General features: G+C 39.0%; 6 protein-coding genes and 1 pseudogene across 10 annotated transcripts in view; 2 read left to right on the top strand and 5 right to left on the bottom strand.

Annotated features, from left to right (window-relative positions):
* Nucleotides 1-2,721, bottom strand: part of LOC111345951 (uncharacterized) — a 6,443-nt gene extending 3,722 nt beyond the window's left edge. The window contains exon 1 of one of the 2 annotated variants that reach the window (XM_088729718.1): nt 2,152-2,721. In XM_088729718.1, the coding sequence (XP_088585844.1) occupies nt 2,152-2,260 (109 nt within the window). In that variant the 5' untranslated portion in view covers nt 2,261-2,721. The remainder of the gene's footprint in view (nt 1-2,151) is intronic. The other variant, XM_022953245.2, reaches the window with a different exon arrangement.
* A 16,186-nt stretch (nt 2,722-18,907) lies between these two features.
* On the bottom strand, nt 18,908-23,578 carry LOC111345962 (uncharacterized). Its single transcript, XM_088729720.1, has 5 exons — nt 23,094-23,578; nt 22,242-22,498; nt 20,192-20,306; nt 19,764-20,086; nt 18,908-19,395 (listed from the first exon to the last, which is right to left on the bottom strand). Exons 1-5 carry the CDS (start codon nt 23,191-23,193, stop codon nt 19,207-19,209), a joined length of 984 nt encoding a protein of 327 aa, XP_088585846.1. The 5' UTR covers nt 23,194-23,578; the 3' UTR covers nt 18,908-19,206.
* Nucleotides 23,579-27,504: 3,926 nt separating this feature from the next.
* Nucleotides 27,505-37,486, bottom strand: LOC111346353 (COP9 signalosome complex subunit 7b). Its single transcript, XM_088730357.1, has 12 exons — nt 37,395-37,486; nt 37,206-37,301; nt 36,787-36,964; nt 35,424-35,620; nt 34,806-34,881; nt 34,022-34,110; nt 32,972-33,031; nt 32,475-32,540; nt 32,036-32,112; nt 31,176-31,281; nt 29,152-29,285; nt 27,505-28,191 (listed from the first exon to the last, which is right to left on the bottom strand). Exons 4-12 carry the CDS (start codon nt 35,592-35,594, stop codon nt 28,146-28,148), a joined length of 825 nt encoding a protein of 274 aa, XP_088586483.1. The 5' UTR covers nt 35,595-35,620; nt 36,787-36,964; nt 37,206-37,301; nt 37,395-37,486; the 3' UTR covers nt 27,505-28,145.
* Nucleotides 37,487-37,524: 38 nt separating this feature from the next.
* LOC111346363 (ubiquitin-conjugating enzyme E2 J2) lies at nt 37,525-47,012 on the top strand. Of its 2 annotated transcripts, XM_022953651.2 has the most exons (7): nt 37,532-37,742; nt 37,836-37,876; nt 38,870-38,972; nt 40,771-40,861; nt 43,932-43,979; nt 44,304-44,384; nt 45,118-47,012. In XM_022953651.2, the coding sequence occupies exons 1-7, from the start codon at nt 37,618-37,620 to the stop codon at nt 45,334-45,336; spliced, it is 708 nt and encodes a 235-aa protein (XP_022809386.1). In that variant the 5' UTR covers nt 37,532-37,617; the 3' UTR covers nt 45,337-47,012. The 2 variants fall into 2 exon arrangements, with proteins under 2 accessions (XP_088586484.1, XP_022809386.1); XM_088730358.1 differs by lacking the exons at nt 44,304-44,384; nt 45,118-47,012 and having other exon boundaries at nt 37,525-37,742; nt 41,462-43,979.
* A 2,296-nt stretch (nt 47,013-49,308) lies between these two features.
* On the top strand, nt 49,309-53,559 carry LOC111346679 (steroid 17-alpha-hydroxylase/17,20 lyase). Its single transcript, XM_022953955.2, has 3 exons — nt 49,309-49,570; nt 51,651-51,808; nt 52,128-53,559. Exons 1-3 carry the CDS (start codon nt 49,362-49,364, stop codon nt 53,297-53,299), a joined length of 1,539 nt encoding a protein of 512 aa, XP_022809690.2. The 5' UTR covers nt 49,309-49,361; the 3' UTR covers nt 53,300-53,559.
* Nucleotides 53,560-59,129: 5,570 nt separating this feature from the next.
* Nucleotides 59,130-63,016, bottom strand: LOC111345803 (steroid 17-alpha-hydroxylase/17,20 lyase). 3 transcript variants are annotated; one of them, XM_022953087.2, is made up of 3 exons: nt 62,578-63,016; nt 61,814-61,971; nt 59,130-60,928 (listed from the first exon to the last, which is right to left on the bottom strand). In XM_022953087.2, exons 1-3 carry the CDS (start codon nt 62,787-62,789, stop codon nt 59,760-59,762), a joined length of 1,539 nt encoding a protein of 512 aa, XP_022808822.1. In that variant the 5' UTR covers nt 62,790-63,016; the 3' UTR covers nt 59,130-59,759. The 3 variants fall into 3 exon arrangements, with proteins under 3 accessions (XP_022808822.1, XP_022808834.1, XP_022808842.1); XM_022953099.2 differs by having other exon boundaries at nt 61,814-61,852; nt 62,578-63,015; XM_022953107.2 differs by lacking the exon at nt 61,814-61,971 and having other exon boundaries at nt 62,578-63,015.
* Nucleotides 63,017-63,425: 409 nt separating this feature from the next.
* LOC111345845 (riboflavin-binding protein pseudogene) lies at nt 63,426-64,844 on the bottom strand (annotated as a pseudogene).
* Nucleotides 64,845-70,733: the final 5,889 nt, after the last annotated feature.

The raw sequence follows: 70,733 nt of genomic DNA, 5'->3' as shown, positions 1-70,733 counted from the left end.
GTCTGTGTATGATTTATGGAGGGCAAGGAAAACAACCATGGATTTCGGTAACACTACAGACAGTGCTTTCTCAGAAATGTTATTGCATTGAGTTCCTACGATAGAACTAGAGACTCCGGGAAGATTTTCTCGAGGTGAGAATAATTATTTGACTCATTTTTACTTGAGATCCTGAGATATGTATGTAAGCGATCTCATTTGTACAAGTCATTATTCTATAAATGAAATGCGTAAAGTAAATCCCTTTTGGCCAATATTGGTTATCTGTTTATATTTTATTTTGAGTTGAAGCCGAACAGTTTCCTTCAACATCAAGTAAGCTTTGTACAAGTTTTATACACTGACTCGATTTATGATTTTACAGTCTCAAATATTTAGCTGCAAATTTGTTTACTGTGTTCTTCACCAAATCTTTGTTTTCCTTTTTAATAGTGTTTGTGAATGACTATCAGAGTTCGCCATTTGACAATAGCGCGATTCCAAAGCAAAAAAAAACGAATGCAAAGGATCTTGGATGGAAATGGGCCTTTAAGGCTTGACACTAATAAAAATCATGGAGCATTTTAGTCTTTAGCGATCCACCTCCTAAACAAGATGAAAAGGACCTTTCAGCAGTCAGGAAGGCAACGCCAAAGAAGACGTCGATCAAAACAAAAGAATTTCTATTTTCAGTTTTGATTTCAAAAATGGCTGCATGTTTTACCATGTCTTACGGTGCCATAACTCAACTTCAGCATAACGTATATAAGCAGTGTTGAGTTCCAAATGGAAATTCAAAAAATTTGCTGTCGCGGTTTCCGTTCGCGGACGACTCAACTTTTGGTGATTTCACGTTTTGCAGAGGACGGCGAAGAAATGTAAAAAGTTTTAAACGCACGTGCTGACCATTGTTCTTTTACGTGAAGGTGTAGTCTTATCGTCCGGGTGAGTGTAGTCCTGAGGACTGTTGTCGGTGGTAGTGACTGACGTTTCGACAACCTGTGCGGAAGTCATCACCAGAGTCAAGTGAATGATTGTTGTCATTCTACTGACAACAATCATTCACTTCACTCTGATGATGACTTCCGCACAGGTTGTCGAAACGTCAGTCACTACCACCGACAACAGTCCTTCTCAGGACTACACTCACCCGGACGATCAGACTACACCTTCACATGTTACCCCCGGGTTCAAACCATTTACTGCATTGTTCTTTTATGTTGCTTCATCCTCGTTGCCGTTAGCGTCCTAAAAACGATCAAAAAGTTGTCATGAGCCATATAAAGGAGAAGGAGCCAATCAACCAAGAAAGTTTCAAAAACGAATCCTTTTACGAAAAGTCACCAATTTACGTAAGGAAAGGGTAATTTTACTGTTAAGATACTGATGGAAAAAGAATAGTTAAATATGTGACAAGTTTCCTTTGGAGCCCTGCAACACTTCCTTTATTTGAATGGCTATCGTGACGAGTTTCCATGACGTGTAAGATACAATAAACTTTCATTTCATCGTATTTCTCTTAAAAATTTACTCCGAAATCTGAATTTAAGAATCAAAGTGTGTTAATATCATTTATTTTGAATCAAAAATTGACCGAAAGAGTTGAGAAAAAGTTTGGATTGCGAGATGCAACGGTTAACCACAAGTGTAAACGGGACATTAACGTACTTTTTAAATTTACTGTCAAATATGATCAATAAATTCGTCAGGAGCAAGCCGCGAGGCAATGGCTGAAAAAAATCAGTTTGCCACGGTGCTTACTATTAAAATTCCTTGAATTTAGTTTTCGCAAGACAGCAGACGCTTCATTAGCCTTTCAGGGGTGCTTTTAGATCGGAATCAACTCTCTCAAATTTAATTTAGCTACTATGGAAGACGAAACACGAGTTGACGTCAGAGTGGTTTTAATTTCTTCCAGAGGAAAAGTACTGTTTGACTGAGAGGGATACGATACACGTTGGGCTTCGAACAAGAGGGAGCCGAGCCTTGCACAGTTTGTCACAAAGCCACAACTCGTCTAGTCACAAATTAAAGATCCTCTTCATAAAGAGGTTGCAGCAGAGTATTTGCACTTGAAACAATAAAAAGCTTGCCTATGACGAAGCTCTCAAACGTTAAGAATACGCGGAACGACATTTAGTATTGATAAAGTACAGAACATAGCCAGCTTACCAGAACATCCCCAGCAAATTGGAAAAATGACTGCAGAGAAGTAAAAACTACATAGCTGGATAAAGATGCCGATCTCAATATAAAGTTTTCGTTTCAACGTTGCCGCCATTTGATGATGAATGTATAATGTTTTGATATCACGGAGGGGCAAGCTATAGTGAAACCACGCTTCAAATCTTTCCAGTCTTAACACTTCCAAACAATGAGTCCAGCGTACACTCAAAGATGGAAACCTTGCAGTGGTATTTCAACACACTTTCCTCGCTGAAAATCTTCTTTCACCAGAATTTTCTCATATTGAGGCCAGTGCTGTTTTAAGTAGCTTATGACAGGTGCACAATCAGTGCGTGATCTGACAGGCAGAAAATATGCGTTCTACTGGTCTTTTTATTTGCATTTGTTTATTTAAAATTCTAGCGGCAATTATACACATCCTCCCTCATAGATAAATATACAAAATAAGCCACTTCTCAAACTTTGTTTTTAATTTAAGTTGGGAAGACCAGCATTCAAGACAACTCTCTGTTCATCTAGAAACAAGATATTTTAACCACAGCATTTTTCTACGTACATACAAATAGATGTAGATAATTATATTTTTTTTCTTTGAAATTGTATCGCTAAAGTGATGGTATTGCACTGAAAATATCAAGTACTTATGCTGCATGTTTAGATTTTAGACTGTACCAAGATTTCATGTTATTCTTGAACGATGTGTTCAGAGTATGAATTTTTACCAAAAAAAAGAAGGAAAAAGCTTAAAACAATTACCTAACAAGGCCAGTCACCATTATGATAAAATTTACGGGCTAATGAATAATGCTAATTTTCTTTCTTTTTTTTCATTTTTCTTTTTTAACACAAAAATGTCACTTGAATTTGATTAATCTGACAGGTGTTAATATCTTCTTCTGCAAACAGCTACAATATTGCTCTTAAGATTGCATACATGTTATTAGCTAACCTTTGTTGCGAAATCTAGCCAGCATATTGAAGAACTTTTTGTTCGACGCCTTTACGTTCATTGTTGCACTAAGAGGTCGTCAGTTTCAACGAATAAAGTCACAAGAACATGCAAAAGCAAAACAAATGCCGACGAATAAAATAGGATGGCACTATATAGCATAGGATTCAAAGAAAATTACTCTTTTATGCTCATCATTTGTTCCGAGAACATGCATGTGTTGCGAAGCGAATGGATTTCCCGGCGAGGACTGAGCTTAAAGAGTACTGTAAACATCGAGGGACATCTAATTTCCATAATAAAAACATGAGGTTATTTCAGTGAAGAGAGAAAAATGCTCTAGTACCGCGTGTTTCATAGCCTTCAAATATTTATGCTGCAAGTGGGAAAAACGCTCAGGCTCAGCGTGGAAAACTGTTAAGCCGCGAAGGAAATCGACTTTTTCCAATTTTTATCTTTCGCACACTAGGACAAACAATAACAGTATTTAAACAATCTACCACCTTGAAGCGACAGGTAAACAAAGAATTTAGTCATGTTGGACGTGTGGTTTCAAAATTGGGATCTATTGATTCCCCAATTTTAGCTTCAACTGGAAATACCGGGTCACATGACATCACGTGAAAATCAATAGCACGCCAAATGAAATATGTGTCACTACAATCCAACATGTATTTTTGCGCAAGTGCGATTGGTCAAATATCCCCAAACTAAAACTGGAGAATATCCGAGGATATACCTCAAGAGATATTTCCCAATTTTTCCAACCTTACTTCCATTATGGAAACTTCTGAGCTTAAAATTCTTTTCAGGATGAGAAAGCGTTGTGTAGTTGTTATGGATGTTTTTTGTTTTTTGTTCACAAAATCGTTTCAAAGAACAATAAAAGTGAACATCCCAGGCCGTAAATGGTAAGCTGTTCGTAAACATTTTTCCTAAGCGTTGAAAAAATTAGAAGGATAATCGACGTAATAGCCTCCATTTGGCGTATATATTTCCTTGGACATTACCTGTTCCGAGATGCAAGCAGTTTTTCGACAGCGAAGTTCGGGGAAAACTGTGAGCTTCGAGAATATCCGCGGATAAATATCCCTGCATATTTTCGCGCCAAATAGAGGCTACTGTTTAGATAGGCCACCACTCGTTTCAATTTACTAGCGTATCAAACCACGTGGGACGTTAGGAGAACAACAGAAAAGACGGGAAATTACGAGCCTATGGAGAGTGATTTACAAACTTCTTAATTGGGTCATCAGAGTAATACTGTTTAAGTTATTAAGCAACCAGAGCAGCGCGGCTGTGCATATCTAACCAGACAAAGTTCCGGTCACTTGAGGAAGTTAGCGAAGAATACTAATCTGCTCACCTGTGTCTTCTTCTCCTGGTATTTCTCTTCAAAAAAAAAGTGTGACGGTCGCCTAGGAGAAAACTGGAGTTTTGGGTTCGGCAACTGCATTGTACGATGCCATGTTATTATCACTTTGAATTATCAAAACCCTCCTTCCGGTTTTTTAACCTATATCAAAGTTTTATTCTTTAATTCAGTTTCCCTGATTACTACAAATGCCTAAATTATCCTCAAAAGTGTGTTCAAGAAAGGATGTCTCATCGACCGACAATAAGCCAGAAGAAGAATGCTTGCTCATACAAAACCACTGTGTCCACTATGCTATAAAAGAGCTCAGTTCATGCTCATATCGTGCGTATATCGAAGCATGAATGCCCTTGAAAAAATTCTTAAGTTACTATCGGTAACCTTGTGCAACGCCTGAGCATCTCTTGTGCTCTCCAAACTTCCCGCGCTTCCCGTAGGCACGCTAAGCATTGCATGACATCTCAAATAACGGCTGTGCAAAAGAGGATGAGAAATGGGCACACAAGGATGCTAAGATTAAGCCCTCTTGCGCTCCAAAGCCAAAACCTACACTAGGTAGATGTCTCAATTCAAGATTGAAAATATACACGTTTAAAATCCTATTCAGTTGGCTTTTTTATTCGTTACCTTACTTAGAGCCCGGCCATGCAGTTCATCACCAAGGGGAAGGGGTCGGAGTATTTTCGGAGTATTTTGGTTGTGTCACGATCCACCACCTGCTCCCCACCCACCCCCCCCTCCCCCTCCCCCGTCAATAAATGATGGCTGGTCCCTCAACAGAACTGGATGTGTCGTTCGGTTACACTTAACCACAAATTAAACGTCAATAGGCGAAACATACCCTTTTTGTCGCCATAAATAAATGCAATCAAGCTTCCAACCATCCGCCATGAAAAAAATGATTATCAACAATTAGAGTTGACCACTAAATTTTCTCCGGTTCTTATTGGTTTAAATCGATCACGTGACGCGATAGTGTTCATCAGTGGAGAGAAACTATCAGCCCATAGTGCCCGCCCGTGGAAAATACCCGGATGGATAGTGCCCGTCCGCGGAAAATACCTGGATTGATAGTACTTATCCGTGAAAAGTTTTGAATAGTTTGACGGCCGCGAAGTTAGGCAGATAGGAAAAACAGTGACTTTTCAATTCTGACAGGTATAACGTATTATTTAGCCAATCAGATACAATGAAATATATGAAGTTCATATATTTTGAACTGCGGTATTAGATACGTATGATGCACGATCCTCGCAGTAGATAGCGCTATTTAAGCAATAGCGAAAATCAGACCTGTAAAAAATCAGGCCTGTACGGGACTCGAACCACTGACCTCTGCGATACTAGTGCAGTGCTCTACCAATTGAGCTAACGGCCTGCTCCCAGTTGCCTTGTTGAGCAATGATTGAATTATTTGTCCATCGCTTACTTACCGCATATTGACAACAACCAAGGAAGAAAGTTGGCATATACAGTATGATGAAAATGGGACAACTAAAATGTTCGAAATCTCATAAGCGACTGATTATTCACCCGACTTTAATCGGCCAACGTTCGATATGAAAATTTTTTTTTCAAAGTTCTGGTGGACCATAGTAACAACCTAGCCTTCCCAGTCCTGTCTCATATAGTTGCATTACATGTAGGTAATATCTCTTTGAATTCTGTGCAATTTGCGTTGTTTTGGTACCTACCTATAAAGGCAGTGACAATTTCTACGCATCAGCGTCTTACATGTACATGTAATATCAATTAATATAGAATTTTTTGTACTTGTCTGCGATTGAATGTTTTTCTGGAAATTTCTAACAGAAGTAAAGTCTACCAGACGTAGTAAACTATTGTATTAGCGCAGGCAATTTAGTTTGGCTGATAAGGTCCCTTACCTCAATTTCATGCTCAGTGCGGTTACTCAGATATCACCCACTTTTAAGTTTCCGAGACCCCAACTCGGGGTCGACAAGACAATTTCCAGATTTCAATCTTTGGGAGGAAATTCAGTAATCGCTTGATATTACAAGGTGATGGGGTTTCATAATTTCTGAAACATTTCAACTTGCCGTTCACAACCATAATGTTGAAAGTCGAGGAGTGTGGCGCTGCAAATGGCTGCTGATAAAACAAGATCTTGAGACAATAGACATTTTCTTTTTGAAGTAGGTGTACAGAACTCACTCAGGCACTAGATTCTTCTCTACTGCGGCAAAATGAACTAAAGATCTACTTTTTATTTAAAATACCTTGCAAGGCATTTGAAAACCAGCTTTACACTGTCTTCGAGAAACTCAGTTGTCACCATCTGTTCAGTACCCTAGCAACAATTACGTAAGCAGCTTCAAGTATTTATTCATGCTTTGAAAAGAACAAAATATTCTCAAGAGGAAGTAACTGGAGTGGATCAGACGGCAAAAATAACTCAACACCTGTCGAAGAATTGGAATTCTTATCCAGAAAGTCTCCTTGAGCACTGATATTACAGTGATTTTTGGCAAGAGGAACTACTTTATCCCTGACAGGTTAGCTTCTAGCAAAAAGTGCCTGCGTATGTCAGCACTTTCTTAGCCAGTGGAAAAATCGAGAAAATGCCAAACTTTTGTCATAAACTAAGCCCAGACTCAACGGACTCAGTATTTGGAAGAATCATAAAAGTAGATTTCGGAAACCTCCGCCATGCTTCGAAAGTTCTTGGTAACGATCGTTGTCCTTATTTTTTTACGAGCGAGGTATAACCACCAGTAATCTCCACAAAGACCAATGGAGGAATGTTAAAAGTAACCACGCTGATACTGACTAGGAGATAATACAAAAATATGAACAAGCTAGGTCCATTCATAACGGCAGTATTGTCCAATTTTCAGTCATCTGCGAACCTGAGTGCCAAACACCTTTCCGCTTCCTCGTAAACTGTAACAGAAAAAAAAAGATTGATGTAGAAAAACCTTACATCACATGACGTTAAAGTTAAAACAATGATCCTCGCATGTGAGCCGCAATTTAAACAATTCAAGAAAAGAAGCCTGAAAAGAAGTCCTTTTTACAGTTGTGCGCTTGGTGGCCAAGCCTTTGAACAGGAGTGAGGCTAAGGGTGACCCTGTTGTGATAGAGACCTGTATCTAGTCAGCATGATAACAAAGAAATTTGCATTTGAAAAGCAGCAACAGCTCTATCATAACATGGCCTTAACCTCACTCCTGTTCAAAGGCTTGGCCACCAAGCCCACAACTGTAAAAAAGGACTATTCAGATTTTGATGGAATTTCAAACCCGTGCTTCTCAGATACTTGGACAGTAAGACTATGATATTAACGACTGAGCTACTAAGCTGACACGTTGGGAGCTGGGCGTCCTTTAGAGGGTTCTTCTTTCCCCTGGAGGAATCTGATCATAATTTTTACTGACATAAAATTCATTTCACCAGCGGATGAAAACCAAGTAAAGCAATAATCTAGTGGACTAAGTACGAAGTTGAAATGTCGAGCGAACCTTCCATAGACCAAACATGCAAGAGTTGTAGTAGTGTACTTATCTTTGAGTCCCCAAATTACCCACTTTCCGATGTAGAAAAAGTTTAACGCTTGAATATCAAGGAGAGGTAAAATAAGATAAAGCAACCCTTTAGTTTTGGATGTGGTGGGAGCCTTCTGTTGATATTGTTGACTGTGGTAACTTGCTGGCATTCCTGACACGCCGCCATTATCCATGTCTGACTGCGAAGACGCCTTTATTGCCTTTCTCAGATTTTCAACCTGGAGACAAAACAAAACCGTCGTGAAAATTGCTGTTACCGATTTACAGATGGATAAATAGATGGAAAAACGAATGTTGAAGAATAAAGAAACGAAAGAATTTATCATTGAAAAAAAAAGGACATGTATGAATGGACGAAAAAATGAACAAAAGAATGACCGACGAACTGACTGACTAATTAAACTGCCTGACTGACTGACTGACTGACTGACTAAACTGACTGACTGACTAAACTGACTGACTGACTAAACTGACTGACTGACTAAACTGACTGACTGACTAAACTGACTGACTGACTAAACTGACTAACTGACAGACTAAACTCACTGACTAAACTGACTGACTGACTGACTGACAGACTAAACTGACTGACTGACTGATAAACTGACTGACTCAAGTGACTTACTGAACTGACTGACAAACTAAACTGACTGACTGACTAAACTGACTGACTAAACTGACTTACTGAACTGACTGACTGACTAAACTGACTGACTGACTAAACTGACTGACAAACTAAACTGACTGACTGACTAAACTGACTTACTGAACTGACTGACTGACTAAACTGACTGACTGATTAAACTGACTGACTGACTGACTGATGAAGTATTAATATGTGCAGATGATAAGCAAAGAGCGCTTTAAAGTTATTTTGGAAAAGGATGGAGTTGATGGTTGACTATCCCGGATGCTTATGGCAGGTTAGTTTATTTCGTTTCTGCAAAGTATCCAAGTACTGTTAGTGGTTTGTATTCCTTTAATCTAGATCGATCTAGAAGGTGGACCAGTTGATATGTGTTAAAGAACGAGACCGATTCTTGCTCAGAGATCAAACGATTTACACCCTTTAAAAACTCTTTGGCCTTTACAGATTCTGAAGCTTAGCAAGTCAAAGTATTTAACTCAGTCGACAAGGTGAGTAATATTCAAGTGGGGAGTGGTCAAAGACGAAATGAATATTGGACTGCAAAAAGTTCCGCTTTTGTTCAACCACATGGAATTTGTATTGTTGGGGAAACGATATTCGTAAGAGATGCGGCAACAGGGAACGTGAAGCTCATCACTGAGCTGTTGGGTGCAACTGCAGTTACTGAAGCACCTAAGTCTGACAGCTTCGGAATAGCCTACAAGGGGTCTGTTGCCCAGGAAGTCACACCAAGGCAAAAGGGGAAAATGTAAGTAAAAAAAAGACTCATCTCAAATCAACAGTTTCCAACGAAGACTACAATCTGAAAAGAAACGGCAAACACAATTTTTTCCTCAGGGCATAGTGTCACAAAAGACGCAACAGTCTGTTCAGTTCTTCATAGAGGCATTAATCGTCTTATAGAAAACACCAACACCATAAATCCAGAATTTTTAAATATTAGCGGGGCTCCCACGCGCGCTTCGCGCGCATGGGGCAGAGCCCCATACCCATGGAATATGGTCAACCTCTTTTCGTTCGGTTGTCACATGACTGACCGAGCGTACGTACATACGTACGTACGTGCCCTCAGTCATGTATGCTATTACGAAAGTACTATATGATCAAATTTGAAAATATGCCGTCCGCGCGGCCGACCCTCAAAATTCTCAAGTCGGATTTTTCGTTCATTTGCGATCGAGTTAGACCTTGTGGAACTCAGAATGTAAAGTGACAATGCTATAGAATATTCTGCTTGGAAAAGAATGGATATTAAGGTCTTAAAGGTGATAGAATAAGCTCTCGAGTCAACGACACTACGATTCTCTAAGGCGATGCGAATTATATGGCCGTAAAGTGAAAACGAACTTTCGGACTTCAAGCAGGGCCTAGCGACAATTTGACGATTCGGTGACCCGGTAAATGTTATGTTCGAGTAACAATGTGTTCAAAAAGTATTGTTTAATAGAAGATTTTGCGTCACATTGAAGTTTTTTTCAGAATTTTCAACATAACGCTGCGCAATTTCTGGCCTTGAAGGAAAGTAAACAATTGAAGACAAGGAAACATGATGAATTTTACCCCGTGGGCTTTGTACTCGTAAGAAATTCGTACGTTTTTCGCTTATAAAAGCAAATCAAAAACTGTCTTGCTTCCATGGAACTTGAGATCTCTTCACTCACGGACAAATTCCTAAATATGATCCACATGCCTATTTGCACACATACGAAAATATTTAGCGATTTTTATCTTTTATCTTGATTTTTGAGTTACAACGTAATATGCACCTATCGCTTTTTTCGTCGGAAATAACTTCTTTAATTAGTCTTCTTTCGCTGGAGCTTGTTTTTTGGAAAGATGATTCTTAAAAATTTACTGTGCATTGTGTTTTCTTTCTTGGTTTCTCCAAAATTTTGACTTTTCACAGGCACGTGTTACACGTGTCAATGGGTTTAATCTATACTGAATGAATTTTTGGCTAAAAATTGTTAATATATGTCAAGAAATTTTATTGCAAGATTTTCACTTATTGGGAGCTCCGCTTTTAGGCTTGGCTAAATCTCTATATTAGACATTTAGTGTACTTCAGTACGCCATGGACTTTGGAACTCAAAGGAGTCCCCATCCTCGGAGACCCAGGGGCTGTGAGTCGATTCTGTTTCGTCATTGGTCATTGGTCGCTACGGAGTCACGTGAGAAGGCGCACGAGCCTGGGAAGATCAGTTGTGTACGATCCTTTTGGGAAGGTCGGACGGTGTTTGCACGACACTGAGAAAACCATATGACTGCCGAAAATATGAGTGGAAGGGACCCCCTTTCACCGGTAGAAGAAGAAAATTTACTTTCTGAAGAAAACGAGACAGCGAATTCTTCGCATCGGGGTACAGACAAAGTGCTTGCTGATGTATTGTCGGCCATGACCCAAATGAGTTCTACCATGTCGTCCATGGAAAACACAATGAAACGGTTAGCTGGCGCACCAGAAGACCATGCTACACCATCAAAAAAGAGGAGAACATCTCCTACAACTAATACCATGAGTGATAGTGGAGATTCAGACCCTGAGAAGTCAGATTCTGAGGAACTTAATTTCCCGCCCAATGGCGACCCGCCAAAACGGGGCAGCTCTGACGCATTGCTCAATGAAATTGCCCAAGACTTTGAGTCGGATGAGCAAACTGACCCAAAAGTCGCTCAGAAATTGGCGGATATTGTCAATAAGCGATGGGGTTCTAAGTTAGAGGAAGCCAAATTAAAAGAAAAATTGGCGAAATACAATCGACCCGATAATTGCGAGAAATTAACTGTGCCAAAGGTCAACCCCGAGATCTGGAATAAGCTGAAGCACGTGACCAGGAGCGCAGATTTACGCCTTGCCAACATGCAGAAAGTACTTGTCAAAGTCGGTAGTGCAATCGCTAAATCGACTGACACACTGTTGGCTATCCGTGCAGATCCTGAGAAGAATTCAGCGTCGGCTCTCACTGAGAAATTGGGGAAATTAATCACGCATAATGCTGACGCTCTGGCATTGTTAGGCCATGTAAACATTGACCTATCATACCGTCGACGCGACGCCATCAAACCAAACTTAAATAACGAATATTCCTCGTTGTGTGGCTCCCAAGGGAAAGAGTACCATATAACCCCATACATTAATTATGCATTCAATTTCATTAATTATGTATGCACCCCATTGTTTTTAAGACAATGACTTATTCCCACGGGTTTAGCATATATACATTACTAATAAGCACTTACTACTTCAATAAAAGAGAAATTGATTGAAAGCGGCGTTTTCGTCTCCATTCCTTTCTCACGTTCTTCTCCCTTCTCTCCTTCGTTCCTAACTTCTCCTCAGTTTTTTTTTTCTTTCCTTTTTACCTTCTTGGCAGTTCTGCTGAGCCTTGAACCATCGCTCCTCAGACAACGCGTTATTATGAGACAATTATCAAACCATAGCCTTACCACTATGCTACGCAAACCAGTTAGGAGTTCCTCTCCAAAAGCTACATTTTCTTTTGCCTTTCAGTAAAAAAATTTTCATAACAATATGTGCATTGATATAATGCACCAAAGGTCCCCTTTGCACTAAAGAATGCATTTCTTCTTCTCTACGATTGGCCAAATACCACATAGAAAACAAAATTTATACATACCTCTTTCTAATAACATCAACGAAAGACGAAGATAGAAGGAAGGAGAACAACAACTCGGAGATGGGGAGACTGAATTTTATTCGACTTTCTCGAATATTATCGGATCACGACCGGTGCATACAGTGGTGTAAGGATCACAACCTGCTTGTGACGTCGGTAAAATGTCCTCGAGCTGGGCGCAGCATTGAACTTAGCTGGACGCGATGTGCTTCATCGCGAGACGGGTACGAGTGGCGATGTTCGAAAAAGGGTTGCGATGGAATGGCTTCAATGCGCCGGAATTCACCGGTGCGCACACACAGGGTATCGAAAATACATGGTGGGGAATCAAGCGAGGTTTGCCCCAAACAGGAACATCCAAAGGACTTTTCGATGGCTACCTACAAGAATATATGTGGCGTCAGCACTACGGAGACGATCCCTTTGGAAACATTATCGAACGTATCGCCCAACTTTGTGAAGTCCAGAAAGACTAGATACAAAGGTTTCTTTGCATCGCTGTATGCACCAGCCTTCACGAACAATTTTCATCACTAGGACACGAAAGGATAATGAAAGAATCAACCAAAATCACAAGAACAGGTAAGACACAACATTTATTTAAACTTTGCATTGACAAACTTCAAAGCCTGACCGTAGACTTAACGTTATTTTCCGGCCAATTTTACGCTTTCAAAGCGAAACTGAACATTCAGTTATATTTCAAAATTAAAAACCTCTGGAAAATTACTTAAGTTTTCTGTTTTGCAAAGCCAAAACGCGCCAAATTTACCCTGTTTCAAAAAAGATTTAGAAAAAAAATCCAAATTTTCAAAACAAAGACTACTAGTCTCTGCGGAGTTCTATTGTTATCGCTATTGTTTTAATTGAACAAAGACTGAATGCATAATTAATGTATGGGGTTATATGGTACTCTTGCCGCTCCCAAGTACCCATCACGAGTTTATTGTTTGGAGATGAGCTGCAATCTCAGCTTAACAATATCAAAGCAACTAACAAAATTGGTCATGCGACTACTGCAAAGCCATATTATCGCAACCATAGCGATGGCTGGAAGGGCAAATCTTCTCACTCAAATGGAAAGCCTTTTTTAGGGAAGAGGGGCCGTTCTTACCGGCCACACAACCACAATTCCTACAAACCACAGGAAACCGAGAAGAAATCCAGCCAGTGAAATGCTCTGATATCCCAACAAACGAGGTAAATATGTTACAGTTCCTTGAGCACAAGGCGCACTGCTTTAAAGCAGGGGGGCTGGGAGAATATTATTATCAGTGGCAGGCCTTAACCTCAGACCCTGAGATATTGCAAATGATACTAGGCCAGCCAATCGAGTTTACCAGAACTCCATATCAAAGAGTAGTCCCCAAAGAGAAGAAAATCCTTGATTTAGACAAACAACATGTCATTGATACTGAAATAGCTGAACTCCTTGCTCAGGGTGCTATTACCCCAAGTAGCCATGAAAAAGGGGAATATATCTCTCCTATTTTCACTAGGGCCAAAAAGGATGGTTCTTTCAGAGTAATTTTAAATCACAAGCGTTTAAACATTCATGTACAATACCACCATTTTAAAATGGACTCACTTAATACTATTTTACAAATGGTTTAAACCTGGGTGCTTTATGGCATCCATAGATTTAAAGGATGCATATTATTCTGTGCCTATTGCCACTGCAGACCAAAAATACCTGAAGTTTCAGTGGCGTGGAAAACTGTATAAATATGTTTGCTTTCCAAATGGATTGGCATTTTGCCCCAGGAAGTTTACTAAGTTATTAAAACCAGTATATTCACATTTGAGACAGCTGGGACACCTCTCAGCAAGTTATATCGATGACTCGTATCTCCAGGGTGATGACTATGATGACTGTGAAAGAAATGTTTGGGATACAGTCAGATTATTTGATTCTCTTGGGTTTACTGTACACCCTGAAAAATCGTCCTTTGTTCCACAAAATCGAATCACCTTCATGGGGTTTATCATTGACTCAATCACAATGAAAGTTTATCCAACCTCTGAGAAGACCGAAAAGATAATTCATACCTGTCAAGGGCTGTTGGAGTGTCCGCACCCTACAGTAAGAGAGGTGGCATCAACCCTTGGGTTCCTCATATCAAATTTTCCAGCAGCAAGGCTAGGGCCTTTACATTTTAGGTCACTGGACATGGAAAAAACTGAGGCCTTGGGCCTAAACAAGGGCAACTTTGATGCATTTATGCAACTGTCTGAGTTGTCTCGCAGGGATTTGCAGTGGTGGATAAACTCAGCAAGGTCATTATACAACCCTATAAGCCCTCCTCAGCCAGAGGCCACTTTATACACAGGTGCAAGTAAAGAGGGCTGGGGAGGAGTATTCAATAATGCAAAGATTGGGGGACCATGGACTCCAGAAGAGGATTCTAATCACACAAATTATCTTGAAATGCTTGCAGTGCTATTTTCTCTAAAGGCATTTCATAAAGAGTTATCAGGAAAGCATGTACTTGTGCGAATTGATAGTATGACTGCTGTGTCAGATTTAGGTAAAATGGGCACAAGCCATTCCAGAAAGCGAAATGATCTAAGCCGTACGCTCTGGGAGTGGTGCCTTGACAATAACATGTGGTTAATCACAAGTCATATCCCAGGGAAAGAGAATACACTAGCTGATGCAGAGTCCAGGAAATCTAGGAAAGAAACTGAATGGACTCTAGACAGAAAAATTTTTCACGCAGCCATTAAGAAACTTCATGTTGAGCCTCAGATTGACCTATTTGCATCTAGGCTTAATTACCAGCTAAGACCATTTGTTGCCTACCAACCAGACCCTGAAGCAATGGCTATTAATGCCTTTTCAATTTCTTGGAAACCTTATGTTTTTTATGCCTTTCCTCCTTTTAGTATCATCCCAAAAGTGTTACAGAAAATTCAAGCAGAGGAGACCACAGGACTGTTAGTTGTGCCGTGCTGGCCAACTCAGCCATGGTGGCCATTGGTTATGAGACTGTTGGTTCAGGAACCCCTTGTGCTTCCCAAGAAGAAACACACCTTATTTCTACCTCAACAGCCAGACTTGGTGCATCCCCTATATCAGAAGCTCACACTTCTGATATGCCACTTGTCAGGAAATCACTTGAAGGCAGAGGGCTTTCGGAATCAGCTTCCTCACTCATCCTACAGTCTTGGAGAAAGGGCACCAAACAACAATATAAACCATTCATCACTAAATGGGAACAATACCGTTGTCAAAGGAAGATTAATCCCTTTTCAGCAACTGTAGAACATGGGATTAATTTCTTGGCAGAACTTTACCACACAGGGATTGGATAGAGTGCCCTCAACACTGCACGGTGTGCTTTGTCTACTGTTTGTTTTACATCAGAGCATTACACTTTTGGACAGCATCCCCTAGTCTGTCGTTTCCTCAAAGGAATTTTTGAGTGCAGACCCTCTCTCCCAAGGTACCAAGAAACTTGGGATGTCACGGTGGTATTAGACTATCTAGCTAAACTTGGGCCACCTGTGAAACTTAGTTTTAAGAACTTGACTTTGAAAGTGGTTATGTTGATGGAGTTGCTTTCGGGACAGCGTCGCCAGACTCTGCACACATTATCAATTGATTATATGCAAATAAGTTCTGAAAAGGCTGTGTTTTTCATTAACTCATTGTTAAAAACTTCCAGACTAGGTAAACATCTAGCTTGTATTGAGTTTCAGGCCTATGTACCAGATGTAAGTCTTTGTATCGTAAAGCATCTTCAGCAATATCTGAAGCACACAGATACTCTTCGAGGTAATGTAAAGCAGCCTCTTATTAGTTACTCTAAGCCTCATAAAGCTGTTTCCCCTGATACAATAAGCAGATGGATTAAGGCTACACTGGTTGATGCTGGAATTGACACTTCGAAGTACAGTGCACACAGCACTCGATTAGCATCTACGATTGGGATTCTGTGAGTCATTGGTCGGGAGCGAAGGAGTCATGTGCCCACCCATGTGTTATTAACCCGCCCATGACTGGGTGTAAGTACTCACATCTGTTAAAGACTGATCTTCCCAGGCTCGTGCGCCTTCTCACATGACTCCTTCGCTCCCGACCAATGACTCACAGAATCCCAATCAAACTTCACCTTACAGGTAAGCCTCGTTTAATTTAGGTATTTCAAGTTAAGGGCAGAAGAGCCCTTGGGGACATTGTCTTACAAGACTAGTTCCAAACGGTCGCAGTCGTTCTGGCATCTGATTGGTGCAAAAAAATCTTAGTGTTTTTCTGCCCAATCAGAGTAAAGTGTCCTTTGGAGTCCTTTCGTGTGTTTTAACACGCATATATTCAACAAGCTCTGTTGCTCGCTATGTTTGTTTGGGCCGTACGACGAAGCTTTGCCCGAGGTGAAAAAGTTTCAGTCTCAGCACACAATGTAAGAGAAATCGATCAGACTGTCCGCGAAATCTTACCGGAAATTATACGGAATACTTTCGCAGGTATCATAAGAGAACGAGTTTAAAAGTTTGCGAGGTTCGTATAAAACATAATGGTTGCAGGCATTGATATGTCGCTTTAAACCTTAGATGAGATGTAAGCCTAAATCTTTCAAGATTTTTTGTATAATTTGCTGTAACTGAAACTTTTCAAATCCCGTGAAACTATTTCGTCGCTCGGGCCACTCAGGTATGTCGAGCAACAGGCGCTTACGCAACTTTTGGTGCACGTCCGGCAAAAATTTAATAATATAATCTTCGCTTGAAAAAAAAAAGAAAAGCTAAACGTGGAAACTTTTGTTTATTAGATATGGGTAGATAACCCTGTACTAAGCGGACATTTACAATAAAGCAAGCCCGCCGTTTCCATCCAATATTTCTTGGTCTTTGGTTTTGTTTTCCTCAATGAAAGCAGCATCGATTCCCAATGATCAAAGGTATTTAACTTGGTCTTCAACAATCGACAAAAGAGGTGAAATGACAATGACCAAGGGACTAGAAGAGAATCCGTGGCCTTTCGAGCTCAAGAATTTGAACGCTCAACGCAGCAGTTGAAAGATTAAACTTTCTCCAAACCCCTTCGGTAACTGTCCGAAAACATATCTCTTTTCCACGATGTTCTCTATGATTAGTCTTTGTTCAGATTTTAATTAGCTAACCGGAAACAAAGCTAAGCTTTCTTTAAGCGCTTGCTGGAGGTCGTCCACGTACTTAACGTTCTCTGCAACTTTGGCCATATTGTAAAGACTTTACTACAAAGCAACGATTAGAATTTGGCGCGCACAGAAAGCTACGTAAATGTCAGCGCCAGTTGCTTGACATACCTTCGTGGCCCGTGCGACGAAATAACTTCACGGGATTGGAAAAGTTTCAGTCACAACAAATTATACAAAAAATCTAAAAAGATCCAAGCTTACATCTCATCTAACGTTTATAGCGACATATCAATGCCTGCAACCATTATGCTTTATACGAACCTCGCAAACTTTTAAACTCGTTCTCTTGTGATACCTGCGAAAGTATTCAGTATAATTTCTGGTAAGATTTCGCGGACAGTCTGATCGATTTCTCTTACATTGCGTGCTGACTGAAACTTTTTACCTCGGGCAACGCTTCGTCGCACGGCCCAAACAAACATAGCGAGCAACAGAGCTTGTTTTATATGTGCGTGTTAAAACACACGAAAGGACACTTCACTCTGATTGGGCAGAAAAACACAAAGATTTTCTGGCACCAATCAAACGCCAGAACGACTGCGACCGTTTGGAACTAGTCTTGTAAGACAATGTCCCCAGGGGCTCTTCTGCCCTTAGGGCCTGATTACATGAGCCGGGCTGGCCCGGTTAGCCGGGCTGATTTCTTTTGTTTTCACGCTTTGGCGAACACCAAAACAAAAGAAATCAGCCCGGCTCATGTAATCAGGCCCTTAACTTGAAATCGTCCACAGCCCCTGGGTCTCTGAGGATGAGGAGTCCCTTAAACGGATTACAAAGTGGACAGCCAGTTATTCTACACATCCTGTGGCGTACTACCCTGTTCCTCAAGTATGCCATTCAGTGCCGCTAAATTTATGACCTCTTTGACAGCAAGGAATATTCCAAAACAAGCGGAAATCGGAAAGAATGGGTAAAAGATTACACACCAAGGTGGCAGAGAACCGTTCGAAGCAAGACTACGAGAGACAAAGCAGGCGTTCTTTCGCCAACTGTGTACGAGAATGAAAGAGTTCCATAACAAGATCGCGGAGACCGATAAAAGCATCGATAAGATTTGATCTGTGATAAGCAAGGACTTTGAGATCCTTATGCGACTCCTCGCACAAGTACACCACTTGGTGAAGCAGGCTATTAATACGTCCAGCGGTAGCAAAGATGGTGTAATTACGCTAATAAGACACACAGTTGAACACCAGACACCTAATTTTTAACGCACAAATTATAGGATTAACCTGATTATTAGCTTATGGGAAAAACTGTAGTTTGTTATGAAAAATTGCAGCCAAATCCGCGCGTTTATTTCGTTTTATAAACAATATTTCAAAAAATTAACCGTCAGCCGTCAAATGAAATTAATTCAACCGATCTGATCCTAAACAGAATCTTCTTGAAGCTTTTCCAAATATGGATCTTGCAAAGTAAATAACGTGTGACCTTTAATGCCTTCAACAGACGTTTCAACCAAAAAACAACACTTTAATAGGCGATGGCTAGCATCTAAAGCAATACTCCTTACTGTCGCAGTAAACCGATATAACCATTGGATTATATGTTAAGAGCCTTCACAGACACATACATCAAATTGTTTCAAAATGTTTTGCTACTGTTGACAAAAACAGGGTGATTTGTACTACGTCAAAAGCTGTTTAATCATACTTTTAAGGTGATTATTTGCAAAACTCCTGACGAGGTGGTAAGCTACTTTCAAAATTCGCTGTCTCTTCAGTTTTTCTCGTCTAAATCGTGAGGACAAATGATATCTCCTTTAAGGTCATCAAAGTTGATGTGTCCCCAACAACAATCCGTTTCGTCAACGAGTCTGACTTTGGCGTATTGACCAATAAACTCCTCTACTTCCCAGCTCTTGGGGTACATTGTCTCAGAACAGTCTCCTGTCTCTTTTCTGACGACCTTAACGTAACAACAAACACAAAAAGCTTTTAAACCTTTGTTTCGACGATCGCTGACATATCTAACATGACTATATCATACATTAATTGACTTGCAATGCTTTGAACTTAGGAAAAAAAATCTGTCGTTTCGAGCGAGGGTAAGCCAAAGACAAATAAAATAAATTTTACTGTGTCAGACGCTTAGTTGGTTATATCGCAAACTTTCCATCGAGGAAGCTCAAAATAAGCAAAATTTATGGACATCACAAAGCTCAAAATGGTGTCGCAATTTTGAAAAAACAAATCTCTGATACTCTGATCAATCTACTTAGGCTGTTTCACAAGAATTACAGGAAACATAATGGTCGAAGTGCTGTATAATCTCACCTGGTTGTCGACAATAAGCTCTGCACGAACTTTGCTTAAGTCACATCCCCCACCAATGAGAAACGAAATATTCTTGCCGACGATACGAAAGCAAGGTGAGGTGAGAGTTCCGTTGGGTACGTCGGCTGTATCTGGATGCTGCCATCCTGGAGGATCGTTCTCTTTGGGCCGTTTCTCAGCTCCCCCCACCCACCAGTACCCTTGCAGCTGGGCGCTTTCTCTACCGCGCGCGGCTGGATTGTCACCAAATGTTGGCTGGTAAATGAAAGCTGTTCCTGTCATTTTCCACCCACCGATTCCATCTTCAAAGTCAAAGCTGCACGCTACATTAAAAGAAAAAACAAAAAACAAAGATATTTTCATACCCCTGAAAACTCTTTGATTATCATTCGGTATGGATTCCACTTTACAGTTTTATATTTGATTACCTTTCTTGCAGTATATACCAGTGAATCCTAGAGGACATTTACAACGAAATCCTTTATCAGTGTATCCAGCTTGACATGTGCCATTGTTGAAACAGGGACTGCTGCTGCAGGGATTCTGTCGAAGACAAAATGACTGCGTATCATAAACATTCATAGTTTACTTTCCGGGTTATTATGTAAACTCAAAGGAACACATTTTTGCTGAAACGAAGACTTCTTGAGGCGTTTTGACAAGGTTAGTGCAGACAACAACTAATTACACGTCAATCATTAAACCAGAAAATCTACCAGTCGCGGTACTCAATATTTGGTTTATTGAGTGCCGGTTTATATGTTGTGAATGGCTCCCTTTATTTTAGCCACGTTATCTCGTTGTTTCTTTTCTTAACATTGTAGGGTGACACCACTGGTGTATCTTAGCTTTGGTATTCTCCCTTCACGTGACTCCTCATAAATAAAAGAAAGTAGTCAAAGGATTTTTTCTTTATTGGCATTTTCCTTGAAAGTTTTCCACCAATCTCTGTTTCTAGATCTACCATACACAGGATTGGTAACCAAAGAGATGGAAAGGCCAATCCTATCCTATATAGGCCTGTACTAGTACTAATCACGAGGGTTATTTCGTTGTTTCACATCATATTTCTCGATATAATTTGGATATATCAACAAAGCTGAAATGGTAAATTGGCCACCGTAACAATGACAAAAGCTGACGTTTCGAGCGTTAGCCCTTCATCGGAGCGAATAGAGGAGTTGTGGGTTGTATGTGCTTTTAAAGGCAGAAAATGGAGCTATGTTATTAGTGGGAACATGGCAACGAGAAAAACACGAATAGATTAGTGGAATGAAAAGCGTTCGTTGATCCCTGTGGGATTTAGACTGCAGGTTTGAAAGATGAGCTTTTGTTCAAGAGTTTTACGGCTTTCCGTGCTACCTAAGTGTAAGGAAAGACCGCAGATTGCCATATGTTGCTTAGAATTATTAGGTAAAAAAAATGTCTAGCGACTGGTTTCGATGTGTCCTTGTCATTCCTTTCCACGTCTCGAAGGTGTTCTCGGAATTGTTCACCTTGTCTTCTGCCTGTTTCGCCAATGTATATCTTTTTGCAATAAGTGCAAGTTATGCAATAGATTACATTGGCGGAGGTGCACGTGAAGTGATCGGTGATCTTAATGGATCGTTTAGGTCCCGATATTTTATCAATGTTGTGAATGAAAGGACACGTTTTGCATCGTGCACGAGCGCATTTAAAAGTGCCTGGTTGGTCACTAGTCTGAAAAGAACTTCTAACCAAAAAATTGCCTATGTTTTTGTCGCGTTTGAATGAAACGAGCGTTGGCTGCGAAAAGATAGTGCTTGTCTCTGGATCGTTTTGAAGTAATTTAAAGTTTTTAAGAATGATGGATTTAACTGAGTGGTTGTGAGGGTGAAACGTGAGAGTGAATGACATGCGGTCGGAATCTTCCTTATGCGACGTTTGTAGTGCTGAATGTCGATCAATAAGTTAGGCGCGGTGGTAACCCGCTTGAACGACAGAAACAGGGTAACCACGTTTATCGAAAAACTGGCACATTGACTCTGATTTGTGGTGGAAATCAGAGTCATCACTTCATAAACGACGAAGTCTTAGAAACTGAGAAAAAGGAATGGAACTCTTGACGTGAGATGGATGCGAAGACGAATATAACAAGTAATCATGCGAGTCTGTAGGTTTGTAATACACACTAGTGCATAAAACGTTACCTTCAACTGAAACTTTGATGTCTAGAAAGGATAAAGAATTGTCAGAATTTCTCGATAGTTTTATAAAGTCCATTGTGTAACACTTAAAAAAAAAACATTTGGCAGATTAGTAAAAGTCTGGAGCGAGATGGTGCTCAGAAGATTTCAAACGAAATCAAGTCAAAACGTTTCTCAGGATGCGCAATGCAATACTGAGGAATTACTTCAATTCAATTCATGTACAAGAATTGCAAGGCTAGTTTAAGAAGTAATCTGACAAACTGATCGCCCACAATAATTATTCATTGTCTAAAATAAGTCACTTTACCTCGATACTGAGATGGGTATAATCTTGTTTACTCTGAAGGTCGGACGAGCCTGGGCTTTCGTCCGAAGCATTGTTTAACTCACAAATGTAGTTCCCTCCTTGTGAAGGCCCAACATTTATGGACATACAATTGGGCTCCAAATAACACAGCACATTACAGCTGCTTTGATGGGGCACCTGTTCAAGCCTAATCAGATGGCCTTTCATGACTTTTTCCTGTATGGGTTCTTTGAAAACAATGGATCGGCATTCTTGACCTATTTGGTTTGCAAATAACAAAACAAGTTCATGCACTGTTTTGGTTTAGAATAAGATAATGACAGGTTAGTATTCTTAAGAAATTAATTTGCCTCGAGAGACACTCCATAATGGTTTATTGCTGCCTTTTTTTACTCTGAGAGTTTTACCTGATACGTTATCCCAGGAGTTTGAAACTTTTACCGAAGAAAGAACTTGTCGTAGTAGATATCTCTGTAATTTTACCGTTAGTTTTTGACTTTTAAGTAGAGGCGAGTTACCCGTCCAAGAAGAAAGCAATTAATGTACATTCCTTCTAAAGTCGATCCTAGCAGAAAGAACTATTAAAAGTGAGAAAGAACCCCACTATGCTCCGTATTTCGGTGGCATAATTCTACTGGAAATAGAGTTCGCCAACAGAGGCGGTAATGAATATTTTTCAGTGAGAAGATATTACAATTATAATTGACATTAATTTTCATAGTACTCTCATCAGTGAGACAAGTAATAGCGAATCCGTTGTTTGTAAATTAAAAAAAAAAGTTTAATTTAAACTATGGAAATAAATTGAAGGAATATCGTGTAAAAAACAGATTTAAAACACCGTTGACTTACCGGTACATTCAGAGGAAATTGGAATAATGATACCGCTTTGAAAGAAGAAGCTTAAGAATAACACGGAAGCTTCGAGTTTCATTCTGCACGTTTCCGCCATTTGTTTGTTTTCTAGGAGAAAAAGTTACCGGCTACGCGTTGAAACAGCAGTTTACATAATTTTAACAACAGTTATCTCTTTCCAGCTGAAGGCGAAAAATTGATGTGGAATTCAGTACGTTTACGTAAATGTTCGCAGAACTTGAACTGACTCCAGTTGGCCTGTTCAACAGAACAAAAGTAAAACAATGCCGACGAATAAAATAGGATGGCACTATATAGCATAGGATTCAAAGAAAATTACTCTTTTATGCTCGTCAATTGTTCCGAGAACATGCATCTGTGTTAAGAAGCGAATGGATTTCCCGGCGAGGACTGAGCTTAAAGAGTACTGTAAACATCGAGGGACATCTAATTTCCATAATAAAAACATGAGGTTATTTCAGTGAAGAGAGAAAAATGCTCTAGTAACGCGTGTTTCATAGCCTTCAATTATTTATGCTGGAAGTGGGAAAAACACTCAGGCTCAGCGTGGAAAACTGTTAAGTTAAGCCGCGAGGGAAATCGACTTTTTCAAATTTCTATCATTCGCATACTAGGACAAACAATAACAATATTTAAAGAATCTACCACCTTGAAGCGACAGGTAAACAAAGAATTTAGTCATGTTGGACGTGTAGTTTCAAAATTGGGGAATATTGTTGATTCCCCAATTTTAGCTTCAGCTGGAAATACTGGGTCATATGACATCACGTCAAAATCAATAGCACGCCAAAAGAAATACGTGGCACTACAATCCAACATGTATTTTTGCGCAAGTGCGATTGGTCAAATATCCCCAAACTAAAACTGGAGAATATCCGAGGATATACCTCAAGAGATATTTCCCAATTTTTCCAACCTTACGTCCATTATGGAAAATTCTGGGTGTTTTTTTTTTGTTCATAAAATCGTTTCATCCACCGAAAATAAGCCAGAACAAGAGTGCTTGCTCATACAAAACCACTGTGCCCACTATGCCATAAAATAGCTCAGTTCATGCTCATATCGTGCGTATATCGAAGCATGAATGCCCTTGAAAAAATTCTTAAGTTACTATCGGTAACCTTGTGCAACGCCTGTGCATCTCTTGTGCTCTCCAAACTTACCGCGCTTCCCGTAGGCACGTTAAGCGTTGCATGACATCTCAAATAACGGCTGTGCAAAAGAGGATGAGAAATGGCCACACAAGAATGCTAACTTAAGCCTTCTTGCGCTCCAAAGCCAAGACCTACACTAGGTAGATGTCTCAATTCAAGATTGAAAATATACACGTTTAAAATCCTATTCAGTTGGCTTTTTTATTCGTTACCTTACTTAGGGACCGGCCATTCAGTTCATCACCAAGGGGAAGAGGTCGGAGTATTTTGGTTGTGTCACGATCCACCACCTGCTCTCCACCCACCCCCCTCCCCCCTCCCCCGTCAATAAATGATGGCTGGTCCCTCAACAGAACTGGATGTGTCGTTCAGTTACATTTAACCTCAAATTAAACGTCAATAGGCGAAACATACCCTTTTTGTCGCCATAAATAAATGCAATCAAGCTTCCTACCATCCGCCATGAAAAAAATGATTATCAACAATTATAGTTCACCACTAAATTCTCTCCGGTTCTTATTGGTTTAAATCAATCACGTGAAGCGATAGTGTTCATCCGTGCAGAGACATTATCAGCCCATAGTGCCCGCCCGCGGAAAATACCCGGATGGATAGTGCCCGTCCGCGGAAAATGCCTGGATTGATAGGACTCATCCGTGAAAAGTTTTCAATAGTTTGACGGCCGCGAAGTTAGGCAGATAGGAAAAAACAGTGACTTTTCAATTCTGACAGGTATAACGTATTCTTTAGCCAATGTACGGTTGCGAAAAATTGACATTTGTGACAAGCCGTAGGCGCGGAAGAAAATTTAGTGGTGAACAATAAGAAGCTTCGCTTCTTGGGAAAATATTTGTTTTAAGAACATCAAATTTCCGCGGGGCAACTATCAGCCGATAGTTCCTCGACAGAAACACTCTATGGTTTAAATAGAATGCATGTAATTGAACTGGAGTAATATTTTTTGATAAATCAGCCAACGATCTAGGTCTTGTTGAATCAGCATCAAACCAAATAATTTGAACCCTTTTTAAACGCCAAGAGTGACCAGCAGCTAATTTTTCTTGACAGTAACACTGCTAAATGATTCATCAAGGTCATAAGAATATAGCAAATAATCACTAACCGAAGAAGCTTTGATTGTTGAACGAATTCTCCTTGTCAGTACCAAAGGAAATGGATAGAGAACAGTATGGAGAATATGCATACTAATGTAAGGATGTAAAGGGATAATCATATTTCTGAATTTACTAGACCCAGAATCAGACCCTGACAGAAGCAAAGATTTTGGATGAGTCCATTTCACACAAGTCAGAGCTCCTAGCAGAAGCCCTTTGTTCGAAGTTATTTATTCTGACGTAGACTGACTCCGAGCAATTATTTATTATTTAAATTGCGTCATATACTTCTTCTGAGAAATTCCGTTCTTTACTAAGTATTATTAAAGCTTTAAAACCTTTTGCGAAATAATTACTACTATACTTGTAGCCGGTAGCTTGTTTCCACCAAATCTTATGCAACTTTTGCATATTGTTTCTTAACAGACTTCGGCTTCGGCTTTTGGCTTTTAAACAGAGTTCTATAAAGAAACTTTGGAATTATGTAGAATCAGGTGATTGAATCTGCACTTGTCAAAGCACCCCCGCTATTTTGAGTGATTTTGACCCATTGAAAACGATATGAAAGTGGATGCAAATTTTCTTTGTCAACTATTGATTACGCATTGACGCGATCAAGCGTTGAATTGACCTAGCGTCCTTATGCTAACATTGAACTTACAAATTGTTCTTTTCAATTGCGCAAACGTAAAGCCGATAAGCGTAATACATGTAGGTTACCGTCATTTTTGTCACCAAATAAGGTACACTTCTTTGCACGGAAACTTAATATGGTCTGTAGAGGGATGGTATTATTGACTTCGCTAGCCGAGAATAAATAACAGCAATATAGGACGTATACAACTCAACTTGACTGCGAAACCTGGTTAAAAATTTGATCATGATACACAGTCAAGATTCTTTTCACGATCTGGAGGAAGTATTGCGTAGCCTACAAGCCTATTCCGGAGAGAAATCAACCCCTTTGGATCACGGCAGTACAAGGAAAGAGAAAAAATACGTTAGCAGCACAATATCGCAAGAAATTCCAACATCGGACTTCAATGATGAGCTTGAAATTGAAAACATTCTAATGGAAATACTGCTACATCAAAAGCTGCACACGTCTAAAGAATACTCTTTGAACGGTCAAATATTTAAAGTGTACGTATTAGATGACACAGAACTTTAATAATTGGGTGTAGGTAACTGTGCAAGCAAGGTACTCTCTTCAGTTACCTAAGCCCTCAAGTCAAATTCGCCTTAGACTGAAAAAAATGTGTATTGTTACTATGTACATATGCATTCTACAGGAATTCAAAGTCCTTGAGCAATGCTTGAATTATTCGTCCATCGCTTACTTACCGCATATTGACAACAACCAAGGAAGAAACTTGACATATACAGCATGGTGAAAATGGGAGAACTAAAATGTTCGAAATCTCATAAGCGACTGATTAGTCACCTGATTTTAATCGGCCAACGTTCGATATGAACATTTTTTTATCAAAGTTCCGGTGGACCATAGTAACAACCTAGCCTTCCTAGTCCTGTCTCATATAGTTGCATTACATGTAGGTAATATCTCTTTGAACTCTGTGCAATTTGCGTTGTTTTGGTACCTACCTATAAAGGCAGTGACAATTTCCACGCATCAGCATCTTACATGTACATGTAATATCAATTAATATAGAACTTTTTGTACGTGTCTGCGATTGAATGTTTTTCTGGAAATTTCTAATAGAAACAAAGTTGACCAGACGTAGTAAACTATTGCATTAGCGAAGGCAATTTAGTTTGGCTGATAAGGTCCCTTACCTCAATTTCATACTCAGTGCGGTTACTCAGATATCACCCACTTTTAAGTTTCCGAGACCCCAACTCGGGGTCGACAACGCAATTTCCAGATTTCAATCTTTGGGGGGAAATTCAGTAATCGCTTGATATTACAAGGTGATGGGGCTTCATAATTTCTGAAACATTTCAACTTGCCGTTCACAACCATAATGTTGAAAGTCGAGCAGTGTGGCGCTGCAAATGGCTGCTGATAAAACAAGATCTCGAGACAACAGACATTTTCTTTTTAGTGTACAGAAATCACTCAGGCACTAGATTCTTCTATACTACGGCAACGTGAACTAAAGATCCACTTTTTATTTAAAATACCTTGCAAGGCATTTGAAAACCAGCTTTACACTGTCTTCGAGAAACTCAGTTGTCACCATCTGTTCAGTACCCTAGTAACAATTACGGAAGCAGCTTCAAGTATTCATTCATGCTTTGAAAAGAACAAAATATTCTAAAGAGGAAGTAACCGGAGTGGATCAGACCGCAAAAATAACTCAACACCTATCGAGGAATTGGAATTTTTATCCAGAAAGTCTCCTTGAGCACTGATATTACAGTGATTTTTGGCAAGAGCAACTACTTTATCCCTGACAGGTTAGCTTCTAGCAAAAAGTGCCTGCGTAGGTCAGGACTTTCTTAGCCGGTGGAAAAATCGAGAAATTGCCAAACTTTTGTCATAAACTAAGCCAAGACTCAACAGATTCAGTATTTGGAAGAATCATAAAAATACATTTCGGAAATCTTCGCCATGCTTCGGAAGTTCTTGGTTACGATCGTTGTCCTTATTTCTTTACGAGCGAGGTATAACCACCAGTACTCTCCACAAAGACCAATGGAGGAATATTAAAGTAACCATGCTGGTATTGACTAGAAGATAATACAAAAATGCGAACAAGTTAAGTCCATTCATAGCAGTATTGTCCAATTTTCAGTCATCTGCGAACCTGAGTGCCAAACACCTTTCCGCTTCCTCGTAAACTGTAACAGAAAAAAAAAAAATGATGTAGAAAAACCGTACATCACATGATGTTAAAGTTAAAACAATGATCCTCGCATGTGAGCCGCAATTTAAACAATTCAAGAAAAGAAGCCTGAAAAGAAGTCCTTTTTACAGTTGTGGGCTTGGTGGCCAAGCCTTTGAACAGGAGTGAGGCTAAGGGTGACCCTGTTGTGATAGAGACCTGTATCTAGTTAGCAGATAACAAAGGAATTTGCATTTGAAAAGCAGCAACATCTCTATCATAACAAGGTCACCCTTAACCTCACTCCTGTTCAAAGGCTTGGCCACCAAGCCCACAACTGTAAAAAGGACTATTCAGATTTTGATGGAATTTCAAACCCGTGCTTCTCAGATACTTGGACAATAACACTACAATATTAACGACTGAGCTACTAAGCTGACACGTTGGGAGCAGGGCGTCCTTTAGAGGGTTCTTCTTTCCCCCTGGAGGAATCTGATCATAATTTTTACTGACATAAAATTCATTTCACCAGCGGATGAAAACCAAGTAAAGCAATAATCGAGTGGACTAAGTACGAAGTTGAAATGTCGAGCGAACCTTCCATAGACCAAACATGCAAGAGTTGTAGTAGTCAAACAACAACAAACATATGAAACATATGTATGAACTGCGGTTATGAAACGTATATGTGCACGATCCTTCGCAGTAAAGCACTATTTGAGCAATAGTGAAAATCAGACCTGAAAAAAATTTCAGGCCTTTCCAGGTCAGTGGTTCGAATCCCGTACAGGCCTGAAATTTTTTTCAGGTCTGATTTTCACTATTGCTCAAATAGTGCTTTACTGCGAAGGATCGTGCACATATACGTTAAGTTGTAGTAGTGTACTTATCTTTGAGTCCCCAAATTACCCACTTTCCAATATAGAATAAGTTTAAAGTTTGAATATCAAGGAGAGGTAAAATAAGATAAACCAACCCTTTAGTTTTGGATGTGGTGGGAGCCTTCTGTTGATATTGTTGACTGTGGTAACTTGCTGGCATTCCTGACACGCCGCCATTATCCATGTCTGACTGAGAAGACGCCTTTATTGCCTTTCTCAGATTTTCGACCTGGAGACAAAACAAAACCGTCGTCAAAATTGCTGTTACCGATTTACTGATGGATAAATAGATGGAAAAACGAATGTTGAAGGATAAAGAAACGAAAGAATTTATCATTGAAAAAAAAGTACATGTACGAATGGACGAAAAAATGAACAAAAGAATGACCGACGAATTGACTGACTGATTAAACTGCCTGACTGACTGACTGACTGACTGACTGACTGACTGACTAAACTGACTGACTGACTAAACTGACTGACTGACTAAACTGACAGACTGACTAAACTGACTGACTGACTAAACTGACTGACTGACTAAACTGACTGACTGACTAAACTGACTGACTGACTAAACTGACAGACTGACTAAACTGACTGACTGACTAAACTGACTGACTGACTAAACTGACTGACTGACTAAACTGACTGATTGACTAAACTGACTGACTGACTAAACTGACTGACTGACTAAACTGACTGACTGACTAAACTGACTGACTGACTAAACTGACTGACTGACTAAACTGACAGACTGACTAAACTGACTGACTGACTAAACTGACTGACTGACTAAACTGACTGACTGACTAAACTGACTGACTGACTAAACTGACTGACTGACTAAACTGATAGACTGACTAAACTGACTGACTGACTAAACTGACTGACTGACTAAACTGACTGACTGACTAAACTGACTGACTGACTAAACTGACAGACTGACTAAACTGACTGACTGACTAAACTGACTGACTGACTAAACTGACTGATTGACTAAACTGACTGACTGACTAAACTGACAGACTGACTAAACTGACTGACTGACTAAACTGACTGACTGACTAAACTGACTGACTGACTAAACTGACTGATTGACTAAACTGACTGACTGACTAAACTGACTGACTGACTAAACTGACTGACTGACTAAACTGACTGACTGACTAAACTGACTGACTGACTAAACTGACAGACTGACTAAACTGACTGACTGACTAAACTGACTGATTGACTAAACTGACTGACTGACTAAACTGACTGACTGACTAAACTGACAGACTGACTAAACTGACTGACTGACTAAACTGACTGACTGACTAAACTGACTGACTGACTAAACTGACTGACTGACTAAACTGACAGACTGACTAAACTGACTGACTGACTAAACTGACTGACTGACTAAACTGACTGACTGACTAAACTGACTGACTGACTAAACTGACTGACTGACTAAACTGACTGACTGACTAAACTGACTGACTGACTAAACTGACTGACTGACTAAACTGACTGACTGACTAAACTGACTGACTGACTAAACTGACTGACTGACTAAACTAACTGACTGACTAAACTGACTGACTGACTGATTAAACTGCCTGACTGACTCACAGACTAAACTGACTGACTGACTAAACTGACTGACTGACTAAACTGACTGACTTACTAACTAAATTGACTGACTAAACTGACTGACTGACTAAACTGACTGACTGACTAAACTGACTGACTAAACTGACTGACTGACTGCATAGAATAAATGACTGAAGTGAATTAGTGAATGAAAAAGGTGGACGCATGAATGAATAAGTGAATGAATAAGCAATGGAATGATTGAATAAAAAATTAAAATGAAAGATGAGCACATGAAAGAATGAGTGAGTGTATGAGTGAAGAATTGAATGAATGAGTGAGTCAACGAATAAAAGAAAACCTGAATGAATGGACAAATGAATGAAAAGAGGCAAAGAAGAAAAGAAGAACTGAAAAAAGTTTCTACCTATTCTAAAACTACATACCGTAAAGATCCTACGATACACGAGTCTAACAGGTAGGTATACACCTAGTGAATCAACAGGTGGATAAAGGTGGGTGAAAAGACTTGGTAATGTACCTCTGCTTCCACCTGAACCTTTTGCTTTTGTTTCTTTTCTTTGTGTGTATTTGCCCTTTCTATTTGTTTCTCTATGCTACGAAGAACTGATTCGCAACCGTCACACCTGTAATAAAAAAAAAACAACAACAACACTCAGCAAAAGCAGCTTGACTTGGAGTAAATTAGAGACTTGGGGGAGCAATCAATACGTTTATAAATAGCTAAAAACAAAAATTAGGAACCATAGCAATTTTCTTGAAAATTACAAATTGAGTTAAGAAGATGGTAATGGCGCCCGATTCTTTTCCACACAATACTGAACCACAAAGGCCTGCTTAGAGACACTTAACCATCAGTTTACCAATTTGGGCCCATTAAATTTAAGAACTACATCATGTTAACTGCAAATGTGATGAGCTTGGATCTTACTTATGCTCACTTCAATTTCTTTTCTTCTAATTCCAAACAGAATAATAGTATCATAATTCAGAAAAAATGCCAATATTTTTGCATCACTGCAACGATTGCTGCAAAGCAGAGAGCAAATTGAAAACCATCCAGAAAAGGAACAATCCATGCAGGTGGACTTCAATTTTAGCAACTGCCGAAAAGAGGCCTGGACAAATTTGAGTGTTGACGTTATTGGAACCCAGGCCTCCAGGATAACAGTTAAGCACTTCTACCAACTGGGCTACAAAGCGAAAAACTGGGAGCAAGAAAAAAATTTAGGGTTCATCTTTCCCAAAAAATATTTTTTTGCCATTACGGTAGAATTATACTTTGGTTGCATATCTCTCTGTTTGAAGAACACACTGTTAAAGATGGTCTATATGTGATTGGGATTCTGCATATTTTTTTCAATCCACAAAGAAACTTACCAGTCTTGTAATACTTCTGTGACTCGGTTAACTGTTTCTGGAGTGATGTCTCTACCAATGGCAAAATCTACTTCTAGCTAAAAATGACCATCAACAAAAGAAATATATTGATTTGGAGGAAAAGGCAACAGTGGAGGGAGAGGACGGAGAATGACACTCCCTCACCCACACCCCCCGCCACACCTAAAGTGGAGAGTTTGTAAATTAGCTTTTCTTTTTTTATTTTTTTCAACATTAGCCCTTCATCCTTTCCTTTGGCATAGGTCCAATGCCAGAAACGCCAGCTTCATATTGGCCAATTTACATTAGCAAAACAATTGACAAAATCAAATCATTCTGTTTCTAAGGTTACAAAAACACTTTTCAAGTCAGGACCAAAACATGTGTCCCTTGAATTGAGATGTCTTCTGAAAAGAGGTGTACTGAAGAACACACCCACCTGTTTATTTTTCTGGTCTAATTTTCCATGAATAATGTCAGCATAAATAGCATCAATAATTACATCCTGAAAGTAACAAAAATAGCAAATGAGTCTTCAGAAGTCTGTATACATGCATGAGCAGAGCGGCTCATCCAGCCTGAGCTTATGCTGGTTTTCTAAGCACGGAGCAACCTGGAGTATTGCTACCCCCCTGCCCTGGAAAGGATGCTACAGTACTCCACTGCAAGGTCACCCCCCAATGTTTCATCAGGCTTCCCTGACAGTTTGCCAGAACCCTTATATACTCCTCAGTACAGGGGGACACACAGAATGAATGAGGTGTTGCACCCAAGAATTCTACACCAGCAATGACCACAACATTTCTCTAACCCAGGCATCTTAACCCAGAGTCTTGCTCACAAACCATTCAGCTACTGTGTATCTCAGGAAAGGAACACGAACATCAAAAATTTCAAGGGAAGGATTCTTCAGTGGCAGTTACATACAAGATGTACCTCAAGTTCTCTTAGATTCTTGATATCCAGTTCTTGCAATAACAAACTGTATGGTATGAACTGCAAAATGAGATTTTCAAAACAATTCACTTTTACAAGGCAAAGAAAATCCACACTTCTGAACAGCTGTAATTAATTTTAACTTTATTCACTGTCTTACGCGTCAAACGAAATGTATGGTAGACTTCTATAATAATAATAATAATAATAATAATAATAATAATAATAAAGCATTTGTACAGTATAGCGCTAAACTCAACTAGTTCTCCGTAGCGCTTTACAAAATTATAGACTAATTAACATAGCAATTAAATTATAGAAAATCGTAAATTAAAAAGCGTCTTTGAACAAATTAGTATGTTTTAAGGTTCCTCTTGAAAATTGCAACATATTCAGATGTTTTCAGGAAATATGGTAAATTGTTCCAAAGCTTGGGACCGGCAATGGAGAAGGCACGGTCACCATAGTTCTTTCAAAATGTTCTTGGAACCATCACGAGCATTTGTGATGAGGAACGCAGTACACGAGAGTCATTTCTTTGATGTAACAGTTCAACAATATAAGTTGGAGCTAAGCCATGAAGACCTTTATAGTCAAGTAAAAGTATTTTGAAGATAATGCAATACTTAAGATAATGCGATACTTGTATGTGGTAAACTTCACTATTAAAAAGGAATTTCATAATTCACATCTGCTCTTCCTTTCCAAAAATAGAAGTCTGTCATTTGAGTGGCCATTTTGATGATCAATCAGTTACATTTTCCATGTACAAACACTTTTGTTTCATAAAGCCCAGCCATCTACATCTACAGCTATACCTTATTAACCCTTTAACTCGAAGAGTGACCAGCATGTAATTTCTCCTTACAATATCACAACTGAATCACACAGTAAGGTCACACGAATTAAAAAAATGTTCACCAACTAAAGAAGCTCTTTATTCTTAAACAAATTCTCCTTTTCAGCACTTCAGGAAATGTATAGAGAACAGTATGGGGAGTATTCATACCAATGTTGGGGTGAAAAGGGTTAATAAACATACAGATGTACCTTTGATTTAGCTGCTAAGGACACTATGGTTAAATGTTGTAGCTTCCTCAACTGTGATGCAGTTAGAGCTGGTAACAAATTGGCTTTTTCTACAAAGAAACAATGAATACACACACTTAAGGAAAAACAAAGACAACAATTTCTAATCACTATGAAATTACAATCACTGTAAGATTTCAATGCACTGCTCTTGAGAGTCTTAGCACAAAACAATCTTTACTATGACCTTGATCTTATTGAACGTTCAAAGACACACTACCCACTCAGTCTTTTAGTTCGGTTCTATTAAGGCACATGGACAATATTCATGACAAAGGGGAGGCAGTTGTTCGCAACACCTAATGGGAAGGGCCAGGAAACCTTTAGTGACTTTACTATTCCAAGCTACATGTACATTGTACAGTTAAAATCACAAAAATCAATTGTGGCCTGGTAAATTGGAACAACGTGTTTAGTTATAAAGACATCACACAGCTCAAGAAACCAAGTCTTGTTGAGTATCTGCCACCAAGTGTTACATCAACTGAACCCACTAATATATAATATGCCTGTCCCATTATATTATAATATGCCTGTCCCATTATATTATAATATGCCTGTCCCATTATATTACAATATGCATGTTCCATTATATTATAATAAGCCTGTCCCATTATATTATAATATGCCTGTCCCATTATAATTATTATAATATGCCTGTCCTTTAAGTTTGACTGTCAAACAAGGCTACTACATGTAGGTAATGATGCCTATTGTTACACACAGTGAGGAAGTTTGATGTTACCTTTATAGTCACTATATGTTCCAAATGCAAATATGTTCAAGAGATTCCAGTATGATGCATTTTCAGAGTTTTCTAGCTGCAAGTGAAATCAAGGATGAAAAAGGAATCCAAAACATTTTTTTATCAAAAAATTACAAGTTAATCATCAACTTAGACTTTAGACCTAGGAAAAGGAAAAATGATTTGACTTTAAATTATCCCGTTATGAAAACATAAAGTATCCAATGACATACACTGTACAGCTCCCACTGTTTAGGAAACTACAAAAAAATTTGACAATTTCATTTGCAGTATGATTTTCCAATTTGGCCACCTGTTTGGCTTTTTAATTGCATAGCTGCAATTCTTCATAAACTTAGTGGATATGGTCTCAAAAATTCCTCACATGAGTTCTAAATTAAATTGTTTTCTCCAATCAATAAAAAAATTTACTTCTTTCTCCTCCTATGCTCAAGTAGAAAGAGCTGTGAGAGGCTGCATGAATTGTCAGCCCAACTACAAACTCCAGAGACAAGCAGTATGGTCAGAAGTTTTGAGTGTGATTTAATTATAACGTGATGGCAATTTGAATGCAGAGCCCTAAATAACTGAAGACAAATGTGACATAACCCTACATACCGCTTTGACAGAAGGCATCTCTATGAGTTCCCCAAAAACATACACACCAGGGGCCTCTAAGGTCTGATTTATTAGGGCTACTAATCCAGCTCCTCTTGCTGACTTGGCCAGCAAAACATATTGTTCTAGGTTGTGGCTATGGCTGAATGGTTTGACCTCTTTTTCAGCCATGATGACTCTGGAGCCTGCTATCAGCACTGTGAACAGTTACAAAAGCTTGTCATATTTTAGAAGACTGCACATAAGAGGAGAGGAAGCCCTTCACAACCAGCTCCACATTTGCCCCATTTATCAAGTTACACTCCGCATGTTAATAATATGCATGTATATGTCATTGTGTGGAGGTGCTGTGGCCTCATGGTTAGTTCGCTCAACTTCCGATCGAGTAGTCTGGGTTCGAGCCCTGGCCGGGACATTGTGTTGTGTTCTTAGGCAAGACACTTTACTCTCACAGTGCCTCTCTCTTTACCCAGGTGTATAAATGGGTACTGGCAATCTAATGCTGGGAGTAACCCTGCGATGGACTGGCACTCCTAATTGCTTCATGCTACAGAAACCGGAGTTAAGCACCAGCCTAATGGGCCACTAGGCTCGTAAACAGACTTTACCTTACATGTCATTGTGAAAAGTTACCGTACTTCCATACCACTGATTTAGTTTCTAAAAACCTTTTGATCAAGGGTCACTTTTGAATATAGCAAACAAAATTGTCACTGACAAAAGATAAGATTTTCTATAATATCCCATTCTAAAATGACATTTGTCTCGTATTTATATCTGCAGCTAAACAGCTGTTACACACGCACCTGCTACTGCTGAAGAAATTATAAATTCCATTCTCAATATATCAGCTGCAGTTCAATTTTTTTTAATGTTTGCTGTTTCCATTTTTAAATCTGTTAAAATCCCCAGGGAAAATCTAACATAACAATCTTCCCACATCCCTTTTGATTTTCCCCCTTTCAGCCCATGGGTAAATTAACACTGTTGAATATATCAACAATGTTGGGAAACTGCTTGAAACTGAAAACAATGCCATGTGCTCCAGGGCACATTCACTCTCTGAATTGTCAATGTACCTGTTTTGGAATTGAACCTATAATCTTGTAATTCATATGGAGACAGTAGAAAATATGGACAGAGTGTCCCAACCTGTATATGTATTTCTGATAAGGGCATAGTGTGAACGTGAGAGGAAAAACATGCCTCTAAAATATGCCTCCATGTCTAGCTTACTTATGGATTTTAACATACGTTACCTACATGTATTTAGTAAATCAGCTTTTAAACGAAAACTACCATTACGTTATCAAATCAAAACAAACTGAAATGCTTGTACAGAATGGATATCCCATCAACTTACCTGTAAACGTTCTTGAAATGCAAAGCCTCTCTCTGTTTAAAGTTTTACGGCTCCAAAGCAGAACAAGATGGCAGATGATGATGGAAATTCCGGTTGTAACAGGTTAGACTATAATTTAATCGTTGTAACTTCAAGGCGTTAGATTCAATCTCCACGGAAACTGTAAGGCAGTCACGAGCTTTACAAAACAAAAACAGAGAAAAAAAAACAATTGACTTTTCATTCTACCCTGCCTTGGTTGATTGTATGTTTATCACTAGCTACATTTCCGATTAAAATTTTTGCATTATTGCAATTCAAAACAATGAGCTGACACAAAAGAACACATCTGACATCATTACATACTGTTACTATTTCTTGATAGAAGAATAGCATATCTCTTCGGATAACCCTTCTTGGTAAATCACATAAGTACTTACCCCTGCAAACAGGTAAAGGGAAACCTTAAAGGATGTGTCTCTTCTGGCAATCCACCATGGTGGACCTGTTCTCGGTACCAGATTCCTCGCAGTTAACTGTGTGACCGCAGTGAAACAAAGCTTGTAGCAATATTTTTTTGATATTCTTTGTATATTAATACTTAAATATACTTAAAGATGATTACTAACTTGATTCACGCAAACAATATGCTTTGATATTCCTGCCAGCTTGAAAAAAAGCTTAATATGTACTTTCATCCGACAGATTTAACCCATCCCAGTGTTGCCCTATAAAATTCATGAATTTCGGTCAGCCGTCAACTGTCATTTGTGCAGATACGCAATTGCGTTGGTCGTCCACTTTTCGTCAACACTAATTTCCCGTCTCAATTTTTGGCGTTTTTACGGTTGTATGGCATCCCAGAAACGCGTACACACCACAGCAGCTTCAAGACTGCGGCAAGATTATCTTCGTATCCTGAAAGATCCTGTGCCATACATCACAGCGCTGCCATTGCCATCAAATATCTTGGAATGGTTCGTGATTTTTCATCATTAAGCAATACAATTATTTATCCTTTGTGTGTTTATTTCTCTCATATCATGGGCCTCTTTGGTCTTTTTCGATAGGCATTATGTGGTCCGAGGGCCAGAAAATACACCGTACTCAGGTAACTTGACTTATTCGGTTTTTATGAGTGTAAATTTACAAGATCGGCTGTAAATAGAAGTACCAATCATAATTATAATTATACATGTATAAGTCGCCTTGGTTGCCATCTGTAGATGTGTTGAGATCGGTTTTTTCTTTACTTCAAAACCTAAGTTTTGTAATCGTGGGCACCTGATATTTTTGTGCAACGATACGAAGGGAAATGTAAGTGCTTGCAGTGGGACTAAAATAATGAAGTAGGTAATAGGATATCACTATCTCAGCTTATTCTAGACGCTTTGCCGCAGAATCCTTTTAAACAATTGTTGTATAGGGTACACCATTGAGGGGCATAGTGAATTGAGTTGGTCTTAGCAATCTCGTGTTCAGCCAGCCTGAGTAGAATAGTTTTTTTTTCGGTAAAATCACATACTAATTTCACTCCAAGGAACCCATACCCTTTGCATACATTTGCTCTCTCTTTTTTAACAAAATAATGATTTACAAACTGATTCAAAACCTGGGTTATTCATTTGGGTAATTAACCAATTTTAACCGCCCCCCCGGTTAGCTCAATTGGTTTAAGAGCGCCGGATTATGTTGTGAGGGAGGTCGAGGGTTCGAGCCTCGGCCGGACCAATACTTGTGGTCTTAAAATAACTGAGGAGAATTTTCTACCTTTCTTTAATATCAAGAAATGAATAGATATTCTAGTCTTCTCGGATAAGGACGAATAAACCGTAGTCCCCATCTCCTGCAGGGTTAGGGGTAGGAAACATTCATTTCCCATGCACAAGATTACTGTTTGGTGGATGTCCTCTCCTGGGGTGGGATGGGTGGGTTTGCTGGGCCCGCAGTAATTGGCACGAGCTGTTGGAGTTTCCCTGCTTGTCGGCGAATTTAATAAATTAAATTATATTAAGTTTTTCTCCCTTTTCTTCCAATTGTAAGTTATGTTTGAAGTGGTCAGAGAACACGGTATGATGTAATTAATTTTTCTTTGATCATGTAGGTGGATACTACCATGGCAAGCTAGTTTTCCCAAAAGATTTTCCTTTTAAACCACCAAGGATATTTATGATCACACCAAATGGACGATTTAAAGTGAATACTAGGTAAGCAGGGTGCTTGTTAATCCTTTTACCCTCAGCAGTGACCAAAAATAAACTTCTTACAATATCTATAGATACATTTTCATGCAAATACTGTAAATTCTCTGATTAACCTCTCCCCCAGGCTTATTTATTTCAGGTACTTTGGGTGGGGGGGTTGGTTTATAAAAAGGGGGCTTAATAGAGGGGGGGATTATAACTTTAGAACTCAATAAAGAACTCAATTTTCTGATCTAACTCTCTCAATGGACCTTGTTTATTGTTTAGCCATGTTATATTTTTAGTATGGTTCTGTAATTTCTGTATACAATATTCTATTGATGCCAACACGATAACATCAATTAATCAATCTCTATGATCAATTTTAAATGACAAACTAAAATTACAGTACTTGAATAAATTTATCGTACTTACTGAATGGAGTGTTATTTTGAATTTCTTTTTTTTTCGAGGGGGGAGGGTGGGGGGCTTAATATGTTATTTTCGTCTGTAAAGAAGGAGGGCTTATTAGAGGGGGGGGTGGTTTATTAGAGGATTTACAGTAGGTAAGGAAAGGTAAGAAAAATATCAAATACAGGATACTATTATCCAACTGCACCTAGACGAGTACAAATAAGGCCATAGATGTGTACAAATATCACGCGGTATTTGTACTCGTCTATTGTAGAGTACCAGTTAAACAGGTTTCCTCGCATCGCGCAAGGGAAGAATTGGATTGTAGTTACAAAAAAAAAAAACAAATGGCTGACAATTTGAATCATATTTCCGATGACGAAGAGTCAGAGTGGCTGGCAAATATAGATCCAAGTTCATTAGATGAATCGAATGAAGAAAAACAGCTAGACAACCAGAAAATTTATTCATTTAATGAAGAAAATAGAAACAGCAACACAACAACGCGCCCATTCCGTTCCGCTTCGCATACTTCTGTCACACACTCCCCGTAAATAAATATCTGCAAAATTCGCCCGCACTGAAATGACAGTTTGGCGTGTTGGATAATAAATAACTTATTAGACATTTTGTTGTGTAGTATCGCTGACTATCTTTACTCGTTCTTTGTATTTAGACTTGCCCTACGGGCTGGTCAAAATACGGCACAACTCAAAAATACTCAGCAATACTACACAACAAAATGTCTAATAAGATATAATTATTTGACTTGATGCTGAATTATGTTATCTAAAAATGATAAAAAATGTATCACAAATACCAGTAGTATGGAGACTAATGTTTAAATCATGGAAGGGAAAGCATGAATTCCCCTTTTTTTTTAAGGTGAGGCATGGCCATCAGAACACTTTAATCTCTGTTTCATCATAGTTGTGCATTTAGTGTAATAACAGAATCTACTAGCCATGGACTAGTAGAAATTCAATGTTGGCCAGTAGGTTTCAATTTCCACTGGTCAGTTTGGCTAGTAAACAAACTGAAATTGTTTTAACATCTAAGTTGTTACTAGCCACCTGGCTAGTAAGTTGAAAAGTTAGTGTCAAGCCCTGAAGTCTAGTCTTCATTTTTCAAGGGCTTTGCTCAAATTATTTATTAGAATTAGTAAGAAATATGTACCAGCATATCCTACATTGTGAATGTACACATAGTAGGAGTTTTATTTGACATCAAACAGAGACATGTTATCCTAAATTTTAAAATACTCTTGAATTTGTGATGCATTACTTAGCTGAATTTCCGAGATTGTGCAGACATGTATAATACATTAGGTACTTTCATTGAATCTCCAAATTACATGATTTCAATCATTTATTACATTTACCTAAAATTTTCTCCCTAATGTTTTCAGATTATGTTTGTCAATAAGCGACTTTCACCCTGACACATGGAATCCAGCTTGGTCAGTCTCAACCATTTTGACAGGCTTATTGAGTTTCATGGTATGTCTCTAATTTGATTTGCATGTTATGGTCTTTGGAGTAGTTATGGCATATTATTATTTAAAAAAAAAACTGCAGTATCCATCCTATAGATTAAGGGGTTCACTGTTTGATGCCTATTTAAGGTGGCCGAACACAGTTCTCACATGCGCTTTTGCTGATGCAATTCAGTGCGCACACAAGGATTGTAAAAAGCAAACATTCCATCAATAAAACACTCATTTTATTTACTCAACACATACCCGTACCCGCACCCACACTATCTGAGCTATTTTTCTCTATAGTTGACAATTGAAAGTGAATTGATGGCTTTAACCCATTAATGGCCGCAGCTTTTGTGGAAAACTGTGTTTTGAAGCTAGTCGAGCAGATTTCGGGTCACTGTTGTGGTTTTAAAAGCTCAAACTTACCAAAAACCCCTTGACAGCTCGAACACTCGATGGCCTTTCGATCCAAATGCAAAATGGCAGCCTGAAATTCTCAGGCACGCACAGAAAGCAAAAATTCTACACAGTTTTTGGGTTGAAAAGTAATGCCCCACATACGACTTTTACTTTTCTCTCTTTCTCCTGCCCTTTTTTCCCCTCTCCTTGCCTGAAGTTTCTCCTCACTTGCTGGAAATTTGGTAGGCTTCATTTTGGTGTGGAGATTTTTCAGAAACTACTCATTATTTTCAAACTACATGCTCAGAAAGGTAGGTGGGTAATGGAACAAGATTTTCGTGCAGGTTTTCAGGTCAAAGTTACATGGAATTTTGGCTATTTCTCCAATCTCCTTCACTCAATTGTGCTCATTCCGGTATCGTTTGTAAGATATTTTCAACCTGTTCAAGTACGTGCTCAAATTCATGCTCCAGGGTTAAAAGTGATGACGTCACAAGGCGTAGAAAGGGTGCGGGTCCCCATGGGCGCATACGGGCGCACTGGACGTCTATAGGTTAATCTTTTATTACAAACTGTATGTTAGAAAAGGTAACAGTGCAAAGAACCCAGTAATTCTCAGCTTTTTCGTTGTTACCGAAAGAACCCAATTAAATGCAGCGCATGCGTAGTAAGTAAAAAAGTTGCAATTTAATGGAAAATTGCTTTCTCGGAAATATGCCTATTGAAAACCACTCATTAGAATTTCATGAAATTTGGCACGGAAATACTTTAGGAAATAAGTTACTGGAGTATTGAAAAAAGTTGAACTTTAACAAAGGAAATTCTTTTCAGTGAATGGTCAACAAGGCATAATTAAAGATCTATCTGTTAAATTATTAGCAAAAATTAATGGTGTCAACTTGTGAATATAGTTACAAGCTCATTGCACGCAAATTATAAAGAAAATCTAATGACTAGATTTTCTACAAATAAACAAAACCAACTTTAAGAGCCTATTTATATCTTTTCATGTTGCCGTGGCAATGGCATATTCATCAGTTTAACTATCACAGGGTTCACACAGGTCATGGAAAACCTAGAAAGTCATGGAATTTCAAAATTTCATTTTCCAGGCCTGGAAAGTCATGAAATTTAGGTATGGGTCATGGAAAGTCATGGAAAATCAATATGCTCCTTATGAGTGAAAGGCAATAAGACCCAAAGTTGAAAAGTTAAATGACGAGTCCAAAAATCAGATTTAATTTCATTGGAATTAAACAGAAGCACGCATTGTGAGAGTGTTTGCAAACAGGTCATGGAATCTTTCAAAAGGTCATGGAAAAAGTCATGGAAAGTCATGGAATTTTAACAGGTCAAAAGTGTACGAACCCTGCATAAAAAAAAAACAAAGTTTGTGTTGTTAACTTGCTCGCTGCCATTTTTGGTGACCGAGGGATCAAGGGTTTTAGAGAAAAAGGTGACTGAAACACAGGTATCAAAAACTGTGTTGAGCCACCTTAATCAGTGCCAGAGATCTAGCCTTTTCTGTCTGTCCGATGTTTTGTTAATTTGTTTGTCTGTCAGTCTGTCTGGTAGTCTGTTTGTTTGTCTGTCCACCCATCTCTCTGTCTGTTTGTCTGTCTGTCCACCCATCTCTCTGTTTGATTGTCTGTCTGTTTGTCTGTCTGTCCACCCATCTCTCTGTCTGTTTGTCTGTCTGTCCACCCATCTCTGTCTGTTTGTCCTTCTGTCCACCCATCTCTCTGTTTGTTTGTGTGTCTGCCCACCCATCTCTCTGTCTGTTTGTCTTTCTGTCCACCCATCTCTCTGTCCGTTTGTCTGTCTGTCACTCTGTCTGTGGGTCTGTCTCTTTGGTATTCTCTTCTTAAGTGGTCAATAAACCTTGAGTTTGATTTATATACTTTGATCCTCTGCGTGAGGGTAGTCTTGAGAAAGATTTGTAGGTAGTGGTGACTGACTATTTGAAAACCTGAGCAGAAGTCGTCATCAGAGACAAATGAGAGTGTTATAAGTCTGGTTTGTGTAAACTGATTGGTCAGTTTAGCTAATATGTTCTTAGCTAAATTTGAAATTAAAAGTATGGTTTACAATCCTACAAAAATTATACAATTTCAAATGCCCAATGAGGTTTTGATTACTTATAATTGTATTGTGAAAGTGTAGTGTGATCATTCAGGTGAATGTTGTCCTGAGAAGGACTGTTGTCCTTCTCAGGACAACACTCACCTAGACGATCACGCTGCACTTTCACATGTTAACCCCGGGCAGGGATGTAGATAATAGCCGGAAGCCGGGAAAATTACACGGCTGTGAACGTGATTTTTCCAGCTGTAAAGCACTACTTCTTTCTCCAAAATGTTTTTAAATGTTGTCAGAAGATTGCTATTTATTTGTTCCGTTTGTTTACATCTTCATTGCTGTCTTACCTAAACTGAAAAGATTGTAAACACTCCATTTAGTGTGACGATCGTATCATTCACATCGCATCCTCCATTTTACAGGCTCAATGGCCAGCGGTATTTGTACCTCGTGTACGTGAAATCATTATGAATAAAAATACCCAAATACCCAAGCCCAAATACCCGCCTATCATTGCTAGATTCTGGCCTGTTAAAAACTTTAGGTACATCCCTGCCCGGGTTAAAAACATTTACTGAATATAATTGTATTGTTTTTGGTTTGCCCAGGTGGAAACATCACCAACCCTGGGCAGCATAGATACCTCAGAATTCCAGGTATTTAAACTCAGTTCAATCATGCTAAAACTGCAACAGAAGATTTAACCAGAGTGATTGTAAATGTGTGGGTGCTGCTATGCAAAATTATGCATTCAATTTTTTGCAGCAAGCACTTTCAGACTACGAGACATTCTTACTCACATGAGGTTTTCATAAGTACTCCTGATTTTGTGGGGGAGGGGGGATAATAGTTTGGTTGCTACATGTACTTACTTGAATACTGTTCAACTAGGAGATAGCAGTATCCACCATCTTGTATGTTCTTTTTGAAAACTGCTCACAATGTTCTCTGAACATGCAAATTTTTAACAACAATTTCAGAAAAGGCAGTTCGCCCTAAGAAGTGGACCATTTAACTTACAAGACAAAATATTTTGTGAACTTTTCCCTGATATGGTAGAGGTGAGTGCAATAAAGTGGCTCAATAATTTTACATTTCAAACCACTGCCAAGTTTCTCTGAAAGTAGTAAGTAAGTAACTATAAGTTGATAATGAGAGATACAACTGTGAACCATCCCAGGGAAATTTGAGGCTTACATTTTGGGCACTAGCTTCAATTTGTTCTGACAAAGGGCCAACTCTTGAAACCTTGGTTTCTGAAATTTGTGAGAAGGTCTTCATTATTAGCACTTCAGGAGATCCATTTCTCTGCCGGCAGGAAGATTTGAGATGAGTCAGGAGTCTGGCCCTAGTTATGAGTTTGATTATCAGTACCAGACTCCTTGCAGACTGTTGTGCAAGGCTTCATGCTTTCTTACTGGTGAAAAAAAACAGTTGTGCCACAGGGCTAATACCTAAAGCTGAACTGTTGATAACTCTAATTTTTTCACTTACCCACCAGATCCTGCACAACAGATTCTTTAAAAAACTAATAACCTTTATCCATTTACAAAATTTCCAACTGCTTGTGTTTGAGCAGGCCTTTGTACGTGCTGCATTATGACCAGGGAAGCTGTGAGAAACAAACAACCTTGAAATTTCTGTGCATGGGAAACTGCATATTTATGTAAATTCTAATTTTATTATCCTCAAATTTCCCTGTGATAGAGTAATTTGTGGGGAGCTTTTTGCAATATGCACAAAAGTCATACCTGTTGTTTATGTTATCCCTCATATTCATGCTTGACTTCACAGGAAATACGAGAAAAAATGAAAGAAAGAGGAGAAATGAGAGAAGGGGATGAAACTACATCACAGAACAATAGTAATAGAGAGGGAGGAGTGGCTGGGGCTACACGGGAAGGACAAAACGGCCTCATCAGTAGTACCCTGGTGAACATTTGTGTTATCATTGGCTTTGCAGCCTTTGCATATACAGTCAAGTGTGTCATAAAGGCAGTTGACAATAGCTAGAGTGTACAAAACCTACTAAGGGAATTGGACACAATTTAGGGAAGGTTTGGCCAATTTATTGTATTTTGGTGCCTTTTAAATAATATTAGTCTCTAAAAAAGGAAAGTGCTTGAAGCGTTTTTCCTTTGTCAAGTAAGTTCTCAGACAAGCCGTCAAGAAATGCTTTTCTGAAAATTGCTCTGACATTAGATGCAGTTTATCACTGTAAACAACAATTTACAGTATAGTAGTTTTATAGAGGTAAGTGTTTGGGTTTCCTCTATGAAATCTGAACTTGTAAAAACTCAAGTACCGCATCTTTAAAGAAGGATGCTGAAAAATAATTGAAGGAAACTGACTGATTTGGATTTTTATAGTTTTAATTTTAGTAGTAGTGTCACTGTATTTGATATCTTCAGCACCTTCAATCACTTCTTGTACTTAAGGTTGATCAAACTTTTTTGTATTATCAGTTAAGAGGATTCTCTCAGTTTACTTTGAAATTGATTAAGGAAATCGTTGAAGGAAAAAATTTCTGGTGAAAATTGCGGCCATAGATATATTTTTAGTCAAGTGTTTATTTGTTCCCAAGAATTAGTAAGCCCTATAACTCCCCGAACTGATTCAACACGTAACTTCTCCCTCTTTAATAACCATACAATCTCCAGCTACAGTAAAAGTTAAACAGAATACTCAAACTTATCAGGTTGAAGTTGTTATCTTGATCCAACGCCAAATTCTCGTGACTAATTTATAAAGAAATGCAGGCAGCTAGAGGGGAGAAATAACAATCAGATCTTGGGAGTTAAAGTGTTAAAAAGGTTTAAGGTAATTGCTTAGTTTGGGCTCTGCGTGAATTATATTTAAAAAGTGTGGCCAATAGCAGTGTCGTTTACAAGCTTACCTTCGGATTATTTGGAAGAAACACATTTTGTAGCCAATCTTGGGAAATTGTTGAGTGTTATGAATTATTGCCAGTTGAAAAACGTGTTTTACTTGTACAGTATTCAAATTGTTTTGTGGCTACTGTACGTTTGAGGGGCAGCAGGGGGTTTTGCGAACGCCCCCGTTTCCCCCCCCCCTCCCCCGAACACCCCCCGTTATCCGCGTCTTCGCCTTGAGAAAGATATCACTAGAGATTTTACTGGAAAAGAAATTTCGGAGGATGAAGGATAATTTTTGAAAATAAGAGATATTAGTCAAAGTTTATTGTTATTTGCGGATTTTTAACGTTTTAATTGTTTGGTCAAGTCAGCTAACGCGTTACCAGACTAAAGAATAATAGCTGCGACGAAGACGGTCTGCTTGTAGATTGTAACGCACTTCTTCACCTAACGTCACTCCGTTATGTGACAGGTTGCGTGACATTCAGGCCAGGACTTTCGTTACGAGAATTCAGTTTCTTGGCTTTCCACTTGGCTTTTGCCAATTACAGAATATATTTTCGTTCCTGTAAGTAAATACGCTCGTGCCTGACTTGTGACCAGTTTGATTTTTTTTCAATGTACCCTTTTTCTTATTTCGTTTACAACGGCGAAGCAATTGAAAAGGAACGAACTGATCCAACTTTCACCTTGTTAATAAACTGATTAGCTTCATTGATTTCTTTATATTATATACTTGAGGTCGTCAGTAAATAGAAAAAAAACTGTATTGACAATGTAAGTAATGAAGGTTATAATAAATGGAAAAGACTATTCAGTCTCTTTATTGTAACAGCCAAGAAAATTATGTGATAAATCGTCCTTCCGGCCGGGGCACCATCTTTGTTGTAACCCTCAGTTACCAAGCACGTCGTGGTTGATCAATTTCACGGGCTCAACTGACTTTGCTACACTGCCTACTTAAGTTTAAGGTCATTTTTTCGGCGAAAATATCTCGCCTTTCATCGCCAGTTCTCGTTAGCTTTCGTGGGAAAGTGAAAGTTATATATGTGTCGTCTTTAGTAAAGTTCCGTGTTTAAACCACAGAGCAACATTTTTTTTTTTTTTTTTATGCACTTGCTCTTCTTTCGTCGTGCGACAGTCGTTTGAAGTCACAGGGTCAGACTAGATCGTTTTCCAAACCCGTCAGACACAGAGCAGAGGTATAATAAATATCTTGCTTACCTAGTGTTGTCGATCCGCACAGTGTGATTACGTATTATCATTTGTTTTCCCTTTCCATTTAGCTATTTAACTCTTACGACAGACTCGTACCTAATTTCTTCCCACATTATCACCGCTGAATCAAACACAAAAATCATGAGAATCAAGGAAATGATCATCAACTTAAGAAACTCTTGACTGTAAACAAATTCTCCTAGTTAGCACATAGGTTATGAAAAGAGAACAGTATGGAGAAAATGCGTTCAGATTTTAGGGTCTTTTGGCCTTCAAATGAAGGGTGGAAAACCAAGATTTTATAACCTGTTATACGAAATCGATTCCTTCCTGAAAGTACAGACTAGACCTCGACCTCGACCTCGGTTAGTAACAGGTGTGTGAAATGAACATAAGCCATTCCTTAACGTAGAACAGGAAACGTCAAAAGCAAATGAAAAGAACGGGATGACTTGCTATTTTTGAAACAAAGTGCAGTGGTTATTTTTCGTAATTTGTTTTGAGTGCTTTGAAACACTACACTAAACAGCTTTGAGACTGTTAACTGATGACACCGTAGGACCCTTTCTGCGAATAATGTTCCCGTAATAGGTCGTTCATGGCGTATTCCGCGTTATCTAATTTGCTTCAAACTTGACATGTCGGGGTTTGTTCGCTACACAGAGGAGACGTTTTAAAATTTTAACACCATGTAGCAATGTTTTTTCGTTCATTGCGAACAGCAGGAAACTCCTGCGAGCTATGGACGAAACTCTACCCTAACAAATTTCTTTGGTGGCTACTAGCCAAAGTAAAGAACAAACAATTGAAATGAATTGTTCATCCGATCTGCCGACGAAAAAAAAAAGATCGTGGAAATTCGACTCTATAATTTGAAACTCAAATCAGAGCACAGCTTCCGCAGTCCGAGCCAAACGTCACGTACAAATCCTGAGTAAGCTTGCACTGACTAGTACGCGGAAAAAGAACTTTTGAAGTCCATTCAACAGATAATTTCCTCAGTCAACAATAACGTCGTATTTTGGTCCGTCTCGACATCAGCTTAGCCGGTTCGAGCGGTATTGCGGCGTATTTTTTTGGCACTTGTTTAGGCATTGTTTCCAAATGACAGGAAGTTAGTTAGGAGCTGAAGTTTGCCAACAGGAAATGATTATGATAGTGACCCACGCATTGTGTGCCATAGAAAAGCAGAACAGGTTAGACCAACGGGAAACGGATAAAGCTTGAACAGAGTTTTATTCAATTGTGAATTAGAATTGTTTAGAAAACCCGTTCTAACTGATTTAAATTCTTAAGACCAATTTTTCAATTCAAACACACTCGAAACTCTTAAAAAACATGAGAGAGATATTGCACTTCCTGTGATTTTACCGTCACCAAAAACAAACACCACAGCACTAACAAAAAAATACGCGTCTAATGTAAAGGTTTTATATTATTGTGTCGAAGGAAGCATTTGACCACAAATACTTTAGGTTACTCTTATTTTAGAGGATCCATTGGAACGACTAGAGATCTAAAATGAAACAGTAACAGACTCTTGTATTACCCTGAGATTATCTGTATTTTCCGTTTACGAGATGTTTACTGTTGCGGGACGATGACGTAACTTGAAGTAATTTTATTGAAAGCACTCCAATATATGGCCCATTTTAGAGTAGAGCTCTACACCAATTCAACGATACTTACGAAAAAGGTTGTATTTAAAAGTCCATCGCATAAGTTATTTTTGACGCAACCTTTCCACGTTAAGTTCAATTTGATTATCATAGAGCAATGTGTGGGACAGCCATCATCAGCTAGAACCTCTTTCGCAATAGCGGAAGACACAGACATCTCCTTTTTGCGCAAACTCGCTCTCATCCTAAATTTTTGCGTGACGTCAGATTTAAGACCGTGTGGTCCTCAATTGAGTCAATTTAACCACTATCCTTCCCCGTAAACATGTCGCCGGTGTTCGCCAAAATTTACGATTTCCTCAGCCTTAGCAATGTTCTTTTCTTGTTGCTCCTTCTGATGGTATCACATTACATGATGGTGGTGTATGAGTTCAGAGGTATGCCACCAGGCCCGCGTTTAACAACTATTCCCGTTTTAGGTAATGTGTTTTCTCTCGACTCGAAGGCGGAGAAACTCACCGACGCTTTCCAAAGGTCAGTGTATCGCATTATAAAGTATTTAACTATCGATTTGTTGTAAGAACATTTTTGTTTTTTGCTTTTGGGTAAAAGATGATTGTGTCAGGTACAAATGTCGAAGGAAAGAACAATTTTTTGGCAGCATTTTTTCTGATTCAAAAATTGGAAATGTCCTTTGAGTCCATCTACTATTCAATTGTTATGTAATTATAAATCAGCTATTTGTATACAGTGTAGTATATACGGTTTAACAACTCGACTTATCTAACTATCCAAACACATATCTGTCGAAGCAAAAACAACTCCAATACTAAATAAACAGTGTCCTTAACTTCTGCCATGGAAACACGTTACGGTTAGTTGGCGTAATTCCTGAAATTTTTCTTTGCTGGAATCCTAACAACCTTGAAAACATATGACCACTTAATGAATTTTCTATGGAAATCGAACTTAATAGCTCACACACCTATCTGGAAACGCATGACTAATGATTGGAACTATATCATCGCGTTGAGAAGTAAATTTGTATATCTATCTACATCCATTGTTGCTATACTCTTTTTATCTCGTTTCAAATCAATTCTCGCCAATCATCCCATTTTTTTTTTCAGAAAGTTGGTTTAAATGTACTTGTAATTTCTCAGCAGAATGTTCTAATTTTAGAACAATCCGAACCACCCACACTGTTTAACATATGCGCGTAACCAACCCGTGTAAATAGAAAGCATTTTTCCTGTTATTTTTAGTTGCCGCTGTCTTTCACTATTACTTGTCAATAATCCTTTGTGTCGCCGTTAAACAAACCGTTATATATAGTTTTAGTTTAATTCATGGTACAGAAATAGCCTTCCACAGCATGATTCTTGTGGTAATTGCGGTTCAATTGATTTCTCCTCGAACTCTTTTCAATTTGCATTTTCCTTTTTTCTTTAGTTACCGGTAGCTAGTGATAATAGACTGTTCCACTATTCTATAGATATTCATGAGCGATCATTTTTAAGCAGGTACGTTTTTACCCGTTACCGCATTTTAGGACTTTTTTTTTCGTCCAGGCCTATTTGAATAGATTCAAATAATGATAGGGGGTAAACAGTCCCTATTGCTGAATGGACGATGATGACAAATTGCTTTCTAAGCTTGTGCGGTGATCGATTATATTAATCCTGTTGTAAAAACAATGTCTTCAAGTCATTTGAAATGGATTGGGTGGATTAGGCGGCATTGGTAACTTAATTATGAAGATAGGACCAAATTGGATAAAGAAATGGAGAAATTACTTTAAGTAGATACGATTATTAGTTCTTTATCGAATAATGCATTTGGCTTTAGTTACGAAAGCTCAAATCGCGTTACTGAATTCCTCCTTCCAAAACCGCCTGTCGTTAACATAAAGTATAAAATAACTATTAACATTTCTACATCTTCTTTGAACAGTGGATTTCCATCTGCCTCTATTGCTGGAGTCTCCATTCATGTCTTTTTAAACTACTGAAATGGTCAATTGTTGTGGAAAAAACAATTTTCGTATATGTTTGAAGACGAATTTTTTCCCCTTAAGCTGGAACCTGATGTTTTTATCTCTTAGGAGTATTACATATTTTTAAGTAGTCTGTCCCCCTGTTTCCCTCCTGTGATCTTAAATTTGAAATACCTTATGTCTCATTGTACCTTGATTAGAAAAAAGGCACATCACAGGTTTCAACCGTACTTGACTGACAAAAAATTAAGCTTTCTTAGCTAAACCAACGGAGATACGTGCACGAATCCATATTGCAATGACACCTTTTGTTCAGTGGCCACAATATATCACTTACGGAATTATGACTTTTGAAATGAAAAAGCGATTATAAAAGATTCGAATCGTCTTTAGTTCTTTTAAAACCTGTTTAGATTTCGTGTTCTATGTAAGAAATGAAATTGAAACTTGTTCTTCGCTTAGACCCTCCTTCATGATAGCTGCAAAGCCAACAAAGATGACAATGTGGAGGAGATTGGAACAAAACACACGACAGTGATTTTGGTTGAAAAAATTATTTTGGGAAGCATTATAAGGCAGATCGATGTTCATCAAACGATCCTTTTTGTTCTTTTTCAGCCTTAGACAAAACTACGGTCCAGTATTTTCGCTGAAACTTGGTAGTTACAAGTTCGTTATGGCCTCCACACCTGAATCTGTTAAAGAGATGCTTATTACCAAATCTATTGAGTACGCTGGAAGACCACAGACATATTCCGTTCAAACTCGAACACTAGGTAAGGCCTTCTGCCCATTGTTTATGTATCATTAAGAGCTCTTTTTCCTGTCAGATCAGGAAACAGAGAAAAGAGAGTCATCACTTGGATTGCCTTTTACATCGAACAAATAAAATCAAAATGACTTGAGGATCTCAGCTTAAGTCCTCAGGCGAATCAGTTGCCCAAGGAACCAGTTCATCAGCATTTTATGTTTGGCTAGTTTTGCGTGGATCCCCAGAGACTTAGATTGAGCTGGTGATTCTATATGAATGAAATTTCTTGAAATCCTTTCTTGAAGTATTCTGAAAGCGATCACTGCATCATTCATTTATTGCAGGTGGCAAAGATATCGCATTTGGCAATTATTGTCCTGCTTGGAAGTTTCATCGAAAATTGTTCACATCAGTATTGCGCCAGTATGTTTCAGACATTCCTCTTGTAGAGAGCAGAGTTTCAGTTCAAGCGCAGAAATTGGTGCAGTTTATGCAAGAACAAGATGGCAAACCTTTCGATCCTGCTGATTGCCTCATGCGAGGTGTCGCTGATGTCATTTGTGGGATAACCTTTGGTGAAGGTTTTGACACAACGCACCCGGATTTAAACAAGCTTTTGAATCTTTGCGCTAATATTGTTGAAAATGACGAAGTCGCGCGACTTGTCACTGTATTGGATTTCTTCCCCTTTACGAAGTACCTGCCGATCAAGGCTTACGATCGTTTCATCCAGCCCTTCTTCGAAATGTTTGAAATCATTCGCAAATTCTTAAGAGAACGCGAAGAAAATTTCGAACCAGCAAAGAGCGTACAGGATTTCATCTCGGGTCTTCTATGCGCAAGAAACGAAGCAAAGATGGCAGGCGATGGAGAAAGGTCCGCGTTTCTCTCTGATGACTACCTTGTTAACGATGTCGAGGTCATGTTTGCTGCCGGCTACGAAACCACAAGCACAACCTTAAAATGGGTGATTGCCTACTTGGTTAACAATCCAAAATACCAAGAAGACATTCAACACCAGCTAGACGAGGTACTTGGTGAACGAAATCCCTCCTTGGATGATCGTGCCAGGTTGCCGCTAGTGCAAGCGGCAATCATCGAAACACTGCGACTTGGAAACGTTGGACCTCTTTTACTTCCTCATATGACCACGACAGATACCACGCTGTGCGGCTACCGCGTTCCTAAAGATACAATTGTCTTTGCTAACACAGAATCTGTTCATCTGAATCCCAATTGTTGGAAGAACCCGACCGATTTCAATCCATATCGTCACATCAACAAAAATGGTCAGCTTATCACCAACTTAAGTAACTTCTTTCCTTTCGGAGCTGGCCGCCGAGTATGCGCTGGGAAAGACCTTGCTAAAGTGAAACTGTTCTTGTTTGTGTCGTGGATCCTTCACAATTTCAGTTTTGTTCCTGAAGAAGATGGCCATCCTCCTGAGCTAAAGGGAATCTTTAGTATCACTCAGTTTCCTGCTCCCTACAAGATACGTGCCATAAGGCGAAAGTGAAATAGTTTTCTAAAAGCTTTTTTTTTCTTTTGGAAATGCTTCAAACAAACTAAAATTCTTTGTCTAGAGCGCTATTCCATTGAGCGTTGTAAGATCAATCGTAAAGATTAAATCAGCAGCCAATCAGAGCGGAGGAAAATGAAGAGGCCAATGAGAACTTAGACTGCCTCGAGCACGTGAGAACCTGAGTGACAAAGGCGAGCACGGTTTCAGTCCCACATCTGATTGGTTGAGAGTTTGGCGTGTGCTTTTTTTAGACCGATCTTAGATCTTCGATGCTTAATTGAAATATTCTATTCAACAAATTGACCACAGTTTTTCACTGATCATAGAAATGTCATCAGCAAGTTTCACAACTAAAGTGAAACCAAGAGGCGCACCCGAGTTTTGAACATAAATTATTCCTTTGTCACCTCCATTTTCGAAGATCACAAGGGTATGTAGATATAGCCAATCTTGCTTGCGTAGAAATTCCATTCAGCCTCTTATTCTTCTCCAAGACAGATAAGCAACCCCAAATACATGTAACACGATTACTTGATAACCCTTTTCCAAATTACCTTTAGCCTCTTTTTCAAAGCGAGTCCTGGTTGCCATCCTTTTCATTTGATAATACGCTTTCATTCACATGTAAATAAAACTCATTTTGTTAAAAGACAAAATTGGCATTTAGCAAGGATTTTCCTTATATGTGTTTTTTTAAACTTAATAATTATGTAAGAGTTGGAAATGGATGGAAATAATATATCACTAGAAGCCATTCAGTGAAAAATTATAATAAGTAAGTTAATCATTTCCTGTTCATTTTGGCGGTCTTTCTATCCTGGTCTTATCTTACAAGTAGAATTTCTGTCACCTTTTCTTATTGTGTCCGTGAATTTGACTTGCAGAAAGATGTTTCTACGTAAACTACAATTTGTAGTTGAATATTAGGATATTTCCATTACCTTGAATTGCGAAAAGCTGTTTCAATTACGAAGAAAATGACATTACCTTATTAAATTTGATCCCGCACTATACAGGAATTTCCTGGAAATTACCCTTACCTTATTCTCAACCCTTTTGATATTCTCGTTTTTAGGTTAACTCCATGTCGAATTCCCGATCAAGAAAATATTTCCTAAATCTCAAATCTAGCATGTTCAACAACTCTCTCTTTAAAGGCGACTAAAGATGTAAAATACTAATAATTTTCATCCTCCACACTGAATATATAATCAGGTAACTTATATGAACAGCAGAGAGGCGGTACCTTGGGTACGCCCTTTCTTCTCCAAATTTTCTGTTTATTCTGTGGTTATGCAAAAATCTTCGAAGGCTTTTTTCTCTAAATATATCCTTTTAAGTATGATTCTCATTCTATCAATAAGTTCATAATAACTTTTATATTGTCAATCTTGTTTTTGTTTCCCCCAACCTTGACCGTAAGAGTAAGGGTAATTTAAGGTAGAAATTATTTTGTAAAGCGTAAATATCTGGAAGGTACACACCTAGTATGCAGGAACTGTTTCTCGTAAGTTAATGAGTGGGAAATGATGAAGATGCATAAAGATTGACAGCTGAGTAATATCACCTTTATAAGCTGGTGACCAGCACTCTCACTCAGATCTGAGCTAGTTTCCAAGGCAGTAAGTTGTGTTAAAGAAAAAGAATAAAGAAAAATCAACTTTACAAGGGAGTGTCGGAAAAGTCTTCTTACAGTTTTAACAAGAGTAGTTGAACACTGGGCCTCGTTTTACTGAAGAGGCCGAGGATATTCGGAAATGGCCTATTACCTTGAATTTAAAATAAATTTAAACGGTTAATCCTTCTTATTAAGCCTAGAGAATTCCAGTGTGGGTGAGATGGTCTGTTGGGGCATAAAGATATGAAGATATAGAGCCGCTGATAGAGATTAAAAGTCACCTGAAGTGGAAATGTTTGCTATATTTTATACGTTGGGCTGTTATTGTCGAGTAATGCTCGTTCATACGGTGGCCCATAGGGGACATGACACATTTTTTATCGCGCGATAAATGAAAAATTATCGCGCGATAAATGAAAATTATCGCGCGATAAATGTAAATTATCCCGCGATAATTTTTATTATTATCGCGCGTTAATATTTATCATTATCGCGTGATAATATTTATTATCGCGCGATAATTTATCATTTATCGCGCGATAAATGGAGATTATCGCGCGATAATTTTTATTATTATCGCGTGATAATATTTATTATCGCGCGATAATTTATCATTTATCGCGCAATAAATGGAGATTATCGCGCGATAATTTTTATTATTATCGCGCGATAATATTTAATATTGTCGCGCGATAATATTTATTGTCGCGCGATAACTTATCATTTATCACGTGATAAATGGAAACTTGTCAGGTCACGTAATCGGTTGTCATGCATGTTGTTTCCGTGGACGACACTGACTGCCACAGTTGAGGAGCTATGTTTTGAGGTCGATAGTTCGATTTATTCATATAAAAAGATCATTTAGCAGTACGTGTCAATACTACGACACATAGCTCTTTGAATCAGTATGGTAAACCTTGATTTTGCGAAGTCTGAGCCCGTGGAAATTTTGTATTATTTATTTATATTTTGTGATAACTTTTTGATGATTGCATGACTTACACTGTCACGGTTATGTTACACTAAAACCTTGAAATAAACTTTCATCAGTTTGCTCATCTTCCAGTCTATACTATATGCCCTCTAAATTTCTTTGTCATTGCTCAAATATTCTGGAAGTTACGGAGGTGAAGGGGGCGGAATTCGCTTCACTCCGCAGTCTGAAAAGATAGCTCGGGCCGAATAAGGTCAAATTACTTCGTGCACACGAGTAGTTACACAATGCTCATAGGCTTTTAAAGTATCCTCTATTTCGCACAGAAATATGTAAACACAGTAACTTTGACACAAATGTCACCAGAGCTGTCGCTCCTCTTTTGCCAGAAAGGCCTCGCACACAAAGAGAGGGTGGCATTAGGGACACATGAGGCTAGATTTCGGGTGTAATTCATTCCCCTTAAAAAAAAAACATGATACAAGAACTGAACCAACTGTTGCCGATGAGATAAACGAGATCCACGAAAAGGTTACGGGCTTCTAGAGCAATTGAAGGCACTTCCAACTGTTGCTCTTACATAATTATATCAATCAGTTCTCTGCATTCCTACAAACAATTTGTGGGGCTTTTTCAGTCGCAGCATTCACCATCAATCACATCAATGTCATCCAGGTCAACTTCTGTCCGGTAATCCGTTGCATTTGTCCATGCAGGAACAGTATTGGTTATCGCAAAATGCACCTGCGATTAAGAATTGACTACAGTCTTGTTGTCCAGAAGGAGACCGTACGAGTCATAATTAAAGAATTGGATCCTGCTGGCGTACAGTCACGATCATAATGTGTTTTTTGTTTGGAGGAATGCAGAGAATTGATTGATATAATATTTGATAGAATATTTGAGCAATGACAAAGAAATTTAGAGGGCATATAGTATAGACTGAAAGATGAGAAAACTGATGAAAGCTTATTTTAAGGTTTTAGTGTAACACAACCGTGACAGTGTAAGTCATGCAATCATCAAAAAGTTATCACAAAATATAAATAAATAAATAATACAAAATTTCCACGGGATCGGACTTCGCAAAATCAAGGTTTACTATACTGATTCAAAGAGCTATGTGTCGTAGTATTGCAACGTACTGCTAAATGATCTTTTTACATGAATAAAACGAACTATCGACCTCAAAACATAGCTCCTCGACTGTAGCAGTCATTGTCGTCCACAGAAACAACATGCATGACAGCCGATTACGTGACATGACAAGTTTCCATTTATCACGTGATAAATGATAAATTATCGCGCGATAATTTCCATTTATCGCGCGATAATCTATCATTTATCGCGCGATAAAAAAAATGTGTCATGTCCCTTAAGGGCCACCGTACGTTCATGATCATAACTAACCCTAAAAATATGTTGATCCTTGACATAAAGCAGACTTGCTTGAATCACGAATTTCTGTGGAGCTAGAATCAGCATAACGTTTTGATGGCAACTTTGCTCAATGGAATCATACCAACTCCCTTTAACCATCTTTGGCGAGTCTTTTCCCTCCTGACATGTTACGACATTTGGTTATGATCAGGAGATTCTGGAAGTTACAAGAGTATACCCGTGACCTTCAAACACAACATTCCCTCTCCCCACCACCGTCTCATCACAGGATTCTTCCGTGTTAAAAGATCTTCAGCTCAAGATATTTTGTATAACCCCTTCGGATAAGTCAGTTACAAATTAAATGATAAAAATTACTAAGCTGGATTACGGCTGGCGGAGTAAACCCAAACGCAGTAGACCTCACCCTTCCACGATTTGTCTGAACCCGGCGAATAAGTCTTGTTAGGCAAGTTTCCATCGGCGTGTGTCGCTAGCGATTTTCGTTTGTAACTCATAAGCTGAGAACTTGTTATTTAGTTCTTATTAATCGAGCGGGAGGTCTGTATGGGAGAATCTTGACCGAGGTCGCCAGTACAGATCGAACGCAGGGAGGTCTGTACCAGCGACCGAGGTCAAGATTCTCCCATACAGACCGACCTAGCTCGGTTAATAAGATGTTTATCATATGGCTGTGTCTTATATGCCAATTTTTTATATTCTTTGTACCTTTTTTTTCTAGACCGGTCTAGATGCCAGTCTAGATGGGAAAATCTAGACCGCTTTCAATATTGATTTCAGCCAATCAAATTCGAGAATTCGGTGTCCCAGTCCTTGTGAGACACAGCCAGATAATAATGACATGTACAACCTTCTGATATCATTTGTAGATTGTGATAGCCTTAAAATCCTTTTCCCCTTCAAATACTATGTCAAACTCCTAAGAAAATGTTGGAGTAGCTGCTTTGTTTTCAAGAGGAAGTTAAGCTTGAGGGTGTATGAGTAGCGGAGTTAAGCTTGAGGGTGCATGAGTTAGGAGAGAGAAGAATTATTCTCTTAATACCCTAATTTATTATTATCTCACACTTGTATCTTGGACCTCTCCATTTGATTAAATGGGACAGTGACCAACACGAAAGCTACGGCTACTTTGGTCACTGTGCACACATATAAAAACCTGCATGATATCTACTTCTCACTACCTTCTTTACCTGGTTATAGAAGTCATCTTATACTGTATAGACCACTTTCATAAATGGCTGCCGGATTAATATTCTTTTGTTTAAATTTAAATTAGCCCTTCTGGCCTCGCTTGAGATAATGTATTCTTTTGAATTTTGAACTGGGGAACGAGGCCAGAAGGGCTAATTTAAATTTAAACAAAAGAATATTAATCCGGCCGCCATTTATGAAAGTGGTCTATTAATCTGAATAGTGCGAAATAAACTCGGATTGGATTGGATTGAAACTCGTCGCTTATCTCGAGTCAGTAACAGTAAAGAGTGAAAACCCCTTAAACAGTCTATTTTATCACTTTAATGTTGTTTGGTTATTTCGCATTTCAGTAACTATCAATTCAGTGTTGTGCTACATACTACATGGCTAAAGGTTATGTACACAATCCAAGTGTCCCACCCGGCTGGAGCTCATTACGTTTTCCTGAGCATGAGGCAAGTAAGGGTATCACTACTCCACTCCTCCCCTCCCTCCCTCCCAGGTATTTCACCAGGCTTCCCAGGTACCCATTGTTACTCTTGTGTGGAGGGAGGCTCTGTGAGAGTAAAGTGTTTTGCACAAGAACACAACACGTTGACCCGGCCAGGTCTCGAGCCCAGACCCCTCGACCCAGAGTTCCGCGCACTAACGATAAGGTCATGGCGTCTCCCACGTGACACAACATGGCATACCTTTATTGCTGATATTGTGCATAAAACTTAAGACTATTATGTAATGCCCTCACATTCTATACAGTGCAAAAATAAGAGGAATTTATTAAAATAGTTCAGAGGCAATAGCTGTCATGAATTCTAAAATATATCTAAATAAACTTTCATATCAAAAAGAGGTCCAGTTACACATAACCGCACTTCAAGGTCAAAATTGACAAAGGCCTCACCAAAAAAATGGAATTGGGTGATGGCTAGTCGTGTAGTATGCAAACGGGTTAGCAGAAAGAATACTAAGCTTCAAAGCATCAAAATTAAGATTGAAATTTTGGAGATAAATTCAGCGAGGTGGAGCACATTTTAAAATAAGTGTCGAAAGTCAAACGAGACTGCAATAATTTTACTTCACTTCGGTTTTTAATTGAATTTCCTGGTCGTATTTCATTCGGTTGTACGTACCACAGTCAACTGAAAGGTAATTGAATTTTCTCAAATGATATAGTTTCCAAGTGCGCTTTTAATTTAAGCAAAAACTGTGGCCTCTTTGGCAATTAAGTCTTCATTCTATGAAGATCCATAGTCTTAGTGGGTAGGACACAACCGACAAGCTGGGTAAATGGTACTCGGGATACCTCATTGTCGCTTGACGGCACGTATCTTGTAAGGAGAAGGAAATTGAACAAAAGCCCCCTTCGTGTTTACTGGATGCCCCTCATCAGCTACAAAAGTAAACTTTTGGAGCATCCACGAGATGAATATGAACAGCTCAACTTTTGCCAGGGCTTCACCAGGGCATGCACGCCGGCCAGCTCCAAAAGGATAGAAGTTGCCTTGATTGGTGATCAGGTTGCCGTCTTTGTCTAGGTGACGGTATGGATTGAACAGGGTGGGGTCTTCCCAAAATTTTGGATCTAGATGAATGGCTTCTGTGTTGGCAAAGACGATGGTGTCTCTCGGTACACGGTAGCCACACAATGTCGTGTCGGTAAGAGCAACATGAGGCAGTGCTATGGGTAGTAAGTTTCCAACTCTTAGGGTTTCCATGATTGTGGCCAGCACGAGTGGTAGACTGGAGCGATCATTCAAGGAAGGGTTTCTTTCCGCACCAATTACCTCATCCAGCTGGCGCTGAATGTCCTTTTGGTGCTGCGGATACCTGACCAAGAAGGCAATAACCCATTTTAGTGTGGTACTTGTGGTCTCATACCCGCCAACAAACATGTCTTCGATAGTGATTACAAAATGGTCTTCGGACAGCTGAACGTCTCCCATCTCGTCGTCTGGCTTATTTTCCGCTTCGTACTTGGCACGGAGAAGACCAGAAATCAAATTCTCCACAGGTTCTGCTGGATCATATTTTTTCGCGCGCAATCTAAAGATCTTACGGAGGATATCATGAATCTCAAAGAACGGCTGCAGAACACGGTCATATACCTTAAGTGGTAAATAACGTGCCCATGAGAAGAACTCTAAGACTGTAGCTAATCTGAGATCGTCATCGTTAGCTATGACATCGGCGTTCAATTTCAAAAGTTGGTCCAATTCTGGATTGGTCGTGTCTTCCCCCTCACCGAATGTTATACCGCAAATAACATTAGCCACGCTTCGCATCAAGCAATCCGAGGGATTAAAAGGCTTTTCATTTTGCTCCTCCATGAATTGTATAAGTTTCTTAGCTTGTGTCGCGACTCGCCTTTCTATGAGCGGGACATCAAGAAGATACTGTCGCAAAGCTGCAGTGAAGAGCTTCCGTTGCTTCTTCCATTGTGGGCCAAAGTTACCCATGATGATATCTTTACCACCTACAATTTGAATTAAACCCAGTTGTTAGGATAACGTAACAGATGAGTAATCACAGCTACATTTCACAATTCTGCCAAACATATGTTTCTATATGTATCTCTGTGAGATTGCCATGGCGGCAAGATTGCTAAGCTAGAGACTATCGATAACGCAATTGAGTGTCTTCCATGTACTTGAGGACAAGTGCCCATGAACAGCCATTCTAAATATACAAAGACTCATCGAAGGCAAAACTTAAAAAGCTTTAAAATAAACGTAATCTCTTGAGGAGTAGTTAGAAAACATGATCACAGAGGCGACACCAATGCGCCCGGGGAACGAAAGCCTTTGAAGCCAAAAGGGTTACAACCATCAAAGACATAAGAAACAGGAAATTATAAATATACTGCTCCTCCCCCGGATGCCTCTCGCCGCATCCTTCCCAGGCAATTTTTTGCATCCAGGAGTAATCCTCTTGCACATATGAGGTCTCATTCGAACACCAGCCACAGACTACCCCGGCCCGCCTCCATATCTGGCTCAAATTGCCAGACCAACATGAAATGTGGGCCAAATAGTTTATGACAGCCGAACACGAATGAAAATTGCCTTTAGGCTTGTGGTTCTTGACTGAAAATGGCAATTAGATCTAGAGGGTTGTTAGTAAATGCATACATGTAAGATCTCGTCACGTCACGCTTTGTTACTTCTCGTCACACAACACGTTCTCTTGGAGAGAGCTTCTTGCGTGACGTGATGAAACGAGGGCTTTGTATACAGATACCACTAATATGGATGCTCTTGTTATGTCAATCAGTGTCAAGCTTTCCTAAAATCAAGCTGCAAAAATACACCAGCTTCCATACTGATGAAAAGTTCGTTAGCTTCATGACGTACTAACTTACCTAAGGTTTGAGTATAGAAGGCATAGGTTTGCGGTCTTCCTGCGTAATGAGCAGAATTTTTTATTAACATTTCATGGACAGCTTCTCGAGACGACGCCATCACGAACTTGTAACTACCCATTTTTAAAGAGAATATCGGGCCAAAGGTTTTAGTGAGGCTAAAAATCAAACAAAGAGCCCGTTAGGGTTGTCAAGTTTTTCATTGAGTATCAAATGGTTTTGGCTGTAACACAGGTAGCATAATTATTTATTTGAAATATTTTCTTGAATGGAGGCAGAAAAAGTTAGTTCAGAATCAAAAGGGTAACTTTGATGCTAGGAGGCTTTAAAAACTTGTCATTTTCACATGATAAACAATAATTTAAGCTGCGTAGCGTTACTGAATTAGTATGATAATTGATGCATTTCTCATCTTCTTTGTGCGTAGGTCGTACAACGAATTATCGATCATTATGTCACCCAGTGGCACGAAGTGTATGTCCACAAGGAATAACAGTATGGATTGATGTATTCTGGACTTTGCATGGCTTATGCCTCCAAAAAATACTGAAAGCAGAAATAGATGTTCTCTGATAACAGAACTGCGAACAAAACAGCCCGCGAACATTGTTGTACTAAAATGACTCCAGTTCAGTATCATACATTCTGCTTTAAGAGAGATTAACCAGAACTGAGTTCTACGTCTCTTATTCATTGGAAATCTGCCTGCGGCTCATGTAGGCTAAACCCGATCTATTCCAAACTATCCAGCAAGAATTACTTACCCTTTAAAGACGTCAGACAAAGTCTCGGCTGAGGGGTCAAGCGACAACAAGTTTCCGAACACTGGGAGAGTCGTATAGCGAGGACCTGGAGGCATTTTTCGGAATTCATAGAACACTATAAGGTAATGTAACATTAAAAGCAGAAGAAGAAGTAATAGGACGTTACCGATGTTAAGAGAATTGTAAATTGCAGTCAAGGGTGAAGACGCCATGTTTAGCTACTATCGAGAATTCAATGAAGCGTGGTTATTTTATCTGCATGACAGCAGTGCTCAATCTCGTGCAAAGTAGCACAATATCGGCTTTCTTTAAGGTAAGGTCATTGAAGGTTACCCGATATATTGTTGACGGCTAAACTATGAGCTCATCCGAGTGTGAAGTCACAAAGTCCATCACATCTTTGAAATTAGGAAATTAAGGGGTGCTGCCGAGATAAACAACGCGACATTTAGGTTTAAAGATTGAGATTATCCGTTAATATTTTCAAACAAATATACTTCCATGCCAATCGAACCGAGCTAAGCGTACTTGATTGGATCGATTACTTACATATTCCCTTCATCTCTTGCCACAATCACTTTCACGCAAACAATTTCACGCAAACATAAACTGACAGAAAATTCTGGAGATTATGTAATTGCGACTAATCAAGACAATTAAGTCAAAAATCAAGACTCTGTCAGATATACGTTCAAATAGAAAAATTTCCAAAAAAAGGCACCGAAGTTGTTTCATAGAAAAAACATATGGCAGGTGTTGGTAAGCATTCAATGTTTCAATTCACGCTTAAATCCCTGAACGACAATCATCAGTATCACTCAGCACAATATAACAGAACTGTGCCAAAGTCAACTATGGTGAATTTTATTCGCTGATCTTACTCCCAAAGCTTTGCTTTTATCTACATTCTAGTGAACGGTTTTAAAGTAACGAAGCATTTAAAAGCGAATTACAGCTGATTCAAGCAAACTGAAACTTATTTAAAGCTACAACGACAAGGCAACAGTGAGCAATGACGTAATCCAAACAATTACTAAACTAGCACACTTTGTGTCTTTGTGACCAAACAGTTTTTTTACCAACTCGTCGTTCGGGTTAGGACTCGTAAAATTCATTTTCAAACAATCGACATCATTTTCTTTGTAGACAAAAGTCTTGCCCCACTTTCCCTCGCAAAGATCCTTGCCATCGGTGAAGTAATCGCTAAAGTTTTTGCAAGGATTTTTACACGTGTTGACTCCATCGGCCGTCAAGTTGAAGTCTGTCAGCCAGTTTCTCCCACAGGTTAAGTCGTATTTGCAAGCATCGTACCACTCATCACAGAAACTTGCGCAAATGGGGGCTTTCTTTATGGCAGAAGGAAAGTCTGGATTTTCCCAATGGATCGCGTTGGGCGAACAACGGTAGAAGCATTCAATCAACACCAAAAACGCTTCACATCTGGCGCTCAAGTTGTTGTTACAAGGTGTCCACGAGAAATTGTAGATGTTTTTGATTGGAGAGGTGACCAGCTGTTTGGTGAAGTCACTGGTACAGCAAGAATTACCTTTGTACGCTTCACAAGCTAACAAGTTTTCTTCGGCAGACGCATATTCCTTGTGATTATTACCGGGAAGACATTTCAGTTCTGATTCATGTCCGAGGGCTACGTTGGCGATCAAAAGGAGAAAAGAGCCAAGAATCAAGAACTTCCTTGTAGCGTACATGGTTCCTCAGTAAAGTTTGAAACACGTGTTGTACCTAAATTTCGCTGACCGTCAAACTCACAAAACCGTGAAAATCGAGAATACATGATGAATATTAATTGTTAACACACAAACACCAGTATTGACCAATGGAAAGAGAGATCTACAGAGAGGCACAAAACCAACAGAAACAAAGGATTTGTCACTAGTCATCATTATTTTCTGAGAATTGTTGCACAATCTCTTTACACCAGCTAATTGTATCATTCAAAATTTAGAAATCGAGTGGAATTAATAATGTCAGCTTTGCTGTTTGAAAGACATGCTTGAATAGACTTTTAATCTCCAGCACATTTCCTTTCCTTTCTCATCTTTTTCCTTCTTGTTATTGGCATAAAAAATTGATTTGACTTCTCCATTACCTTAATGGGATCAGAATTGCTTCTTCCCTTCATTGCTCCCGGTGTAGTCGTTGCTACCTGGCGACCAAGAAGTTTCTGAGCCAATTTTCTCACTCACACTGACGTACATGGAAAGTGCCAGATCACAAGAACAAGAGCAAACTCCCGGCAAATGGTATTTCGAGTCTTCCCCAATCAAATACTATTTGACTTTTGCATTTTACTGTGGGTTCATCGATACTAATGTCCTACTGATTTTAGAAAAGACAGGTAGGCGCTCAATATATATCATCTCTTAACCTTTTGATCAAGTCATTCTGTAAATCATTACAAATAAAACAAGATTTTCAGTGACACAAAGCCGCCGACTTACTCTCCGTTGACAACATAGAAATGAAATCGTAATATATTTTTAAGTTTCATGTGTGTAGGGTTCGGAATTTTTAAGAGATGGGAAACTAGATATGCTGTAGAAAATTGCTTTTTCTACTTTTAACCAGGACAACCTCTGATCACTGAGATCGCATCCAATTTCGACACGCGCCCTTAAAAGTAAATAACAACAGCAAATCGAGTTTTTTAGTTTCACATGGACGTTTTTCTGTAGCCTACAGAGCGGGAGTTGTTTTAGCGAGGTATTACTCAGTATTTTCTTGATAACTACTATAACTTTCATATTTGAATTTTATAGCAGCGAAGGGTGGTAGGAGAAAAATATTTGTTCAAATTTAAATTTGAACAAATATTTTTCTCCCACCTGATTTTACTGCCTATTTTTCTCCTAGCTGATTTTGTACTTTGGACTTTAAGTCCAAAGTACAAAATCAGCTGTTACTATCACGATGCAAAAATGCAAAAAATGCAAAAATGCAAAACATTGGATTTTGCTTAAACATTGGATTTTGCTTAACTTCCTTCTTTGTTTTCTTTTTTCTCTTTTTCGGACACAATAATCATTTTCCTGGATGTATACATTTAAAAGTAGAAGTATTGATGCCATAAATGAAATATACGCTGCAAGAGATAAAAGTGTATTCGGAGATTGGGCAAACTTTAATTAATTCACAAATGAAAAACGTATACTTTTTTACTCTTTCAAGATTATCGTTGGCTTCTTTTTCACCCCAACACTATTCTTACAAACAAAGGTCGCCATTTCGTTTGTTTATCACTCGCCAAAAACTATCAAATACATTCAAAAGCCTAAAATAGAAAAAAGTTTACGGGAATCGACCAATCGAGCGAGCGAGCGAGCGCCATTCATCACACCCTACCTACAACTCGTTTTTGCGCACGCGCAATTCAAGAGTTAAAAACGGCTAAAACTGGCCAAAATGCTAAAACGGCTAGTAGTGGCCAAAACAGCTGCTACGGAGCTCCGACGAAGGGCTAACGCTCGAAACGTCAGCTTTTGTAATCAATACGGTGGCCAATTTACCATTTCAACTTTGTTGATATATCCAAATTATTTCGTTACTCCCACCGACGCAGCCCCAAACAGTTTCTTTCGAAACTATCAGCCTTCATTCATTTGATAATTATCAGATCATTTTTGATGCAATTATTTGATAATTTTTTGTCTCTAGTCCCAAGCACTTGGTGACCTTAATCGATATTTAAAGTTTTAGTTAAACTAGTAGCATTTGTAGTTCACTGTGAAGCACTGAACCCGGGTCTAACCTGAACCACATGTTTATTTGAAATTCATTGTGGATTTGTTGCGTTTCTTTCCTGTAGACGAACGGCTTCTAGTTAAAAAATATATATTTTGGACTTATTTGCATTTTTTCAAAGAGCATAATTTAAAAAACGGTGGCACAATTTGGAAAAAAGAGCATAATTTTAGCATAATTTGGCCAAAAAAAAAAGCAATGCTACTAGCATAATATGCCACTTTTACTAGAATAATCTATAAATGCCTAGCCACTAGTGGCCAAATTGCCAAAACGGCCTCTAGTGGGAAAATACCAAAACAGCTGCTACTGGCCAAATTACCAAAACGGCTAGTAAAGGCAAAAATATTGAAACGGCCACTAGTGGTCAAAATGGCAAAACGGCCACTAGCGGCAAAATTACCAAAACAGCCACTAGTGGCCAAATTGCCAAAATGGCCAATAGTGGCCAAGATACTAAGACTGCCACTAGTGGCCAAAATACTAAAGTGACCTCTAGCGGCAAAAATATCAGAATGGCTGGTAATGGCCAAAATACGAAAACGGTCACTACTAGCGTATAATGTTAAAATGGCCACTAGTGGCAAAAATGCCAAAACGGCCAATGGTGGCAAAAATAGTAAAACGGCCACTTGCAGCCAAATTGCAAAAAAGGCCACTTGTGGCCAAAATACAAAAACTGCCACAAGTGGCCAAAATACCAAAACGGCCAGTAGTGGCTAAAATATGAAAACGGCCATGAGTGGCCAAAATACGAAAACGGCCACTAGTGGCAAAATTAAAATGCCAAAACGGCCACTAGTGGCTAACGTACCAAAATGGCCACTAGTGGCGAAAATATCAGAATAGCCAGTTGTGGTCAAAACAGGGAAACGGCCACTAGTAGCAAATATGCCAAAACGGCCGCTAGTGGCCAAAATATCAGAACGGCCAGTAGTTGCCAAAACGCTAAAAACGGCCGCCAGTGGCCAAAATCCCCAAACGGCTACTAATGGCAAAAATGCCCAGACAACCATTTCAAAACTGTTTTAAAACCTCTAATCGCCAAATTGTGTCCAAAACCCAAAAATGGCCAGCAGTGTCCAAAATTGAAAATCAACCACTAGTATTAAAAACCCAAAATCTACCATTAGTGTTCTGAACCAAATTTGGCGGCTGGTATCCCAAACCTAAAATCGGCCGCTAGCGATAAAAATCGGAAATCAGCCATTAGTGTCCAAAACCCAAAATCGGCCACTTGTGTCCAAAATCGGAAAAACCGGGATATTAAATTTCTAGCCCTCTTTGGCTTCACTTCACCTCAGGTCATGTACCATATGACCATAGGTGGAAACTGTCGGGCTTTGTTATGATTTATTTACTTATTAATCTATTCACTTTATTTCCAAACGGGGCTAATTAAAGCAGAAAAAATGAATAGTTGACTAGACCATCAACTGATCATCATGCGTTAAATGCTGTAGCTCAAGGGTAAAAAAAATACCAACATGTCGAGACCTGTGATCATGATGTAGGATAATATTTCTAGGTCGGTAGATATCTTCCTCTTTAGGTCACTTTATACATAGCGGACAAGCTGACAGCGCGCGCGGGCAAGATGAAGCTAATTCTATGCTCTGAATGGCTACATGAGCGGGCAAGATGGGCCCATTTTGCCCGCTCGAGCGGGCTCGTATTGATCCCGCGTAAGAAAAAAGTTATTTGTCAAAACAAAAGAAAAATTTAAACGACCCCGTAGGGTTTATTGTGCTACAAACACAGCTGGCTTTCTTTCTCGGCTCTCGAAATAAACAAGCTACTCTTGATTCTTATCAAAACGAAATATTTTCCCCGTATAGCAAATCTTTCATCTAGCAAGCCATTGACCCATACAAATCTGGCAATAGGAGACAGTACAAAAAATGTACTTCCGAGCCCGGAATTTGTCTGATGACTCCCCTTTCCTTGTAATTTGGTTCATGAAATGTTAACTTCAACACTGATTACACAAGTATATTGTCCAAATCTGTTGCACTGGAGAGTCAGAGCCAATGAGCTAAAGACAAGTATATGTCAGCCCTCTCTTCGTTTTGACATCTGTCGATTTAATGCCAAAAGCAAATCAGTATAAGGGTAATAGTAATCAATAGCAATCAAAGTTTAATGTCTTAACGTGGGGCATGGTTACCCATATTACCCGAGCCAGAGGTTCATGTATGAAACGCAAGACAACAACCCACCCCAGGGAAGGGCATCCATCACACAGCAATCTCGTGCGTGGGAAATTTTCGTCTCCTACCCCTAACCCTGCAGGAGACGGGACCTCAATTTATTCGTCCCTATCTGAGAAGACTAGAACATCTAAACCATTTCTTGATGTTATAGAAAGGCAGCATATTCTTTTCAATTATTTTAAGACCTTGAGTGTTGGTCCGGCCGGGGCTCGAACCATCGACCTCTCGCACATCAGTCTAGCGCTCTATCCATCGAGCTAACCGGGAGGTGGTTAGCTCAATGTTTCTCGAGCTATGTCTTTAACAAATGTTTCTCGACCTATGTCTTTAACAAATAGAAAGACGCTGATTAATATCAGTAAGTCTACAATACGCCATGAATATTGGCTGGAGGATTCTTTGGTGCAACAGCTGTCACTTTAACATCTCAATGTAGATTTCCGCTCTAACAACAATGCACTAGCGCAGTTAAACGATTGCATTGGAGGCTTATTACATTCAAGACAGTATTGCATTTAGGACTTCAACACAATCTCTCTCTTACTCACTCAACAAGACAACATTATGGCCTCGCCACCATATAAGGCAATAGTCATAAAAATGAAATTTTGGGTTGAGGCTTTTTCTATTCTTTATCGGTGATATTACTAGGTTTCAGTTCGAGAGTTGTCTCACGAAAACGAAGACCCTCGAAAACTAAGACCTAAGACCTAAGACCTAAGACTCGTTTTAGTTTTCGAGATTACGAAAACCAGGACCCCCTAAAATCGAATCCGTCGAAATATAAAGTCAAAGGTTAACCAAAATAGGTCTAACCTGTCAAGTCATCTCCTGTCCGATCCTAATTTCCACCGTGTTTCAGGTCAAATTCAACGGTAAATTTTGGGGTCTTAGTTTTCGTAATTCGAAAACTAAGACCCCTCTTAGTTTTCGTAATTACGAAAACTAAGCCCCTCACCAAACCATTCTGTAAAATTTCTACAAAGTCCAATTACGACCGTTCAAAGACTATAATCCGTAAAACAACCAAAACATACTATCATACTTTACGATCAGGCATGCGAACGACTCCAAATCCTAGTTCCACGCAAAAACGTACCGAGCGCACACACGTTTTTCAGCTCTGTCACAGGTAACGCAATCTCCATCGCAGAGACACGAAGAAAAACTTCCATCTCCAATGAAAAGCCAAGTTTATGATTTAAAGGATAAACAACAAAATTAAAGACCAATAGGAGTAAGGCATATTTTCAGTGTACAATTATACGTAGGTAGTGTATGGCTTTCATTGATCCTCTTTATAAAGCCACATTGCTGATAGAATGTCTTCAAATTGTTTGAAGAAGCGAATCGTCTAGCACGGATATGATAGTAGTTTTTGTTTTTTTTCTTTTATGAATTATAGTCTATCAGCGGTTGTGATTTGACTTTGCAGAAGTTTTACAGGTTGGTTTGGTGGGGGTCTCAGTTTTCGTGATTACGAAATTTAAGAGCTAGGGGTCTTTGTTTTCGAAATTACGAAAACCAAGACCCCTAGATTTACCGTTATATTTGACCTAAAACACAGTGGAAAGGATCGGACGGGAGATAACTTGACAGGTTAGACGTATTTTGGTTACAATTTGACTTTATACTCCAACGGATTCAATTTAAAGGATCTTAGCTTTCGTAATCTCGAAGACTAAGACGGGAGTTAGGTCTTAGGTCTTAGTCTTCGAGGGTCTTAGTTTTCGTAACACCCTTCAGTGAACAGTGTTTTTTTCAAACAGAGTTGTTTTTCCCGCCCGCCTAAGTACTCTTTTCTTGTTAGGGTCATTTAGGTGAAGCGGCAGAAAGGTTTATTTCGCGTCCTTGTTTGTCGTAGTTCGTTACACTTTTATTATTCTACAAAACAAACTTCTCTCACGGCCAAAAAAGACTTTGTTGTTGTTGTGTTGTCGGCAGGGGTAATTTGGTGGAAGACAATACAAACAGGTCGTTGGGACTCAGTTAAGGGGGCATAGGGTAAAATATGGACTAGACTGGACTGGACTGGACTATTTTTTGGACCATTTTTTAGACCACTTTTTTTTGGACCCTTTTTTGGACCATTTTTTGGACCATTTTTTGGACCATTTTATAAAGGGGGAAGCACACTATTAGTAATCAGGGAGGGGTGGGTGCAGTCTATAAGTACAGAAGGAG

The sequence above is a fragment of the Stylophora pistillata genome, chromosome 8, assembly GCF_964205215.1.
Source record: "Stylophora pistillata chromosome 8, jaStyPist1.2, whole genome shotgun sequence".
Classification (NCBI taxonomy): Eukaryota; Metazoa; Cnidaria; class Anthozoa; order Scleractinia; family Pocilloporidae; genus Stylophora; species Stylophora pistillata.
This window is presented reverse-complemented; position numbering and strand designations above follow the sequence as displayed.

Excerpts from the sequence above, each read along its gene's own strand:
- LOC111346353 (XM_088730357.1), bottom strand. The coding sequence starts at position 35,594 with ATGGCTGAAAAAGAGGTCAAACCATTCAGCCATAGCCACAACCTAGAA. Across the intron at positions 34,111-34,805 it reads AACATATAGTGACTATAAAG|AAAAAGCCAATTTGTTACCA; the intron begins GTAACATCAAAC and ends GTTTCTTTGTAG. Across the intron at positions 32,113-32,474 it reads TAGACCAGAAAAATAAACAG|CTAGAAGTAGATTTTGCCAT; the intron begins GTGGGTGTGTTC and ends GGTCATTTTTAG.
- LOC111345803 (XM_022953087.2), bottom strand. The coding sequence starts at position 62,789 with ATGGCGTCTTCACCCTTGACTGCAATTTACAATTCTCTTAACATCGGT. Across the intron at positions 61,972-62,577 it reads TTGTCTGACGTCTTTAAAGG|CCTCACTAAAACCTTTGGCC; the intron begins GTAAGTAATTCT and ends TTTGATTTTTAG. Across the intron at positions 60,929-61,813 it reads CTTCTATACTCAAACCTTAG|GTGGTAAAGATATCATCATG; the intron begins GTAAGTTAGTAC and ends TTCAAATTGTAG.
- LOC111345962 (XM_088729720.1), bottom strand. The coding sequence starts at position 23,193 with ATGGCGGAAACGTGCAGAATGAAACTCGAAGCTTCCGTGTTATTCTTA. Across the intron at positions 22,499-23,093 it reads AATTTCCTCTGAATGTACCG|GTCAAGAATGCCGATCCATT; the intron begins GTAAGTCAACGG and ends CAAACCAAATAG. Across the intron at positions 20,307-22,241 it reads ATACCCATCTCAGTATCGAG|AATCCCTGCAGCAGCAGTCC; the intron begins GTAAAGTGACTT and ends TGTCTTCGACAG.
- LOC111346679 (XM_022953955.2), top strand. The coding sequence starts at position 49,362 with ATGTCGCCGGTGTTCGCCAAAATTTACGATTTCCTCAGCCTTAGCAAT. Across the intron at positions 49,571-51,650 it reads CTCACCGACGCTTTCCAAAG|CCTTAGACAAAACTACGGTC; the intron begins GTCAGTGTATCG and ends GTTCTTTTTCAG. Across the intron at positions 51,809-52,127 it reads CGTTCAAACTCGAACACTAG|GTGGCAAAGATATCGCATTT; the intron begins GTAAGGCCTTCT and ends CATTTATTGCAG.
- LOC111346363 (XM_022953651.2), top strand. The coding sequence starts at position 37,618 with ATGGCATCCCAGAAACGCGTACACACCACAGCAGCTTCAAGACTGCGG. Across the intron at positions 37,877-38,869 it reads AGAAAATACACCGTACTCAG|GTGGATACTACCATGGCAAG; the intron begins GTAACTTGACTT and ends TTGATCATGTAG. Across the intron at positions 43,980-44,303 it reads TAGATACCTCAGAATTCCAG|AAAAGGCAGTTCGCCCTAAG; the intron begins GTATTTAAACTC and ends CAACAATTTCAG.